Here is a 72,089-nt window from a genome sequence, read left to right as displayed (position 1 = left end):
AACTGATATGGGAACAGGAGGACAAAGAAGCAGTAGCGGCGGGTGGGAATCCGGCCTTTAATGAAATCAGGGGCGAACGCGCCTGAGACTACTTGCGGGCACGTGCAAAGAGGCGTGATGACGGAACTTATTACTTTGAAAACGCACGTGACGCCAAACTGTATGAAGTGATGTTAGAGGCTTCCAAGATCCCTGGAAGGTTCTACAGGAACTCAGGGCCATGTGACATTCTATCCATTGCTCTGGACACAAAAGAGCCCCCTGGCCATGCAAGGGGTATAGGTGTTAATGTCCCGCACAAGAGGGCTTTCACACTCAGCAAAGAAGAGACTCTTAGCATGAAAAAAGCGATGATGAAATGAAGCAGAATGCATTGTATGAAAGGTTGAAGAAGGAGATTTATCCGGCTGTTCGAAAGGATGTTGAGGAGTCAATGATGATGCAGAAGAATCTAACACTGACAGATAGCCAGCAGATGGGAGGGGAGGCGGGCATGGAGGATGCTGCTTATTGTGTGACAACACTGCACAAGAGTAGCTGTGCATCAGCTGACCCCAGCGACACTGAGACCGCAGCTACTCGTGATGATGCTATATCTGATCTATTTGGAATGAAAGACAAACTGAAGGGCGTGCTTACACATTATGAAGGTACATTAAAATGTGCAACAACCTGGGTTTGCCCACCCTGCTTGGAAGATGGCCTCTTCTTGGACAATGTGCCATTGAAGCCGGGCTGTGTGAAGTGCTACGTGACTGAAGTAAAGCCTGGATTCGATGAATTTTCCGTGAAGGATGTCCTAGGAGACTTCGATGAGCAAAGGACCTTGGGAGAAACACTGTTACATCACATCCAGTGGACACGAAAGGAAATAGAGTTCATCGATGAGATTCCGGAAGCCCCGCCAAGAGCAACCACTGTCGCCCCTCAACTGGTGACGCTCTCCTTGCCACAGCAGCTCTCACGAGCTGATGCATCAACCTGTGATCAGCCGGCCCGACTTTGTGGCATACAGGCCATGTCATCCTCCGCCCCAAAGCAGCCAGTGGCAAGGCCTACAACTGCAGATGACGCGCCACTGGTTCAGATGCCGGCCACTGAAGCAGCGGGGGGAGACCCAGCTGCAGCACATGCACAGCAGACCAACCTGGTGGAGTAGACTGCTAAGTAGTCTGTAGGTCCAGAACCGACTGCTCATCAGTCCGTCGGTCCGCAGGCGCGTGATCAACATACCAATGTGTCAGCACTTCCTGCTCAGCAAACCAACGCATTGGCACGGCCTCCTCAGCACACCGACAAGTTGGCACCACCTGCGCAGAAACCCGACATAGCTTCAATGCATGGTCAACAGTCCGATGCCTCTACTCCTACAGCCCAGCAGTTCGTCATAGTAGTGTTGGGAAACCGTAGCATAATTTTAAAATTTTCCTACGCTCAGCAAGATGCATCTATGGAGTCTACTAGCAACGAGGGAAGGGAGTGCATCTACATACCGTTGTAGATCGCGAGCGGAAGCGTTCCAATGAACGTGGGTGACGGAGTCGTACTCGCCGTGATCCAAATCACCGATGACCGAGTGCCGAACGTAGGGCACCTCCGCGTTCAACACACGTACGGTGCAGCAACGTCTCCTCCTTTCTTGATCCAGCAAGGGGGGAGGAGAGGTTGATGGAGATCCAACAGCACGACGGCGTGGTGGTGGATGTAGCGGCTCTCTGGCAGGGCTTCGCCGAGCTTCTGCGCGAGAGAGAGAGGTGTTGCAGGGGAGGAGGGAGGCGCCAAAGGCTGTAGTGTGCTGCCCTCCCTCCCCCCCTTTATATAGGCCCCCAAGGGGGGTGCGCAGCCCTAGGAGATGGGATCTCCAAGGGGGGGCGGCGGCCAAGGGGGGAAGGGGTTGCCTTGCCCACCAAGGCAAGGGGGAACTCCCCCCCCTTAGGGTTCCCAACCCTAGGCGCGTGGGGGGAAGGCCCAAGGTGGCGCCCCAGCCCACTAGGGGCTGGTTCCCCTCCACTTTCAGCCCACGGGGCCCTCGGGGACAGGTGGCCCCACCCGGTGGTCCTCCGGGACCCTTCCGGTGGTCCCGGTACAATACCGATAACCCCCGAAACTTTCCCGGTGGCCAAAACTGGACTTCCTATATATAATTCTTCACCTCCGGACCATTCCGGAACCTCTCGTGACGTCCGGGATCTCATGCGGGAATCCGAACAACTTTCGGGTTTCCGCATACATATATCTCTACAACCCTAGCATCACCGGACCTTAAGTGTGTAGACCCTACGGGTTCGGGAGACATGCAGACATGACCGAGACGCCTCTCCGGTCAATAACCAACAGCGGGATCTGGATACCCATGTTGGCTCCCACATGTTCCACGATGATATCATCGGGTGAACCACGGTGTCGAGGATTCAATCAATCCGTATGCAATTCCCTTTGTCAATCGGTATGTTACTTGCCCGAGATTCGATCGTCGGTATCCCAATACCTTGTTCAATCTCGTTACCGGCAAGTCTCTTTACTCGTACCGCAATGCATGATCCCGTGACTAACGCCTTAGTCACATTGAGCTCATTATGATGATGCATTACCGAGTGGGCCCAGAGTTACCTCTCCGTTTACACGGAGTGACAAATCCCAGTCTTGATCCGTGCCAACCCAACAGACACTTTCGGAGATACCCGTAATGCACCTTTATAGTCACCCAGTTACGTTGTGACGTTTGGCACACCCAAAGCACTCCTACGGTATCCGGGAGTTGCACGATCTCATGGTCTAAGGAAAAGATACTTGACATTGGAAAAGCTCTAGCAAACGAAACTACACGATCTTTTATGCTATGCTTAGGTTGGGTCTTGTCCATCACATCATTCTCCTAATGATGTGATCCCGTTATCAGTGACATCCTATGTCCATAGTCAGGAAACCATGACTATCTGTTGATCAACGAGCTAGTCAACTAGAGGCTTACTAGGGACAGGTTGTGGTCTATGTATTCACACATGTATTACGATATCCGGACAATACAATTATAGCATGAATAATAGACTATTATCATGAACACAGAAATATAATAATAACCATTTATTATTGCCTCTAGGGCATATTTCCAACAGTCTCCCACTTGCACTAGAGTCAATAATCTAGTTACATTGTGATGAATCGAACACCCATTGCGTCCTGGTGTTGATCATGTTTTGCCCTAGGGAGAGGTTTAGTCAACGGATCTGCTACATTCAGGTCCGTGTGTACTTTACAAATATCTATGTCTCCATTTTGAACACTTTCACGAATGGAGTTGAAGCGACGCTTGATATGCCTGGTCTTCCTGTGAAACCTGGGCTCCTTCGCAAGGGCAATAGCTCCAGTGTTGTCACAGAAGAGATTCATTGGGCCCGACGCATTGGGAATCACCCCTAGGTCGGTAATGAACTCCTTTATCCAGACTGCTTCCTGTGCTGCCTCCGAGGCTGCCATGTACTCCGCTTCACATGTAGATCCCGCCACGACGCTTTGCTTGCAACTGCACCAGCTTACTGCTCCTCTATTCAATATATACACGTATCCGGTCTGTGACTTCGAGTCATCCGGATCTGTGTCGAAGCTAGCGTCGACGTAACCCTTTACGACGAGCTCTTCGTCACCTCCATAAACGAGAAACATATCCTTAGTCCTCTTCAGGTACTTCAGGATATTCTTGACCGCTGTCCAGTGTTCCTTGCCGGGATTACTTTGGTACCTTCCTACCAAACTTACGGCAAGGTTTACATCAGGTCTGGTACACAGCATGGCATACATAATAGACCCTATGGCCGAGGCATAGGGGATGACACTCATCTCTTCTATATCTTCTGCCGTGGTCGGGCATTGAGCCGTGCTCAATTTCACACCTTACAATACAGGCAAGAACCCCTTCTTGGACTGATCCATACTGAACTTCTTCAATATCTTGTCAAGGTATGTACTCTGTGAAAGACCAATGAGGCGTCTTGATCTATCTCTATAGATCTTGATGCCTAATATATAAGCAGCTTCTCCAAGGTCCTTCATTGAAAAACATTTATTCAATTAGGCCTTTATACTTTCCAAGAATTCTATATCATTTCCCATCAATAGTATGTCATCCACATATAATATGAGAAATGCTACAGAGCTCCCAGACACTTTCTTGTAAACACAGGCTTCTCCATAAGTCTGTGTAAACCCAAATGCTTTGATCATCTCATCAAAGCGAATGTTCCAACTCCGAGATGCTTGCACCAGCCCATAGATTGAGCGCTGGAGCTTGCATACTTTGTTAGCATTCTTAGGATCGACAAAACCTTCCGGCTGCATCATATACAACTCTTCCTTAAGGAAGCCGTTAAGGAATGCCGTTTTGACGTCCATCTGCCATATCTCATAATCATAGTATGCGGCAATTGCTAACATGATTCGGACGGACTTCAGCTTCGCTACGGGTGAGAAAGTCTCATCGTAGTCAACCCCTTGAACTTGTCGATAACCCTTAGCGACAAGTCGAGCTTTGTAGATGGTCACATTACCATCTGCGTCCGTCTTCTTCTTAAAGATCCATTTGTTTTCTATGGCTCGCCGCTCATCGGGCAAGTTAGTCAAAGTCCATACTTTGTTTTCATACATGGATTCTATCTCGGATTTCATGGCTTCTAGCCATTTGTTGGAATCCGGGCCCGCCATCGCTTCTTCATAGTTTGAAGGTTCACCGTTGTCTAACAACATGATTTCCAGGACAGGGTTGCCGTACCACTCTAGTGCGGAACGTGTCCTTGTGGACCTACGAAGTTCAGTGGCAACTTGATCCGAAGCTTCATGATCATCATCATTAACTTCCTTCCCCGTCGGTGTAGGCACCACAGGAACATTTTCCCGTGCTGCGCTACTTTCCGGTTCGGAAGGGGTGACTATCACCTCATCAAGTTCCACTTTCCTCCCACTCAATTCTTTCGAGAGAAACTCCTTCTCTAGAAAGGACCCGTTCTTGGCAATGAAGATCTTGCCTTCGGATCTGAGGTAGAAGGTATACCCAATAGTTTCCTTAGGGTATCCTATGAAGACGCATTTTTCCGATTTGGGTTCGAGCTTTTCAGGTTGAAGTTTCTTGACATAAGCATCGCATCCCCAAACTTTTAGAAACGACAGCTTAGGTTTCTTCCCAAACCATAATTCATACGGTGTCGTCTCAACGGATTTAGACGGTGCCCTATTTAAAGTGAATGCGGCAGTCTCTAAAGCATAACCCCGAAATGAGAGCGGTAAATCGGTAAGAGACATCATAGATCGCACCATATCCGATAGAGTGCGATTACGACGTTCGGACACACCATTTCTCTGAGGTGTTCCAGGCGGCGTGAGTTGTGAAACTATTCCACATTTCCTTAAGTGTGTACCAAATTCGTGACTTAAATATTCTCCACCACGATCTGATCGTAAGAATTTTATTTTTCTGTCACGTTGATTCTCGACTTCACTCTGAAATTCCTTGAACTTTTCAAAGGTTTCAGACTTGTGTTTCATTAGGTAGACATACCCATATCTACTCAAATCATCAGTGAGAGTGAGAACATAACGATATCCTCCGCGAGCCTCAACACTCATTGGACTGCACACATCGGTATGTATGATTTCCAATAAGTTGGTTGCTCGCTCCATTGTTCCGGAGAACGGAGTCTTGGTCATCTTACCCATGAGGCATGGTTCGCACGTGTCAAATGATTCGTAATCAAGAGACTCCAAAAGTCCATCTGCATGGAGCTTCTTCATGCGCTTGACACCAATGTGACCAAGGCGGCAGTGCCACAAGTATGTGGGACTATCGTTATCAACTTTACATCTTTTGGTATTCACACTATGAACATGTGTAACATCACGTTCGAGATTCATCAAAAATAAACCATTGACCAGCGGGGCATGACCATAAAACATATCTCTCAAATAAATAGAACAACCATTATTCTCAGATTTAAATGAGTAGCCATCTCGAATTAAACGAGATCCAGATACAATGTTCATGCTCAAAGCTGGCACTAAATAACAATTATTGAGGTTTATAACTAATCCCGTGGGTAGATGCAGAGGTAGCGTGCCGACGGCGATCACATCGACCTTGGAACCATTCCCGACGCGCATCGTCACCTCGTCTTTTGCCAGCCTCCGTTTATTCCGTAGTTCCTGATTTGAGTTACAAATATGAGCAACCGCACCGGTATCAAATACCCAGGAGCTACTATGAGTACTGGTAAGGTACACATCAATTACTTGTATATCACATATACCTTGGGTGTTGCCGGTCTTCTTCTTGTCCGCTAAATATTTGGGGCAGTTCCGCTTCCAGTGACCACTTCCCTTGCAATAAAAGCACTCAGTCTCGGGCTTGGGTCCATTCTTTGACTTCTTCCCGGTAACTGGCTTACCGGGCGCGGCAACTCCCTTGCCGTCCTTCTTGAAGTTCTTCTTACCCTTGCCCCTTTTGAACTTAGTGGTTTTATTCACCATCAACACTTGATGTTCTTTTCTGATCTCTACCTCAGCTGATTTCAGCATTGAATATACCTCGGGAATGGTCTTTTCCATCCCCTGCATATTGTAGTTCATCACAAAGCTCTTGTAGCTTGGTGGAAGCGACTGAAGGATTCTGTCAATGACCGCGTCATCCGGGAGATTAACTCCCAGCTGAGACAAGCGGTTGTGCAACCCAGACATTCTGAGTATGTGCTCACTAACAGAACTGTTCTCCTCCATTTTACAGCTGAAGAACTTGTCGGAGACATCATATCTCTCGACCCGGGCATGAGCTTGAAAAACCAGTTTCAGCTCCTCGAACATCTCATATGCTCCATGTTTCTCAAAACGCTTTTGGAGACCCGGTTCTAAGCTGTAAAGCATGCCGCACTGAACGAGGGAGTAATGATCAGCACGCTGCTGCCAAGCGTTCATAACGTCTTGGTTCTCAGGGATTGGTGCTTCACCTAGCGGTGCTTCTAAGACATAATCTTTCTTGGCTGCTATGAGGATGATCCTCAGGTTCCGGACCCAGTCCGTATAGTTGCTGCCATCATCTTTCAGCTTGGTTTTCTCTAGGAACGCGTTGAAATTGAGGACAACGTGGGCCATTTGATCTACAATACATGATGTAAAGATTTTAGACTAAGTTCATGATAATAAAGTTCATATAATCAAATTATTTAATGAACTCCCACTCAGACAGACATTCCTCTAGTCATCTAAGTGAAACATGATCCGAGCTCAACTAGGCCGTGTCTGATCATCACGTGAGACGGACTAGTCAAGATCGGTGAACATCTCCATGTTGATCGTATCTTCTATACGACTCATGCTCGACCTTTCGGTCCTCCGTGTTCCGAGGCCATGTCTGTACATGCTAGGCTCGTCAAGTCAACCTAAGTGTATTGCGTGTGTTCCGAGGCCATGTCTGTACATGCTAGGCTCGTCAACACCCGTTGTATGCGAACGTAAGAATCTATCACACCCGATCATCACGTGGTGCTTCGAAACGACGAACCTTCGCAACGGTGCACAGTTAGGGTGAACACTTTCTTGAAATTATTATAAGGGATCATCCTACTTGCTACCGTCGTTCTAAGCAAATAAGATGCAAAAACATGATAAACATCACATGCAATCAAATAGTGACATGATATGGCCAATATCATCATGCTCCTTTGATCTCCATCTTCGGGGCACCATGATCATCTTTGTCACCGGCATGACACCATGATCTCCATCATCATGATCTCCATCATTGTGTCTTCATGAAGTTGTCACGCCAACGATTACTTCTACTTGTATGGCTAACGCGTTTAGCAACAAAGTAAAGTAAATTACATGGCGTTATTCAATGACACGCAGGTCATGCAAAATAATAAAGACAACTCCTATGGCTCCTGCCGGTTGTCATACTCATCGACATGCAAGTCGTGATTCCTATTAAAAGAATATGATCAATCTCATACATCACATATATCATTCATCACATCTTCTGGCCATATCATATCACATATATCACTTGCTGCAAAAACAAGTTAGACGTCCTCTAATTGTTGTTGCAAGTTTTTACGTGGTTTGTAGGTTTCTACCAAGAACGTTTTCTTACCTGCGTATGACCACAACGTGATTTGCCAATTTCTATTTACCCTTCATAAGGACCCTTTTCATCGAATCCGTTCCGACTAAAGTAGGAGAGACAGACACCCGCTAGCCACCTTATGCAACTAGTGCATGTCAATCGGTGGAACCAGTCTCACGTAAGCGTACGTGTAAGGTCGGTCCGGGCCGCTTCATCCTACAATGCCGCCGAAACAAGAAACGACTAGTAGCGGCAAGAAGAATTGGCAACATCAACGCCCACAACTTCTTTGTGTTCTACTCATGCATAGTAACTACGCATAGGCCTGGCTCATGATGCCACTGTTGGGAATCGTAGCATAATTTTAAAATTTTCCTACGCTCACCAAGATATATCTATGGAGTCTACTAGCAACGAGGGAAGGGAGTGCATCTACATACCGTTGTAGATCGCGAGCGGAAGCGTTCCAATGAACGTGGATGACGGAGTCGTACTCGCCGTGATCCAAATCACCGATGACCAAGTGCCGAACGTACGGCACCTCCTCGTTCAACACACGTACGGTGCAGCAACGTCTCCTCCTTTCTTGATCCAGCAAGGGGGGAGGAGAGGTTGATGGAGATCCAACAGCACGACGGCGTGGTGGTGGATGTAGCGGCTCTCTGGCAGGGCTTCGCCGAGCTTCTGCGCGAGAGAGAGAGGTGTTGCAGGGGAGGAGGGAGGCGCCAAAGGCTGTAGTGTGCTGCCCTCCCTCCCCCCCTTTATATAGGCCCCCAAGGGGGGTGCGCAGCCCTAGGAGATGGGATCTCCAAGGGGGGGCGGCGGCCAAGGGGGGAAGGGGTTGCCTTGCCCACCAAGGCAAGGGGGAACTCCCCCCCTTAGGGTTCCCAACCCTAGGCGCATGGGGGGGAGGCCCAAGGTGGCGCCCCAGCCCACTAGGGGCTGGTTCCCCTCCACTTTCAGCCCACGGGGCCCTCCGGGACAAGTGGCCCCACCCGGTGGACCTCCGGGACCCTTCCGGTGGTCCCGGTACAATACCGATAACCCCCGAAACGTTCCCGGTGGCCAAAACTGGACTTCCTATATATAATTCTTCACCTCCGGACCATTCCGGAACCTCTCATGACGTCCGGGATCTCATCCGGGACTCCGAACAACTTTCGGGTTTCCGCATACATATATCTCTACAACCCTAGCGTCACCGGACCTTAAGTGTGTAGACCCTACGGGTTCGGGAGACATGCAGACATGACCGAGACGCCTCTCTGGTCAATAACCAACAGCGGGATCTGGATACCCATGTTGGCTCCCACATGTTCCATGATGATATCATCGGGTGAATCACGGTGTCGAGGATTCAATCAATCCGTATGCAATTCCCTTTGTCAATCGGTATGTTACTTGCCCGAGATTCGATCGTCGGTATCCCAATACCTTGTTCAATCTCGTTACCGGCAAGTCTCTTTACTCGTACCGCAATGCATGATCCCGTGACTAACGCCTTAGTCACATTGAGCTCATTATGATGATGCATTACCGAGTGGGCCCAGAGTTACCTCTCCGTTTACACGGAGTGACAAATCCCAGTCTTGATCCGTGCCAACCCAACAGACACTTTCGGAGATACCCGTAATGCACCTTTATAGTCACCCAGTTACGTTGTGACGTTTGGCACACCCAAAGCACTCCTACGGTATCCGGGAGTTGCACGATCTCATGGTCTAAGGAAAAGATACTTGACATTGGAAAAGCTCTAGCATACGAAACTACACGATCTTTTATGCTATGCTTAGGTTGGGTCTTGTCCATCACATCATTCTCCTAATGATGTGATCCCGTTATCAGTGACATCCTATGTCCATAGTCAGGAAACCATGACTATCTGTTGATCAACGAGCTAGTCAACTAGAGGCTTACTAGGGACAGGTTGTGGTCTACGTATTCACACATGTATTACGATTTCCGGACAATACAATTATAGCATGAATAATAGACTATTATCATGAACACAGAAATATAATAATAACCATTTATTATTGCCTCTAGGGCATATTTCCAACAAGTAGCACCGTCAGCTAAGCGGTCCGACATAGATAAACCGGGTGCTAGGCAGTCCGTCCAAGCTTCACCATCTGCTCGGCAGTCTACCTTGCAGCCAACCAGACGTTCTGCCAGAAATGCTTCAAGTACCAAGAACACTACAGGAAATTGCTAGTTTGTCGTCAGTGAGCAGCTTTGCCATCAGCATTTCGTCGGGGTAGACGGCAAAGAAAGTTTTGCCATCATCTGCTGACGGCAAAGTATGACTAACGGCAAATCTTTGCTTTGCCGTCTATGAATGCACTGGCTGATGGCAAATCTAGCGAAAGGATGACGACAAAGAAAACAAGACGGCAAACTGGCTCTTCTCCATTTGTTGTTTCGCTGAGTGACGGCAAAGGATGGACATGTGTCCAGTCTAACGGTAGGTAACGGTGCCCCAGTTTTGCCGTCTGTTTTTTATCTACTAACAGCAAAGTCAGTTGCTTTGTCGTCTGTCTGCTGTCCTGCTGACGGCGAACTAATAGAAAAAAAACTGGCACCGAGCCTTTCTTTGATGTCTCCTTTTGGTCCCACTGACGGCAAATTAATGGAAACTAAGAAAAGAAAATCCCCCCACCCGCCACATCATCCCGATTCGTCTGTCTCGACCGCGCTAGGTTATCCCCGCTCACTACAGGAAACAGCTACTTTGCCGTCTGCCACGGCGGACGGCAAAGACCTTTGCCGTCAGCCGCGGACGGCAAAAGGCTCCGGCAAAGAAGGCTACGGTAAACAGCTGCTTTGCCGTCTGCTTCCTGGCGGCGGACGGCAAAGGCTCTTTGCCGTCTGTGGCGGACGACAAAGAGGGCGGACGGCAATAATTGCGCTGTTAGTCCGTTAAGTGGCTAACGGCAGACCTTTGCCGTCTGCCGCGGACGGCAAAATTTCTCTGGTCTTTGCCGTCCGCCTAATGATGTCATCTACACGTCACTAGATGGCAGGTTCTTTGCCGTCTGCCACTGATGGCAAAGTGCAGGTTCTTTGCCGTCTGCCACTGTAGGCAAACTGACCAAATGGGTCAGCTCCCAAGAAGCACAGTTGGCTGCCACGTGGCTTCTTTGCCGTCCGCGGCAGACGGCAAAGAGGTCTTTGCCGTCGGTGGCAGACGGCAAAGAGCCTGCATATTGTCTGATTTTTCTGTTTTTTATTAAATCCCACAATTTGCACAGAAAATATATAAGTTTCATATCACATATCCAGCACATATCCAGCACATAAGTTTCATATCACATATCACATCAGTTTCATCCATACACATTGTTCATACATAAGAAAGTTCCATCCATATATATATTACAATGCAAAGTTTCATCAACATAGCAAGTTAGATGCAATGATCCATATCACATAGTTCCATCCATCATAACAAGCTAGATACAATGCAAAGTTTCATCAAAGGAAAAGCAAGCACTCCATCATAGCAAGCTAGCTTCCATGAAGTGAATGAAATCTGCAAAATGGTAAATAAGAAAGTTAGAAATAGGTGACTAGAACAAGAAGAAGAGTAGAACAAGAAGTATATGTCATTTATGAGCTAACTTAGGTGAAATGGATCATATATGAGCTAACTAAGTTGAAATGGGTTGTTTATGATCTAACTTAGTTGAAATGGATCATTTATGAGCTAACTTAGTTGAAATGGGTCGTTTATGAGCTAACTAAGGTGAAGGGCATCGTTTTTGAGCTAAGTAAGGTGAAATGGGTCATTTTGGAGCTAACCTAGGTGAAATGGGTCATTTTGGAGCTAATCTAGGTGAAATGGGTCATTTTGGAGCTAACCTAGGTGAAATGGGTCATTTTGGAGCTAATCTAGGTGAAATGGGTCATTTTGGAGCTAACCTAGGTGAAATGGGTCATTTTAAAGCTAACGTACGTAAAATGGATCATTTAGGAGCTCATCTACGTAAAATGGGTCATTTTAGAGCTAATTTAGTTGAAATGGATCTTTTTGAGCTAACTTAGGTGAAATGGATCATTTAAGAGCTAATTTAGGTGAAATGGATCGTTTTTTTAGCTCACTTAGGTCAAATGGACCGTTTATGAGGTAAATTAGTTGAAATGGATCGTTTATGAGATAACCTAGGTAAGATGGGTCATTTTGGAGTTAACCTAGGTGAAATGGGCCATTTTAAAGCTAACGTAGGTAAAATGGATCATTTAGGAGCTAATCTAGGTAAAATGGGTCATTTTTGAGCTAACTTGGATGAACTGCATCATTTATAAGCTAACCTAGGTAAAATGGGTCATTTTGGAGGAAAATAAGCTAACTCTAGGTCATTATGGTAAGCATATTGGAGGAAATAAAGCTAAGTCTAGGTCTTTATGCATTTGTTAAGCAAAACACTAGAGAAACTTACCGTGATCAGGGAGGTGTAGGAGCGAGGTGGCTAGTGCCGCTACCTGGAGAAGGATCGTGCGATGCGTTTCTGGAGTTAAGCTGCACCAAAGATCATTTCCAATGTCTCGTTAGCATTACGACACACAAATGTTAAGACTACCAAGTAATGTCCATTCAAACTAAACTCACCGTGCTCCCAGGAGCAATCACTGGCATCGGCTGAGCGGGCTGACCGGACTTCTCGCACACAGACTGCACATTTGGTTTTCAGAACAGAGTCATACTAGTTAGTAATGAGACTCAAATGTTAAGACTAGCAAGTAATCTGCAGAAGAAACTTACCACAAGGAGCTCGTACATGGCCCTTGCCTGCATGTCATTCCGTGCCCTCTCCTCCTCCATCATCTTTCTCGTCCTCTCCTCCATCTCCCGCTGCCTCTCCGCCGCCTCCGCCAGAAGTTTCTCCGTTCTATCTCTCTTAGTCTGTATAGCAGCCTGCAACACCACTCACATGACCATTTGTAATCATTGATGGAAGCGCACACAATGTAATGGAGAAAGATAACTGAGTACGTATCACTAACCTTGATGGCGAGTTGCACTGGCCGTTCACGAGGCCTTATCTCAGGAGCGGAGCTCGACTAGCGCGCCTTGATCTCCGGGAGAGTGCTAGGACAACAGATAAGTCCATCTCCAATGGCTATGGAGCCATGGGACCTCCCGCCACCAGATATCATCACCAGCTCTGGATCAATGGGACCCTGGCTCGGGTTAAAGTCCTCCCCTTTCCTCGCCTTCCCCTCATCTCTATATCTCACGAGCTTGTTGTGGGAGGAGATGTTGGTGAAGTTGTTTGCATCATCGAGGTCAGACTGAGAGAAAGCCTTGACTTTCTTGAAAGAGCCAGTGTGGGCCATGGCATACAGGTCATACACCTCTGGCACCTTATCCGCCTTATTGTGGCGTGCCTGAAAGAGAGAAACAATGAAAATTAGTAATTAAAGGGCTCAAGCTAGCATGATGAATGAATTGCATGAATCATGAAGCAAACCACATACCCAGTTGCGCCCGAACTGATATAAGTTGGAGCTGCCTTGATGGTGTGGCACACCTTCCATTTGGGCACGTTTGTCCTTGGCCTGGTTGTGGAGGGCTAGCCATTCTTGTGAGCACCACTCATCGACCAACACCTCCCAACAATCCATCCGATCCGCACACCATCTCGGAGGCGCCTAAGTTAGCAAATACAAACTTGAGCGCTACGGCTAAGAATTACTAAATGAAGGAAGTTAAGTAGAAGGCCTTAAGAATTACCTTCATGTACTGCTCCTTACTCAGGAACTTATCGCGGCACGCCGGCTTGGTCTTCTTGATACCACGCAAGGCGTAGTAGTCTCGAACAGCCTGCACCCGAGCCTCGTGCCGTAAGTTCTGGAGTAGGCGCTTGCAGACGTTCTGGATAACATTTGCGCTGTCCTCCTCGTATCCCTCCTCACACCTGTAGAATGTCTGCAATCAAATGAGACAATATTGATTAGTACAATTAATAACTAGCTAGTTGAAGATTTTGAAATGTGTAAAGGAGAAATTACCCAGAACGTCTTGATCACCATGTCTGCCCTCGTGTCGCACACGACACCGTCGATAATGACATCCGGCGGGGCCAGGGCAGCCACGTAGTGCTCCCAGCTCAACCCAAGCTCTGGAAGCCGACCCTCACCAGGCAACGTGACAAACCCCGGGAAGTTTTGCCGGCAAAGAACTCCAAGGACGGAGTTGGGCCGGCGGACACTATGATGGTGGTCCCAACCCCTGCAGCATGACAAGGCCAACGCATTAGTTATTTGAAGAAACGTGAATGCAGAAGGTACAAAAATATTAAATGCACTTGCGTACCTCTCCCCATCAGGGAAGATCAACCACCTCTGCTCGCGGGTCGCCGGCACGGACGGGAGCCGTGTAGCACCACGCTGGTAGACGGTGCCACCCTCCTCCTCAAGATCAGTCGGCTCCCCGCCATCATCAGCATGGCCACTCAGCTCCTCGGGCTGATCCGGCCAGGTACCCCATCCGGACGTGTGCTCCTCCGGGGTCTCGTGGGCCGAAGGCCAGTCGACCCGAGGCTCGTGGGCCCAAGACCCGTGGACCGGAGGCTCGTGGACCGGAGTCCGTGTAGCCTCCTCCTCGGACGAGTCCACCCTAGCAGTCACGTGCTCGGGTGAAACAGCTGGGGGTGGCGGCGAGGAAGGCGCCGTAGCAGTCACCCTACCTCCTCTCCCGCGACCACGTGCCCCACCTCCTCTCTTCCTACCTCGTCCCCTGCTGGGCACCGCGGTCGACGAAGAAGGGCCCGGCGGTGTGGACATACTGTCCAGCAACGCTCGGCGGAGAGGTACGTCTGGAATCGAAGACCTCAGACCACGCGCCGACGAAGAAGGGGGCTTGGCGCGCTCCCGACCAGCGCCCACCATCTTTCAACACCTGCTATGACAAACAGTAAACGAAATTAGTACAACATAAAAAAAAGACCGACATGAATAATAATATGTGTATCACTTAAGTGTATCATCATCAAGTACAACATTAAAAAATTTAATACCTGACACTACTAATAATCTCGATCAGTATCATCAATAAATGCATAATCATCATCATCACTATAATCAATGACGGGCTCATAGGGTTCAGTGGCATCAACATGTTCAAGGCCACCTTGACGTAATCGGTCAAGCAATGACAGGTCATCCGCAGCAGTAACCTCTTCTTGTTCCGGCTCTTCTTGTTCCTCCTCTGGGGTGATGTCGGATTCACTGTCGCTGTCTACTTCAATGTTTTGGGTTGAAGTATAGCGGTTCTTGAAACGCTTTTTGGAAAGACGTGTCTCTTGGAAGAATTCTCCTTCATATGTGTCTGGGTTAATGTGAGGTTCATAATCCTCTTCCTTTGGGGGAGATAGTCTAGCACGTGGCGGCACTTCATAAACGACATCCCAACCTTTCAGATTTGGATTAGTTTGGCAGGCCCACGGTAGATAGAATACTTGGGTCGCCTGTTGAGCCGTAATATAGACATCAGGAACATCTAAATGGGTGCTTTGGTTGATTTCAACTAGCCCTATATGTTCATGAGTCCTTCTAGTCTCCTTCGGCTGAAACCAATAACATTTGAAGACTACGACATTCGGTGGGTTTTCACCATAGAATAGAAGTTCATAAATTGCTTCAACTCTCCCATAATACTCGGTACCTCCTTCGCCGATAGCAGATACACAACAATTTGTAGACTTTCGGTCGGCCATAGATAGCTCTTTGCCATAGGTACGAAAGCGATACCCGTTGATGTCGTATTTGTCAAATGAACGGACCTTATAGTCAAAACCATTAGCGGCTTGTCTCAATTCGGCGTCCATAGACTCTGAATTAGCCTACAAGTTTAATATGAAAGGATTGCTGCATTACGCACAAATTAGCGAATGAAACTGGGATAGCCGCCTACAAATTAGCCTACAAGTCTAATAGAAATTACCGTTTGTTTGAACCAAGAGATGAAACCGGGATAGCCGCCTCCTTGCTTTGCGAGAAGCTCATACTCTTCGACAGAATCCTTTTGGATCACCGCTCCATACGAGAATAAGGCGACGTATCGACTGTATGAAATATCTAGGAATAAGAGCAGTTCAAAGGAAATAGAAGTTGCGAAACTATGTACCGAAAACTTACTCGATGTACGGCCGCACTTCTATCAGGTTGTTGAAGATATACAACGAAATGGTCCGCCATTGTTCGTTATCCAAAGATACTGGATTTGAAACACTGGCTGGTGCGAGATTCCCTTTGAATAGGCTGAGGTTGGATCCACCCTTTTTAGGGTCGTCAGCATTGTACCGAGGCTTCGGATTATGCAAATGACGATTTTTGGCTTCGTAGTGTGCTGTCACGAAGTTTGCCGCCTCCTCAGTGATGAATGCCTCAGCCATCGATGCTTCAATTCTACGTTTATTTTTACATTTTTGTCGAAGCGTCTTCTGCATCCTCTCAGTTGGGTAGCACCAACGATTTTGCACGGGCCCCCCCAATCTTGCCTCGGTCGGGAGATGCAAAATCAAATGTTGCATTGGATTAAAGAAGCCCGGTGGAAAGATCTTCTCTAACTTGCAGATCAACTCCGGCGCCAACTCTTCCATTTCTTCTAGCACGCCAGGCGATAGTTCTTTCGCACAAAGAACACGGAAGAAATAGCTGAGTTCTGCCAGTACTAGCCATTCATCCTCAGGGATGAAGCCACGCAACATAACCGGCATTACCCGCTCAATCCATATGTGCCAATCATGACTCTTGAGACCAAATATCTTCAATTTATCAAGACTGGCTCCCCTCTATAGATTCGCTGCAAACCCATCGGGGAACATCAACTGCATTTTCACCCACAAGATAATTTCCCTCATAGCTGGCCTTCCAAGATTGAACCATGCCTTTGGCTTTGTCCAGTTCTGCTTTCCTTTCGGTTCTTTCATGTTTTGTAACGGCCTATCACATAGCGCCTCCAGATCGACTCTATCCTTAGTATTATCCTTTGACTTCCCATCTATGCCGAACAATGTACGAAAAAGTGCCTCGGCGATACTCTTCTCAGTGTGCATCACGTCGATGTTGTGTGGGCAAAGGAGGTCTTTGAAGTAAGGCAGATCCCATAAGCATGTTTTGTGAGTCCAGGCGTGCTTAGAATTATACCCCTTGAAGTACCCTGGACGCTCTGGATCTGGCTCGAGAGCGTTTAACTGATCCAGGGTCTGTTGGCCTGTCAATGCATGTGGTGCAGAGTTTTTGACAACTCTACCTCTGATGAAGTTCTTCTTGTCTTTCCTGAACTTATGGCGAGGATTCAGGAACTGTCTATGCATGTCGAAGCAAGAAAACTTGCGACTGGCCTGAAGCCAACGAAACTCAAGAGCTCCCTTGCATGTGGGGCACGGGAACCTTCCATGCACACACCAGCCAACGAATAGCGCATACGCCGGCAAGTCATGCGTCGAGTACATGTATCAGACACGCATTATGAAGTTCCGTTTGCTATAGGCATCGTATGTCTTGAACCCATTATCCCAGGCTTCTTGCAATTCATCCTTAAGCGGTTGCATGTACACATTCATATTTTTCCCCGGATAGTTGGGCCCTGGAATTATCAACGTCAGGAAAATGTTCTTTCTTTGCATAATCTGTCCGGGGGGGGGAGATTGAGTGGAAAGACAAATACGGGCCAACAACTGTATTGGGCTGCCGTCATACCAAACACACTGAACCCATCCGTGCTGAGGCTGACACGAGGATGCCTCGGATCTGCCGCTTTGTCACCATGTAATTCATCAAACTTTTTCCACGCAACACCATCCGATGTGTGTACAATCATCAGATTCCCATCTGCATCTAGTTCGGTTCTTTTGCCCGTTTTGTGCCATGTCATCTGTCAGGCCGTCTCTTCGACCATGAAAAGACGTTGAAGTCTTGGTACGATTGGCATATACCGAAGAACACTAACGGGCATTTTGGTCTGTGTCTTCTCACCCATACCGTTGTCTACCACAACATACCTGGAAGACTTGCAAATGGGACAATAGTTCAAGTCCGCATAGTCAAGCCTAAACAAGACACATCCTTTCTCACAGGCATGTATCTTATCATAGGGCATCTTCAGTGCACGGAGGATTTTGTCCGACTGGTACAGGTTTGCAGGCATTACATGGCCTTTGGGTAGAAAGCGTCCAAATACTGTCATCATTGCATCGTAGCATTCTCTGCCCAAGTTGAACTGAGCCTTCAGAGCCATTACTTGTGAGATGGCATCCAACTGACAAAGCTCAGTGTGCTCATGGAGCGGACGTTTTGAAGACTCCAACATTTCATTGAAGGCCTATGCAGATTCCTCCATCTCCTCCTCCGAATCCCGAGCATCATCAAAGTCTTGCACCATGTTTTCCATCCCGGTACCATGCTCGTCGGTGCGACGACGATCCACCTCAGCTCGGTCACGTTGGGCAGACTCACCATGAAATGTCCACACCGTATAATCGGGCGTAAAACCACTCTTCTGCAGGTGTTTGCCCATTTAAGCCTCTGTCCTCTTTTCCCAATTGCCGCACCGTAAACAGGGGCACCAGGTTTTCCTCTGGCCATTTTCAAATGCAGCTCGCACAAACCCCTTGGTTTTTGTGAACCATTCAGTGCTCCATTTGTTCTGACCAGTGTGACCGGTGTACATCCACGCACGATCACTCATCTTGACTTTCAGAGCTACTAGACACACAACAAATATATATATATATATATAATTCACCATGTATGTATTCATCAGTTGATCTACTTTGTCAATTTTATTACGTCCATGCAACCTACACTCTAATAGGTAAGATAGGTCCTAATCCCACCCGAGTATGTTTAGATTGGGTTCATTTTCCCATGCTATGCCCCGGATCCTACGCAAAATTTCGGCAGCACCTCCCCGCTGTTCTCCTGATACACGTCTCTACAATAAACAGAGAGGATGTGTACCCGGAGAACAACAGGGGAGGCACTGACGAAATTTATGCGTCGGATCCGGAGCAAAGCATATGGGAAAACGAACCCAATCTAAACATACTCGGGCTGTCCATGGATAGCGTTGGACAATTCGAAAGAATCAAGGTTATCAATATGCAAATGCATGCATATTTATAACTATGACGCTTTCGAACGGGAGACACATATTGGTTACGCATACTGATGATTCAAGACACATATATATCTAGCTATCAAGTTTCATCGGAATAGATCAAATAATTAATGGGGGAGGAGGACATGTCATTTGTGCTCACCCACGAACGAAGGGGCAGAGCTCGTCAAACGCACGGCGAGGTCGTCGAACACCAAACCTCGCAGCGATGAAACAACTGCACATTTAAAACTACCCGATCAACACAATTATATATGATGTTTTTCATAACAAAATCGAAAGATATATGACCTAACTAATAATTCACAAATATATGACCCCGTCGACTTCTGGAAGGCCAAAGAACACCTTTTCGGGAGGTGTCGGGGGTCGGGGTGTCATGTCGGTCTCGGGGTGCCGTGTCGGGGTCGGGGTCTCGGGGTTGGGGTGTCGGGTCGGGGTCGGGGTGCCGTGTCGGTGTCGGGGTCGGGGTGTCGGGTCAGGCTCGGGGTCGGGGTGTCGGGGTCGGGGTCGGGGTCGGGGTCTCGGGGTCGGGGTCGGGGTCGGGGTCTCGGGGTCGGGGTGTCGGGGTGTCGGGGGTGTCGTGTCGGGGGTCGGGGTGTCGTGTCGGTGTCGGGGTGCCGTGTCGGTGTCGGGGTGCCGTGTCGGGGTCGGGGTGCTGTTTCGGGGTCGGGGGGTCGGGGTGTCGTGTCGGGGTCAGGGGGTTAGGGGGTCGGGGGGTCGGGGTGTCGTGTCGGGGTCAGGGGGTTAGGGGGTCGGGTGTCGGGGTGGAGTCGGGGTCGGGTGTCGGGGTGTGGTGTCGGGGTTGGGGGGTCAGGGGGTCTTCTCATTCTTCTACTACTTCTACTTCTTCTCATTCTTCTACTTCTTCTCATCCCCCGTCTTCTTCTTCTTCTTTCTCCTCCTCCTCCTCTTCTTCTTCTTCTTCTTCTTCTTCTTCTTCTTCTTCTTCTTCTTCTTCTTCTTCTTCTTCTTCTTCTTCTTCTTCTTCTTCTTTCTCCTCCTCCTCCTCCTCCTCTTCTTCTTCTTCTTCTTCTTCTTCTTCTTCTTCTTCTTCTTCTTCTTCTTCTTTCTCCTCCTCCTCCTCCTCCTCCTCTTCCTCTTCCTCTTCTTCTCCTTCTTCTTCTTCTTCTTCTTCTTCTTCTTCTTCCCCCTTCTACTTAACCTAAACCTAAACTAAAAACCTAAACTAATTAAAACTAAACTATTTAAACTAATTAAACCTAAACTAATTAAACTAAATAACCTAAACTAATTAATTCTAAACTGAAAAAACATAAACAAAAAACCTTCTCTAAACAGAAAAAAACAAAAAAAATAGAAAAAAATGGGAGGGGCTCACTGTGGGGGGCGGCGACGGGTCGGGGAGGGGCCGGCGACGGGGGGCCGGGGCGGGGCGGTGGAGGAGGCGGGGCGGCGGGGGCCCGGTCGGCGGGGGGCCCGGCCGGCGGGGGGCCGGGGCGGGGCGGTGGAGGAGGCGGGGCGGCGGGGGCCCAGGCGGCGGGGGGCCAGGGCGGCGGGGGGGCCGGGGCGGGGCGGTGGAGGAGGCGGCGGGGGGCCGGGGCGGCGGTGGGGCGCGGGGCGGCGGGGGGACGGGGCGGTGGGGCGGCGGGGAGCCGGGGCGGTGGGGCGGCGGGGAGCCGGGGCGGCGGGGCGACGGGGCGGCGGGGGCGACGGGGCGGCGGGCGGCGGCGGCGGCGGGGTGGGAGGAGAAGGGCGAGGACGAAGTGAGTAACGGGCGGGGGGGGGGTACCGGCCGTTAGTCAAGTGCCCTCTTTGCAGTCAGCCAGCCTTTGCCGTCCGCCTTTTTGCCTCTTTGCCGTCTGGTAGCGGACAGCAAAGAGGTGGGCCGTTAAGATTTTTTGAAACGAGCGGGGGGTGGGGGCCACCACACTCTTTGCCGTCTGCCAGCGGACGGCAAAGTTTCTTTGCCGTCTGCTGGCAGACGGCAAAGAGCTGGCTGATGGCAAAGAGCTTCTTTGCCGTCAGCCTTTTCTTTGCCGTCTGCCTATGTGTAGCTGATGGCAAAGAGCTTCTTTGCCGTCAGCTAGCGGACGGCAAAGAGCTGGCAGATGGCAAATTAGCTGATTCCAGTAGTGGCTGCCGCCACCGCCCGTCCCGGGCTCCACCGCGCCGCCGCAGCTGGTCCCCGCCTCCACCGCGCCGCAGTCGGGACCCTTGTCCACTGCACCCCCACCCGTCCTCCTCCAATGGCGCGACCGCCACCGGGCCGTCCTCCCCTGCCCTAGTGGCACGGCTGCCGTTGGCAACACAACCGCCAGTTCCCGCCTACGCATCCGCCGCCGCTGGTCACCACCGAAGCGGGGCACCACCCCCCCCTCTGCCCCAAGCCCCCCTCTGCCCCACCCCACAGTGAGCACCACTCCCATCTCTGTTCATATTCTTTTAGATGGATAGATGTATGGATTGCAGTGTATGTGGATGGATTTATAGATGTATGTAAGGATGGATTCGTAGATGGATGTATGGAGGATTTGATGATGGATGTATCCCTTTCCATTTTCTTCTGCCTAAATTTTTTAGTACAAGGCAGCCTTGTGCGTGTCCATAATATGGTTGTTCTGCAAGGCAACATTTCAACTTTTGATTGATGCTCGTAGGAAATTAAATGCTCAGTTTTTTGCAACATGCTTAGATTGGAGAAGACAAGCCTGGGAGTCTAGTCTTGCTACACATATATATGGTTGTCAAAGTAGGACTAGAATGCAAGGGGGGCCATTGCTTCCCTGCAAGTAATCTGTAAATATGAATAAAATTTCAGTGTTTTCATTACTGTACCAAGTACCAACCCTGCACGAGAGGCCGGTCACTTCCGTGGTTTCTTTCTTACTTATTTTCTTTAGGTTAGATGTTGTTGAACTGTGAGATGATGTTGATAATGTTTTTATTAGATTGTTCTACGAGTGCTTATGTTGGTTGTGGCGGTGTTTTTCATGTGCAGGGATTTTCTCTTCACCTCCAGGAGCATTGTTCGTCCCGTTGCCATTGCCATCATCGTTCGACTACCGCCTCTACGGTCTAGGGGTGAGCTTGACTGTCATCTCCTCCCCCTCCCTTATTTACTTTGTTCCACTCGTCGTGCCGATGCCACTAGATTTTATTTTCATGTCAAGTCTCGTAACCTAGGCGTCTCCCGTTCGAAAGGGTGGCATCTATAAATATGCATGTCTTTGCATATTTATAACCGTCGTCCTTTCAAATTGTCCACGTTATCCATGGACAGCCCGAGTACGTGTAGATTGGGTTTCGTTTCCCATGCTCTACTTCGGTCCTCGGCAAAATTTCGTCAGCGCCACCTCGTTGTTCTCCGGGTGCACATTCTCTCGGCTTGTTGTCGAGACGTGTATCTGGAGAACAACGGGGAGGTGCTGCCAAAATTTTGCCTCGAACCGGAGTATAGCGCGAGAAACGAACCCAATCTACACGTACTCGGGTGGGATTAGGACCCATCTTTACCTATTAGAGATAGGATTCAATCCATGAATGCCTGTTTCCCTTTTGTATGGTAAAAATTTAAAACCATGGCGTAAATAATATGACAATGGTAATTAGTTGTGTATCTAGTCTTAATAACATTATACATATCTTGATGAATATGAATTTGGTGGCCCTACTGTCAGTGCAAGTACCAGTATGGATGATCGTGAGTGGATGTACACTGGCCACCCTAGTCAGGCTGGCATGACCACTGAATGGGTGACGAAGACCAATGAATTTGTAGAGGCAGCATTTGCTAGAGGCCAAAGAAAAAGTTGGTGCCCCTGCTTGAAGTGTGGCAACGGTAGAGAACAGGGAAAGAAGACGATGTGTGTGCACCTGCAGAAGCATGGGTTTAAGCGTGGGTATACCCGGTGGACCCTTCATGGCGTGCCTGAATGTAGCAGAGAGGAGGTGGTGCGTCGGGGAACCGACAACAATGGTACCGGGATAGTTGACATCGTAGCTGACTTCAACGATGCACGTGAAGAGGGATCAGAGGAAGAACCGGAGGAGTCTACGAGGGCCTTCTTAGAAATGCTGAATTCCTCACAACAACCTCTTCACGACCACACAAACCAATGTCAGCTGGATGTCATTGCACAAGCAATGTCTATAAAGACCTAGTTCAACATGAGCAGAGATTGCTTTAATTCGATGGTGACATCTTGGGGTCGCTCTCTCCCCGAAGGTCACAAACTGGCTAAAAGCTAGTATGAAGCGAAGAAAATCCTTCGTGCACTTAAGATGCCCTATGAGCAGATAAATGCATTTCCAAACAGATGTGTCCTATTTACGAAAGAGTATGCCAATGACAAGTATTGCGCCAAGTGCAAAGCCTCTAGTATGTCGAGAGAGACCTCGGTAATGGTACGAAGAAGCAGAGCAAAGTCCCCGCAAATGTTCTTCGATATTTTCCAATCTTGCCAAGAATTCAACGCCTTTACTTGAACGAAGATACAGCCAAACAGATGACATGGCACAAATATGGGATAAGACACGACAAAGATGATCATGGGAGACCAATGCTGATACATCTGTCTTGTGCCAAAGCTTGGAAGAGTTTCGATTGAATACATCATGAGAAAGCAAAAGAGGCAAAGAATGCACGAGTTGCCATCGGACTCGATGGGTTCAATCCGTTTGGTATGGTGTCAAAGACATATAGTTGTTGGCCCGTGTTTTTTGTTCCCCTCAACCTCCCCCCCGGCGCCATAATGCAACGCAAACACATGTTCCTGTCATTGATAATTCCAGGACCCAAGTATCCGGGGAAGAATATAAGTGTGTACATGCAACCACTGATAAATGAGTTGAAAGAAGCTTGGGTGAACGGGATACAGACATACGACGCTGCTAGCAAAACGTACTTCACAATGCATGTCTGGCTGCATAGAAGGTTGACGGCAAAGTTATGAGACTTTCCCATCTGCCTGCATAGAAGGTTGACGGCAAAGTTAAAAACACTTGACGCCGTCCGTCAGCCGTTCTGTTCCGTTTGCTGTCTTTTTTGCCGTCTTATTTTACGGGCTGACGGCAAACAGAATAGGCTGACGGCAAAGTCTTTGCCGTTAACCAGAAAAATAGCACACGGCAAAATATCCTTTGCCGACTTATCTTTGCGGTCTGACTTTGTCATCTACTTCCTGACGGCAAACTCTTTGCCGTCTGGATATACGCCGTTGCAGACGGCAAACTAGCAGTTTCCTGTAGTGGAAGGAAGTGGCCAAAAAGGCTACACCCACGACCACGAGGAAGCGCAGCGGGAGAGTGAAGAGGAAAGAGAACAATTGCCTCTTACTTAAAGCACTCATCGCCCAGAACCAAATTAACAGCAGCTTGTTCGAATCGGGGAGTAATATTATTTCTGACGACATGGATGATGAAGAAGTAGAGTTGTTGCTTGCTAAAAGTAAAGCAGACGTACTTGAAGCACGCAATTACGTCCATGGCCAGCCATTTCTTGTTGGCGAATACTTTGATGAGTGCAGCTCCAGTTGTCGCGAGTTACATGAATATCGCATGGATCAAATGTCAGCAGGTCATCATGCTTTGCTAGTCCACTACAATAGAGATCATTTCCGACACGATGCTGGTTCCATCAATGTGAGTTTCGAGGACTTACATCTCTTCTTCAACTTCAACGTGCTCGATGCCACTCTTGTTAGATGCCTGATTTTGTAAGTACTTAACAAACTCTAATCAACTTCTCCATACAAAGCTGTAAATGATAAACAACTAATTGCATTTTATTCCTCTCAGGGGATTGAATGCGCAGAGAAGAAAAAGGGAGAGTGTGTATTTCATAGATCCTGCATTAGCAAATGGCACAACATTAGATGGTAAGGACCGACGAGGACTGGGCCGTTAACACGGTCATCCGTATCTTCGAAAACACGTCCCATGCAGAATCATTTCTCTGGCCATATCATGAACGGTAAGTCCAGTAAACAACCACGCATATATTGATTGTATTTCAGATTTCAACATCATTCATAAGTTCATGGCTTTCTTAATATGTAGCAATCACTAGATATTGGTATTCATTGTTCCAAACAAGAACACGGCTTACTACGTCGATTCTCTCAGAGAGTCAACAAACACTTAGGATCTGACGCATGTTCAGCAATTCTTTGATAGGTATTGAATTCTATGATGTTGAAATTAATTTGTATTCATATCTGGTTCAATAATTGATGTTGTCAAAATTCATCATCATTTGCAGTGTGCTCGCATTGTGGAAAACTAAACCAGGGAACCTGTTCAAGAGGGAACTACCTCTACAGCACGAGATCGTTTCTCCGGTAACACACCGAAATCCATTATTTTCAGAAAATTTATCCAACCGTCTGAAAATACATGACTAATTTTCTACAAAAAATCTTAGTGTCCTCAGCAAGAAGCAGGGACCAACCTTTGTGGATACTATGTTTGCAGACACATGATCTCCATCTGCAAATCTGCTAATAGTTGTGACGATCCTCGCGAATTAGTACCAGTAAGTCTATATTAATTAATATCTTCTACTCCACTCATATGGCACATTCTGATCTTAAAAATACCGCAGCTCATCTTAAAACCGAGGACCCCTGAACCGCTCCTGGCTAGTGAATTGCTGATGGTTCGAAGATTTATCAGCGACTTCTTCCTAGATCACTACATCAATCCCACTGGTGATAATGAAGATTTCAGCATACGTTCTCCTGATACATTGAGTAAGAATTAGCCGCTAAACATATAACGCATGGTTCCATTATTTTCCATATGATGAGGTCTTCGTCTTTCATACACTATGATCAATTATGTAATTCATATATGTGTGGACAAATCATTGGAATTTAGCTACCATATGTTCAATTGCAATTGTTGCAAAAACTGATGAATGTTCTTCCTGTGGACACTATTTGCTCAATGGAATATTTTGGCGAATTTGCTTTTTGCGTGCCGATTCAAACTTGGATATTTTTGTTTATTTGTTCAATTGAATATTGTGATGAATTTGCTTTTTGCGTGCCGATTCAGAATGGGATATTTTTGTTTTATCCTGGCAATTGCTTCGCACACGGTTCAACTAAATGAGTGTGTGCGATCCACATCGGAAAGCATACGTCAATCGTAGCGGAACCATCGGTGATACATAGCAGATCGCAAACGATTTGCAGCGCTACTACGTGTGCGTAGGGTCTCCGGAACCGTTTGTGGTATCGCTTTATCGCACACGAGAACTGGGAGTAAACCGTGCCCGATGCAAAATACAATCCCAGTCGTAATTTTTTCAGGAAACGTGTGGGATCCCAAACGAAAAGCACACGTCACTCTTACGGCAACCGTTGGTGATACCGAACAAATCACAAACGGTCTGCAACACTTGTATGTGTGTGTTGTGGGGGGTGCCCCCACTATCCCAAGCTTTCAAAAAAACACTTGTATGTGTGCGAAGGGGCTCCTGAACCGTTTGTGATAGAACATTATCACAGACGATAATTGTTGGCAAACGTGTGCGATGGAGTTTAGCATGGCAGATGGGTTACGCAGAAAACTCGTGTGCGATGGGGCACAAATCACACACAGTTCATATGTTGGCCCGTATGCCTTACATACTGTTTGCCAAACGGTTCGTTACGACAGACCGTATGGTTTTACTGCGTCATTACAAACGCTTAATCACCGATACCACACGTGCGAAAGAATTTAGTGTGTGCTGCATCGCACACGATTACATTTTGGAAGGCCTTTGGATCACTGCTTCATATCCCCGACTGTTTCTGGGTCGTGTGGGAAGGACACCCTATCGCACACACTCACTTGGTGACGATCCCAAATGTCGTCGCGGAAAGGGGTTAAACACCGTTTATATAGCACCAACGCGTACCAGTGTAGGGTCAGTCGATTTCTGTTATCCAAGCTACGCACACCTACTATACCGCATGCATGCATGCAACTTGCACCTAGTGCGAGTGCGGGCAGGAGGGGTGACGCGGTCGTCGGTAGAACTATTGGTACGTGTTACTACAGACTAACTTAGATGATTTCAACAAGCTCGTTTTGATTTGAAGTTAAATATGCATTTATGAATTTTCTCTACTCTGTAAATATACGAATCCGAACGTGTTTTCTATGTCTTTTTTTGAGTCTTCATTATTATATTTAGTTTTTCAGTTTATCTTTCTTTGTGTGAGTGTGTGTCACTTTGTGTGTGTGTGCGTGTAAACTATACTAGAGCGTGAAAATTGCACTATTGTAAGCTTATTCTTTCCGTATTACAAAAGGTGCAATTTTTGTGCAGGGTTATGGACAAGTTTCATTATTTTAATTCTCTTTTAGTTTGTTTTTTATTTTGTTTCTTCTTTAAGGGTAATATCTATGCCACTAATTCATTTTTCCTTATGAACTTCATTGTTTAGATTTAGATTTTATGTTATTTTTATTTCATATTTTCTTTTAAGGGTAATACCAATGCCACGAATTCATTCTTCCTCATTAAACTTTGTTATTCTAATTTTGATTTAGTTTTCCTTTCTTTTTGACGGATAATACCAGTGCCAGTTATTCATTCTTCCTTATAAAACTTCAATATTTTGATTATTATTTATTTTTTGTTTCATTTTCTTTCTTTTTTAAGAGTAATACTGGTGTTACTAATTCATTATTTCTGAGAAAATATATTTTGCTTTTGATATTGTTTTATTTCATTTTCCTGCTTATTGTAAGGGTAATATCAATGACACTAACTAATCCGTCTTGCATATTATAAAGTTGCATGTTCAGTGTAAATTATGTGCAAATTTTGTCGTTGTTTGATTTAATTTCATATATTTTCTTTTTTCAAGATAGTACCTATGTCGTTAATTCATTCATTCCGAGGAAACTTCTTTTTGGTGAAAGTTTCACTACTATATGCTTATTCTTGCATATTATAAAAATCACATTTTACTGTGTAAATTATGTGCAAGTTTTGTCATTATTGTTTTCATTCCTTGTTTTTTCAAAGGGTAATATGAATGACTAATTCAATCTTTTTTAGAAAACTTTATTATTTTTAATTTGTGTTAGTTTTTATTTCATGTTCGTTCTTTGTTAGGGTAAAATTAATGCCACAAATTTAGTCTTCCTTATAAAACTTTATTATTTTGATTTTTTAGTTTTAATTCATCTTATTTCTTCTTTAAGGTAATAACATTGCCACCAATTCATTGCTTCTTAGAAAAAATATTTTGCAGATAGCCCACTATTATATGTTTATACTTGCATATTATAAAAATCTACAATTTATGTGTAAATTGTGTGCAAATTTTATCATTATTTTTTAGTGTTTTATAATTTCTTTCTTTCAAAGGGTAATACCAATGATCAATTCATTCTTTATTTGAAAATGTATACATGTAAGTTGTATACAATATGTGGGGAAATACCCTTTGGCTCCCGCATGTATATAAAACCTACATGGGGATTTTTCTTAAAATAATTAAACAAAAATTTCAAATAGTTTAAAATTATTTTTAGATTAAACTTGACTTACTTGCGCACTATTATATAAATTTTCACAAAAAAACCAACGTTGACTTCACAGCGAAAAAGACAAAATTTATTCGCTACTACAGGTCACTATTCACGCTATTTTGACCGAAAGTTTGTCTTTTTTTGAAAAGAAGTCAATGAGGAATTTTCTTTTTGTGGAACTTTTCTCACTAGTACAATGAAAGGTCTAGTTTATTTCAAAAATATTTTCAGAACTTTTTGACTTTTTATTGAATTGCTAATTTTTTCCAGATAGCGTGCATATGTACCCAGGAACCAAACATAAATACCCTTTGGCTCCCGCATGTATATACACCCTATATGGGGATTTTTTTAAATAATTTAGCAAAAAGTCAACAAAAGTATTTTTAGATTAAACTTGACTTACTTGCACACTAGTATTTAATTCACAAGAAAAAACTAACGTTGACTTCACAGCGAAAAAGACAAACTTTACATGCTATTATAGGTCACTATTCATGCTATTTTCACTGAAAATTTGTCTTTTTTAAAAATTAGTCAAAGAGGAATTTTCTTTTTCTGGAATTTTTCTCACAAGTACAATGAAAGATCAAGTTTATTTCGAAAATATTTTACAGAAATTTTTGAATTTTTGTTGAATTGCTCTTTTTTTCCATATAGGGTACATATGTACCCAAAAACCAAACGTTCCCCTCCATCTACAAGGGAAATACCCTTTGGCTCCCGCATGTTTATACAACCTATATGGGGATTTCTCTTAAAATAATGAAACAAAAATTTAAAATAGTTCAGAAGTATTTTTATATTAAACTTGACTTAATTGCGCACTAGTATATAAATTTTCACAAAAAAAACCAACGTTGACTTCACACCGAAAAAGACAAAATTTATTTGCTACTATAGTTCACTATTCACGCTATTTTGACCGAAAAATTGTCTTTTTGAAAAGAAGTCAAAGAGGAATTTTCTTTTTGTGCAACTTTTCTCGCTAGTACAATGAATGGTCAAGTTTATTTCAAAGATATTTTCAGAAATTTTTGGCTTTTTGTTGAATTGCTAATTTTTTCCATATAGGGTACATATGTACCTAGGAACCAAACGTTCCCCTACATCTACCAGGGAAATACCCTTTGGCTCCCGCATGTATATGCATCCTATATGGGGATTTTTAAATAATTAAACAAAAGGTCAAAATAGTTCAAAAGTATTTTTAGATTAAACTTGACTTACTTGCACACTAGTATATAAATTTTCATAAAAAACCAACGTTGACTTCACAGCGAAAAAGACAAAATTTATTTGCTATTATAAGTCACTATTCACGCTATTTTGACCGAAAATTTGTCTTTTCTGAAAAGAAGTCAAAGAGCAATTTTTATTTTTGTTGTACTTTTCTCACTAGTACAATGAAAGGTCAAGTTTATTTCAAAAATATTTTCAGAAATTTTTGACTTTTTGTTGAATTGCTAATTTTTCCCATATAGGGTACATATGTACCCAAGAACCAAACGTTCCCCTTCGCAGTTTCTCTATCATACCCGAAGGAATTTTATAATAAATATTTTCAGTACGTGCAATAGGTTGAGGAGCAACTCTTTGTTCCTCCAGTCGAGGTGAAGATATCCCGAACAAGCCCCTCAAAAGATTATTTTCCATAGTGACAAGTGAAAATAAATTTTAGCACGTAATATAAATGTTTCCTTACCAAATTCCACTCACCAAAGGCACTTCACTCCCCGGCAACGGCGCCAGAAAAGAGTCTTGATGACCCACAAGTATAGGGGATCTATCATAGTCCTTTCGATAAGTAAGAGTGTCAAACCCAACAAGGAGCAGAAGGAAATGATAAGCAATTTTCTGCAAGGTATTCTCTGCAAGCACTGAAATTATCGGTAAACAGGTAGTAAGATAATTCGTAACGGGTAACAAGTGACAAGTGTAACAAGGTGCAGCAAGGTGGCCCAATCATTTTTGTAGCAAAAGACAAGCCTGGACGAACTCTTATATAAAGCAAAGCGCTCCCGAGGACACATGGGAATTATTATCAAGTCAGTTTTCATCATGCTCATATGATTCACATTCGTTACTTTGATAATTTGAATTGTGGGTGGACCGGTGCTTGGGTGTTGTCCTTACTTGGACAAGCCTCCCACTTATGATCAACCCCTTATGAGGCAACGCATAAACTAGGGTTTAAGCTTCTATCACTCTAGCAACCCATCATCTAATTATTACTTCCCAATGCCTTCCCATAGGCCCAAACAATAGTGAAGTGTCATGTAGTTGACGTTCACATAAGACCACTAGAGGAAAGACAACATACATCTCATCAAAATATCGAATGAATACCAAATTCACATGATTACTTATAACAAGACTTATCCCATGTCCTCAGGAACAAACATAACTACTCAAAAAGCATGTTCATGTTCAAGATCATAGGGGTAATAAATATCATTAAGGATCTGAACATATGAACTTCCACCAAATAAACTAACTAGCATCAACTACAAGGAGCAATCAACACTACTAGCAACCCACAAGTACCAATCTGAGGTTCTAAGGCAAAGATTGGATACAAGAGATGAACTAGGGTTTGAGAGGAGATGGTGCTGGTGAAGATGTTGGTGAAGATTGGCCCTCCCACGATGAGAGGATCGTTGGTGATGACGATGGCTTCGATTTCCCCCTCTCAGTGGGATGTTTCCCCCGCAGAATTGCTCTGCCGGAGCCCTAGATTGCTTCTGCTCAGGTTCCGCCTTGAGACAGCGGCGCTTCGTCCCAAAAGCTTCCTTCTGATTTTTTTCTAGGTCAAAACCCTCCATATAGCAGAAGATGGACACCGGGGGCTAGCCAAGGGGCCCATAAGCTCGAGAGGCGCGCCCCCAGGCTTGTGGCCACCTGGTGGGTCCCCTTATGTTGTTTCTTCGCCCAATATTTTATATATATTCCAAAACGATTCTTCATAAAGTTTCAATACATTTGAAGTTGTGCAGAATAGGTATCTCAGATTTGCTCCTTTCCAGTCCATAATTCCAGCTTCCGGCATTCTCCCTCTTCATGTAAATCTTGTAAAATAAGAGAGAAAAGGCATAAGTATTGCATGATAAAGTGAAATAATAGTCCATAATGCAATAAATATCATCACAAAAACATGCTGCAAAATGGACGTATCAACACTCCAAGAAAAACTCATATTATCTGACGAATATAAATATAGCTCCAAGTAGTATACCGATGGATTGTAGACGAAAGAGGGGATGCCATCCGGGGCATCCCCAAGATTAGACGCTTGGGTCTCCTTGAATATTACCTTGGCGTGCCTTGGGAATCCCCAAGCTTAGGGTCTTGCCGCTCCTTATTCCTTCATCCATCGTGATCTCACCCAAAACTTGAAAACTTCAGCACACAAAACTCAACCGAAACCTCATGAGATCCGTTAGTATAACAAGCAAATCATAAACTTTAGGTACTATTATGAACCGATTCATATTTTAGTGTTGCATAATGCCTACTGTATTCTAACTTCTCCATGAATTATGCCCCCTGATATGTTGGGAAACATAGTACAAAACAAAAAAAATCGCCCTACGAACACCCAGGAACAATATGAAGATGCATATCGGGTTTGGATCAACGATCGTTACTGACTCTGAAGTGCAGCAGAAGTAGATGAGTTGGTGTATATCATACTTGGAGTCCCTAGAATTTTGCTGACGATCCCGCGAATCGCGCTCAAACGATCCCTCGGATGGAAGACCGAAAGCACGACCTCTCTACTTGGTTGTAAGCGTACGGTCTTCACGATTCAGCAACGCTTCGTCGTTCAGAGGTAATCGTCACCGGAGAATTAGAGGGAGGAGATTGGAACCACACGACGCTTCTAACTGTGAGGATTAGAGGTGGCTAGGTCCAGCTCTAATTAGTCAACTAGGATCAACTAGAACTAGAACTAGATCAACTAGAGGAGGGTCCAAAACTTGTATCATCATAGGGTGGAAATCCTCTAGTATATATAGGTTTAGGGGAGATGAGGGGGCAACCACCAAACCACCAAGGGTGAAGGAGTCCCCCTTGGTGCGCCAGCCTCGGGGGGGGGGGGGGGTAGTTGGACTCCTACCCCTAGCAGGATTAGGCCTCCCGTAGTGGGAAGGGGGGCACCTCCCTATTGTGCCCTTGTGGCCCAATTCCTTCTCCACCTCTTGGCCTTATTAGGCCCATTGATATCAAATTAAATATATATTAATTCTAAACATTTTTAGAGCGTTATTATATAATTTAACATCTCTGATAACATTTTCCACCTATAATTAATCGGTAATACCCCGGATTACCTGATATTCACCGAAACCCTTCTGGTGACCCCGAAACGCTTTCGAAACCTCTCGGAACTATTCTGGATATTAATGCAACAATTCGACAAGTATATTCTCATTACTCCCCTACCACTAAAACACAGCAGATCATGATTACCTCAAGCTTGTGACCCCGTAGGTTCGCTAAATCATAGACATGAACGAAACACCTGCGTTCAATGACCGGTAGCGGAACCGTGGACATCCATATCGGTCCCTATGATTATACGAATGATATTCGAGTGAAACTTTGGTCATCATGTGATGTTCCCTTTGCGTCGCGATATTTTACAAAACCCATTGTGCATCGGTATCCTCCCGACTCATGAGCATGCTGACCATACGGTTGCTCCCGGTACCGGTTTTGTTCTTCTTTCTCGTTAACGTGTTCCGGCATCCTTGTGATGTATTCACCTGTGTCTGGCCAAATGATGATGGATGCCGTCACACTGAGAGGGCCCTAAGAATACCTCTCCATTTCCGGAGGAGCAAATCCCACTCTCGAGCTATCGGTCACCTGTCGAACTTTCCAGTGAACCCAAAAGTTGTCGTTATGATCACCTTGTTACAGATGACGTTTGAGCAACCACAAAGCCCACCGTCCAGTAGGAGGTGATTGAGACACTCTCATGGTCTGAGGAACTAAAACACATGCTAACACTTCGTGTTATAACATATGATTTCAGACGATATAATCACAAAGTATAACAAAGTATTGGGTCGATTCAATATGATGGTTCTTCTAACGTCATACCCTCAGTGTTGTTTTAGGACTATCGTTACACTTAACAATATCCTAAGATCTGGAAAATGTGATCACCAACAACACTTGAGCCAGTCTTAGTGGCGAGACTGGGAACCTATTGTTAACCATTTATCATTTGACATGTGCATATGAGTTTTCCACTGAATCACGTATTCCAGGATCATAGCAGTTATAGCATGAAATATGAAATCTTAATTATGAATAATGGGAATATAATAATACAATAATATTGCCTCTAGGGCATATTTCCAATAGTCTCCCACTTGTACTAGAGTCAATAATCTAGCTGCATAGTCTTCAAACACATGTGGCTTATCTGGTGTTGCCTGTGCTTTGCTTGTGGTAGAGCCTTTGTCATTAGTTTTGACATATTCAAAACACTGTAATATTAGTGTTAGTATTGTTTGGTTTTAAGGATCTCAATCCATCTTGTTTTGAGTTATAACATTTTATTTAAAATAGAATATTATTGGACTCATTGTACTTAGAATCACACCAACTATATCAAGACTCTTCTTGATTATATTCACATCATACTTTGGATGCACCCATTTATATCAAGACTCTTCTTGATTAGCCATGTTCACAATATAATGTTTATGGGTTTCTTACAACTTTTGTAACAACCAATTATATCAAGACATTTCATGGTTCAGACAATATTGAAACATCTAATGTTTTCAAAACACATATCTCTATCATTACAGAATCAACAATATTATTCATAAAATAATTCTAAGTAATTATCATAGCCCAATTATATCAATTATGAAGTTGATAATCATATATTCTCAATAATGAAATTTAACTTCATATTCTCAAAATAATACTTTTATTCTTCTGAGATCCTTGATATCTGTTACTAATAGTTAGTAAAACTCTTTGGCCCTTTTATATATCATAACTATCAAGATGAATTCATTCATCTACCCATGCATATCAGTTGATTCTCATAAGCATCGAGTTATATGATATTGAGAGAAAACATTTTCTCTATTTAAACCTTTGTCAAAATATATAAACTTATTTTAGCTCAATCAGACATTTTGATCTATCTTTATAGATTCTTTTATGCCCAATATTTTGCCTTACAATTTGACAGGAAACATGTTGCAAAACCATTTTGTTTGTGCTCTAAAGTTTTATATTATTTCCATTCCATAATATGTCATATACATATGAGATCAGAAATACTATATAGCTCCCACTGAGTTATACACACACACACATACAAAGTACTTCTATCATTTTGAAAAGATCAAAATCTCAATGCCAGCTCACTTGTTATAATCTTCAGAAAACTCTTTTGAAGTTTGCACATTTATCAGGTGTCCTAAGGATTTTAAAACTTTTTCAGTTGTATAATTCATACATCCATTCCTATTTAGGAAAGTTGTTTTGATATCCATTCTATTTACTTCATACTCTTTGAAGTATCAACCAAGTTCTAAACTTGTTTATTATGTATGAAAATTAACAACTATGTTCTAAACTTAATTGTATATGAATTTTCATTCCGGTGTGCATGGCTATCAGCCATTTCTTTGAGCTGGGCACCACCATCGCTTACCTATATTGTGCTAGTTCATCTTCTTCCAAGATGAATATCTCATCGTGAAATTTCAGAAATTTCAACCATATTACTGATTTGCATAATCTTGTTACAAGCTCTAGAGTTTCTACAACCAATGTAGTAACTTACGGTTTGTTTTTAGAAATCTGTCAGAACACTTCCAATTTATTAATCCTGTTTATTACTGTTAGAGATTCAATAATCCTTTCCTAGCTGTAATGTCCTCTGACCTATTTCCTTGACAAGAAAACCCTTTCTTGAAAAAGTGTTCACCCATGACAAACACTTTGCCTTTTGAACATTTCAATGGAAGGAATCCAAATCATGTTTTTGATATATCCTACAATTTAACATCTATCTAGCTTATAAACTCCATAACTCATATTGTTTCTATTAGACAGACTAATATGAAGTGCTTTGTTTAGTGTATATCTTGTTGTTTCAATTATACCCCGAATTTTATAGAAGCTGGTCAGTAAAAAAATAATTCCACAATTATTCAAGTGTTTTGCTAAACTTATGACTTAGATAATTTTCTTCAATACTGAAGAACCACTTTATCTTTTTCATAATGATCCTTATCTTCATTATCAAATATTTGAAATCTTCAAACAATATATTCTAAAATTCCTTTGAACTATTTAAACATTTCATATTTATGTTAAGTAAACCATATTTTCCTAATCTTTAGTGAAGCAAAATTATCCAGCGCGACCTGTGTTATTCATCAAACCTTATACATCACGATGTATTATTTAATTTGATTTCTCAATCAAGATAATTCAATACTTCATCCACATGAAGATTATTTTCCGATATAACCAAGCGGTGCCACATTTAAGCGGAGCTCATCAGTCTTCTCAAGATGTTTAGCATTAATGTTATAAAATTTTCAAATCAAGATCCCATCAAAATCTGAGGTAATTACAAACATATTCTTACAACCACTTCAACAACTATTGTTCAAAACTTATAAGTATATTCGTCGCATAATCCAAAACATAATGTCTTTCACAACTCTGGAACATAATAACTATAATTCGATCCTAAGATAAATCTCGAGTAGCGATCCCATCACCATCCTTGACTAGCATCACGTCTTTATTTCTTCTCAACTTGTGAGCTTTCTGTAATCCCTACATCGGATTGTAAACGAGAGCAAGCGATTAGTATCAAATACTTGTGACATACAGAAACAAGTAAAACAGCATTAACTTTGTATTACTTTCCACCAAGTACTTCTTGCAGTTACGCTTCCAGTGACCCTTCTGTTAGCAGTAGAAACATTCAATCTCATTAGTGGCTCTGCCCTTGTTCTTCTTCTAAGAGACGGTCTTACTAGCACCAGTAGATTTCTTCTTGGACTTTCCCTTCTTCCTGAAACTGGTAGTCTTGTTGACCATCAACACTTCTTTGTTCTTCTACACCCCAGCTTCCGCAGTTTTGAGCATAGCAAACAACTCGTTTGCACTTTTCTATATCCCGTTCATGTTGTAATTCATGATAAAACCATCATAAGATCGAGGGAGTGAAGCAAGCACAACATCTGTACCAAGAGTTGGCGTAATTCCAAATTTCTGTGAGCAAGTCTATCAATATAGCCAGCAAGCTTCAGTATATGCTCACTCATTGAGGAACCCTCTTTCATCTTGCACTCAATCCGGGCCTTGGCTAATTCAAACCATTCGGTCCTTGCCTGTTTCTTGTATAGAAATTCAATGAACCAATTATAAATTGAGTGGTAGATCAATTCAAACACTTTTGTAGTTCAGGATCAATGCAAGTTAACATGAGACACTGGAATGCCTCATAGTCATCACTACGAGCAGCATAAGTAACAACTTCTTCTGGTGGTGCATCCTTTGTGGGAGCATCACCCAGGGGCTTATCCAACACGTACTCCTTAGGACTACTGAGAACAAATCTCAGGTTCTGGATCAATCCGTATAGTTTCCACCATTTGCGACAAACTTTTCTTTCTCAAGCATTGCGGCTAAGTTGAACATATTGCGAGCCATTTAATCTACAGTGATAAACACACAAATAATTTTATACACAATTCATAATTAATATTGCACTAGTTATTCAAACAAATTTAAATTTAAAGTGCACTCCTATCATGGGAAACCACGACCACCTATGGGGCCATCAGCCCCTTGTGGTTCGGCAGGGGGGTGAGCGCATTGCACAAAGAGCGGAGAACGTCGCACAACACGGCAAAGATCACAAGGGCAATTTTTACCCAGGTTCGGGCCACCGCGAGGCGTAAAACCCTACTCCTGCTTTGGTGGACTGATGTGGGACTATGGTGGAGACGCAGCACTCTAGCCTGGTAGGGTTGCCTCAGGGCGAGAGCAGCTATGCGTGTATGAGTGTGCAGGGTTCCGAATCCTTTCTATGGTTGCCATGGCCCTCCTTTTATAGATCAAGGTGTCACCACAATGGCAAATCAGTCATTGTGTACTGATTAGGTAGCAAACAGTGCTATCATACCTAACTCTGCAAACAGGGCAGAGCGCATTAAATGTGCCACTTAGTGTCACATCATGGCATGCCCGGCAAGCCTTGCCGGGCCGTTCGGCCACCTTTTACCTGTCTGCTTGACACGTCTCTGGATGGGTGTCATTTGGAGGTGATTTCCTCTGGAAGTGGCTGCCATGTGTCGAATAACGGCCACTTAGTCACTTGGGGGCTCGACACCGCACCGATCGATGACTTGCATCGCTATGAGGTGGAGCAGGGTAGTCCGCCCTTGGCGTCCTCGGCAAGCTTACCGGGGCAGTATTGAGACTTGTCTTCTAGGCAACCTCGACCACGCCAGGCTCGCCTGCCCGGCAAGGGAGGTTTTTCCTTGGTGGTGTCTTGCTCCTTTAGCTTGTCTTGGTCTTGGATGCTGAGGGTTGCCGGATTGGTGGTTTGCTGTCCATGCACAAGTAAGGGGAAAACATATGCCCCTATTTGTGTAACCCAATAGAAGCCCCCGGGCCTAAGCCATACGTGTCGCCAGGCAAGTTGGATTAGGCCCCAAACAGTGCACGGACATGTGGCGGGAGAATACTGCGTGTGCCGCGGTTTGTGCCATGATGACCAGTCAATCCAATGTCCACTTCGCGTAATTACCGTGGGTCATGGGACTGCAGTAGTTAATGTAAAACAGTAAATTATGAAGAGTCGCCCCCCCCCCCCCGCATCTTTTTCTCTTAAGAGAGAAAAACGCGAAGGGGCATTGCTCATTCATCGTCCGCTTCGCTCTCCATCCACCATCTTCTTCTGCAAGCCAAGCAACCGCTCTCCTTCCTCGCCTACATTCGCCACTGATCCATTTCTAGCTTCCTCCTCCATCCCCTCCGTAGCTCGAAGAGATGGGGAAGAAGGCCGCCGGCCCCGAAGGGAAGCGGGCAACCGCCGCGAAGGAGGCGGCCGCCGGAGGGAGCAAGAAAAGAGTGGCAGAGCTGGACAAGAAGCAACAGGGAGACGTGATCTTCTTCCTATCGAGTCTAGACGAGGATGTTTTGAAGGCAAGGTACGAATATCTATGGGGGAGGGAGGTTTCAAAGGGGCATGGCGCACTCAAAGTTCTGGCGGAGGGGAAAGAGGACCAGCCAGATTCAATCGACTCTTCTGTGCGTACTTCATCTGTGGCCTATATCCCCCCTTCTCGGACTTCTTCGAAGCCATGATGGTGATCTATGGATTTCACCTCCTTGATTTTACGTCGAATGCAATGGCGTGCATGGAGATTTTCGCTCACTTGTGTGAGAACTTTGTCGGGGTCGCCCCCAAAGTGGACTTATTCAGGCACTATTTTGTCCTGAGGGGTGAGAATAAAGCCCACCATTCCGGGAATATAAGCTGGATGCCTCGTGTGGCGAGGGAGAATTGGGGCTATCGCCCTGGCCAACAGCATGGTAGATCGGAGGAATGGAGGGGAGATTGGTGTTGAATCCAAGATGAGGAAGCCCCAGAATTTTGCCAGGCACGGGAAGAGTGCGTTGCGCGGGACAACGAGTGGAAAGAATTTGGCCACACTCATGACAGGCTTCGCCCGGCAATAAACAGGATCACCCACCTAAAGGCTGCCGGGCTGACCATCGGGCACGTGGGGCCGACTTCCTCCAAAGCCAGATTGTGCCTCTACGAAAGAGGGACAGGTTCGCCTGGCAATATGGAGATGCTGTAGATAGGATGAGGTTGCTCCCTAGCTTGACCAACAATCTATCGGTCTATGGCCATGCTAGGTCGTGCGAACAACTATTCGGCAGCCTTGGGCCGTTCAAGTTACCGGCAAATGTTATCCCACTGAACATCAACTCTGCCTAGGATCAGATATTGAAATGGATGCCAAATTGCAATGCTCATGGAGTTTCGGGTGACTGGCAGTTACCCGTGCTCGACGAAGAGCTCGTGTAGTCCTCCAGCCTAGTGGAAAAGGCTACCAGGGTGGAAACCAATATGTACAAGCGCACCTCCAAGGTGGAGGAGGCGTACATCAGGAGGCGGCTCGAGGAAGACGTGGCATTTTGAGCCACCGCAAAGGCAAGGGCCAGGAAGGCAGCGGAGGAAAAGGAGGAGGTTGAGGATGAAGGCTCCTCCCATGGCAGAGATGAGGCGCAAGCCATAGAGGAGGCTACTAGCGATGATACTGCTGGGGGCGAGCTTGCCCGGGACAAGCTTGTCGGGGATGAGTCTGCCGGGGACGAGCCTTCCGAGATTGAGGCTCTATACACCACGACAGCAGAGGCGCGGGAGGAAGAGGGGGTTGAGGAGGCGGAGGAGCCCAAGGAGGAGTGGCTTGTGGCAAGCCCTCAAGCCCTCGAGCCAGTCTTGGACCAGCGCCCCTGCAGGCGGGTTGCCAACCGGGGAGCGGTGGTTCCCAATCCTGCGCCTGCCGCCAAAAAGGTGAAGAAGATTACCTCCAAGGGCAGCAAGCCGGATGCGGTGCGCCGGCAGTCCTCCCGCCTCGCCGGGGCTAAAACCCCTCCCGCCAAGCAATCGACAGCTGCGGGAGTTGACTCCAGCTCCCACTCTAGCTCGAGGTCCTCGCAGAACTCGTCCTCGTCGGAGCCCCCTGCGCCTCAGCAGGGCTTGAAGATACCAGGGAGCTCCGTTGCACCGCCCCAGAAGAGAGGTCGGGCACCTTCGCCTCCCGTGGAGTTTGAGCTGAGCTCCATGCTCATTAACGAAGAGTAAGAATGAATATTCTCCTTTCCTTGCAGTAGTTTTAGTATGCCTGCTTGCTCTTGTTGACTGATCTTTTGCTTGTTGCCTTTGTCAGGGAGGAGGAGGAGACAGAGACACTCATCCGTCGGTCAAAACGGCTCAAGCGTGTGGAGCCGCTGAAGACTGTGGAGGGCATGAGTCTGGTAGGGATTAGCACAAACGTCCCAACACCAAGACCCTAGCTCAGCCCCCGGCACGAAAGCACAGGATTGGCCCCTCCCGTGGGGAGTGATGTAGGAGAGCTCCCAACCTCCTCGGCAGGAGGAGGAGGAGAGATGACACAGGGCGAGCCCCTCCGCCCACCGATCGAGTCGAGGAGCCCCCGATGATGGCTTCCATGGAAGAGCTTTCCCAGGACGACACCGTGGTTGATACGTCTCCAATGTATGTACTTTTCCTAACGCTTTTCCTCTTGTTTTGGACTCTAATTTGCATGATTTGAATGAAACTAACCCAGAGTGACGCTGTTTTCAGCAGAACTACCATGGTGTTCTTTTTGTGCAGAAATAAAAGTTCTCGGACTAGAACGAAACTTTGCAAGGAATTTATTCAATAAATAAGAATTTCTGGAGCCAAGAACCATCGGAGGCGGCCACCTTGGTGGGCACAACCCACCAGGGCGCGCCCCCCTCCAGGCGCGCCCAGGTGGGTTGTCCCCACCCGGTGGCCCCGCAGACTCCAACCCTGATACTATAAAATCACATATTTGGAGAAAAAATCAGGGAGAAAGAATTATCGCGTTTCACGAGACGGAGTCGCCGCCACCTCTTGTTCTTCATCGGGAGGCCAGATCTGGAGTCCGTTTGGGACTCCGGAGAGGGGGATCTTCGATCTTCGTCATCACCAACCCTTCTCCATCGCCAATTACATGATGCTCCCCACCGGGAGTGAGTAATTCCTTTGTAGGCTCGCTGGTCAGTGAGGTGTTGGATGAGATTCATCATGTAATCGAGTTAGTTTTGTTACACTACAAAAAAAAGACACATCCGTGACATTTTGGGCCGAACGAAAATCTTTTATGTCATACTTACGACACTTCTATGACGATAATTGTGCCAAAACCCGGTATCATCATAGATGTGGTGGGGTCCTACTTCTATGACAAAAAATCATGACAGAAAATGGGCTTTTCGTCCTGGGCGGGCCGAAGACGCAGCTGCATGACATTCTTTGGGCCGTCCATGACGGAAAAAACCGTGGTAGAAGCGAGGCCGCGGAAAATATCGGGGAGTCCCCGGTTACGGTGGGTGTCGGGGGCCGAGCGATGCACGTTTCTCTAGTACGTACGCGCGTGTGTGCGAGGCATTGGGCTCTAACTGAACCCGAGCGAGGCGTTGGGCTCTAACTGAACCCGAGCGATTGCACTGCAGGCTACGCGTTACTGAACCCGAGCGATCGATCAATGGCTGTTAACTGAACCCGATCGAGCGATTCCTTCGCTACTGCTGCTAACTAAAGCCGATCGATGCTGCCTCTGGATGAACAGTGAGCGTTGCTGGGGGGTTTTGATGAACAGTTCCCGGTGGGGGTGGATGAACAGGACCCCGTGGCGTTGCTTCTGGATGAACATTGAGCGTTGCTGGGGGGTTTGGATGAACAGTTCCCGGTGGGGGTGGATGAACAGGACCCCGATCATTCGAGGCGGTTGGGGCTGGATGAACAGGATCCCGTGGAGGGCAGGATGAACAGGACCACCCCGTGGAGGGAAGGATGAATAGTAGACGGTGGAGGGCAGGATGAACAGTAGCCCGTGGAGGGGTGGTTGAACAGGAGCCCGTGGAGAGGGCTGGTTGAACAGTAGCTGGTGGAGTAGCGCGCGGTGGAGGCTGGATGAACAAGAGCCCGTCGATGAATAGTCGCAGGTGGAGGCTGGAGGAGGTCGACGGTGGATGAACAGTAGCCCGTGGAGGCTGGAGGGGGTCGATGGTGGAGATGAACAGTATCACGTGCAGTCCCGTTTTGTGGTACCCCACACCCCTCCCGATGAACAGGACCCCCGTTTCGACTGTAGCGCTCCAACACTGTCGGATGTGGGGTTCCGGCAAACCCTTAAGGTTCGAACACTGGGGTGCGCGCGAAGTCTTTCCCTCCTACCGATCTACGCCCTAGCTCGCTAAGATCTCGCGGACGAACTCGACGAACTCGCAACACAGAGAGACACGAGGTTTATACTGGTTCGGGCCACCATTGTGGTGTAATACCCTACTCCAGTGTGGTGGTGGTGGATTGCCTCTTGGGCTGATGATGAACAATACAATGGAAGAACATCCTCCCGAGGTTGAGGTGTTCTTGTGGCTAGGCTCTCGATCAGGTCTGATCAAGCTAAGATGAGATGCCTTGCTATGCTGGCTAGCTCTACTTATATAGGCCCTGGTCCTCTTCCCAAATATCGAGCGGGAAGTGAGCCAACAACGGCGGGCAAATTTGAAGGGGGACAGCTAGTACAAGCTATCCTGACAAAAGCGGTCTTCGCCTGCGAAAAGCTCTGGGGTGACGCCGTCTTGTGCTCCACGATGACCTCCGCCTTGCCGTCCTCCTGGTCTTGGTCTTGTTGCACCAATATAGCAAACTTTGCCTGATGCCTCGGTAGTCTTCGCCTGCGCTGGCCTCCTTAGCACCAAAGAGGAAATAAGGACGCTGCGCGCGCTGGCACCCGCCCGGCACCCGCCTATGCCGTTCGTCATGGCTCATGCCACGAGAGCCTCGTGAGGTTTGCCCCGCCTTGATATCTCCGCTCCTCGTGAGCCTGCCTAGCGAGGCTACCCCAGAGGAGGTCTTGCGTCGTCCGCCTCGCGAGGCTTGGACCCTCGCGAGGGTCTTGGATGCCTTGTCGATCAAGATGGGCCGTACGGCCTGCTAGCTTGGACACGCTGCGGGCCGCAGGCAGGCAAGTCTGGGGACCCCCATTCCCAGAACGCCGACAGTAGCCCCCGGGCCCAAGGCGCGCTCGGGCTTGGCTTCGCGGCGAAGCCAAGGGTCAAGTTCGGAGCACCGCGGGCCCCAAAAGCCTGCGGCCTTGGTTGACGCGTGGCGGTTGATTGGACGTGGGCGTCTCCGCTTCCCCACGCAGCCTTCGAATCCGCCTGGCTATGCGGCCCCTGCGGCTTACACAGTTATTCCTCCGTCCCCTGCGCCTCACTTCCCCAATTCCTCTGCTTCCTCGAGACTCTGTTTCTCTTCTCCAATCTGACTTGCGCTCCGCCTGCTTCACCGCCATGGCGCCGAAACAAGCTGAGAAAGGGAAGAGACCTCTGTTTCTGCCAGCTGCGCCTCCGTCCTTTGCGCCGGCGCTCGGCCGGTCTCAGGGGCTCAACAATGAGGCCATGGACAAGGTGCGCCCGATGCTTGCTTCCAGCTTCAATGATTGGGGGGAGACGGTGGCTTGGCCCGCGTCTCGCACCCGCACGGCTCAGACGGCCACCGAGGTCCCAATCTTCATAGATGCCCTCTGGGCTGGCCTGATTCCTCCCTTCTCCGCCTTCTTCAATGCGGTGCTTGAGCATTATCAGATCCACATGCTGCATCTCGACCCTCAGTTTGTGACTCTTCTTGCCGTCTTCGCCTTCGTGTGCGAAGCCATGGCTGGCATAGCCCCTTCTGTGGCCCTTCTTCGCCATTTCTTTTCATTGCATCTGATCGACCCGCAACAAAGCTCGGGATGCGTGAGCTTCCATGTCGTGGCTGCGACGGCGGGCGAGGGGATCGACTTCGAGCTTCCTCCACCCACGAGCGAATTCCGGACTCGATGGGTGTTCGTTGATGCCGACGTCCTCAGTCCTCTGCTTCAGGCTCCGTCGGGGCCTGCTATTCCCAACCCCGGCTAGAGCCATCAGCGGCTCTCGAGCCCCGGCCTTGCCCACGTCTAGCTCAGGTTGAGGTTGTTGAAGGATCGCGGCGTAACTGCGCCGATGGTGGTCAAGGAATTCGTCCAACGCCGGGTCGCTCCACTTCAGCGCCATTCTCGCCCAATGTGGACCTTGCTCAGCAGCCAGGACCACATGAGGTTTTAGGAGTCCGGGCTCCTCCTCGGGACGTGGCAGACAGTGCTCAAGGTCCTGACGGGTGTCTTTCCGCCAGCCGAACTGCCTAGGAAGAACTGTTTGCTGTACCGCTGCAAGAACAAGGATGAATTTGTAAAGAACATGCCTTCCTTCGATGAATGGTGGCCGTGGCCGATCGGCCTGGAGGGGCCTCGTGAGAACCCCGTCGTCGTGGTTCCCTTCCTTGCCCCTGAGGCTGAGCTCGCCCCAAGTGACGGTGCAGGTGGGCGAGCTCCGGCGGAGGCCGGTGGCTCAAGTGCTGAGGAGCACGTGCCGAGTGGTGATCCCGGGGCATCGTCCTCAGGAGCCTGCCACTCCCCTCCTGAGGCGTTGGTTGCTGAGGAGACGCACCATGCGACTCCCGAGGCCAGGGCTCCATGAGCCTCGGGGGGTCATGGTGAAACGGTGCCCGGCTGTTCGCCGCAACCGGGCACCCCTGAAGATACCCTTTTGAGCTCTTCTTCGGCCCTGTTGCACACCGGCCGCCACGTCCAGCGTTTCGGTCGTCTTTGTGTGGACTTCGAGGAGCTCCCCAAGAGGAAAGGATCTCCCAGTGGCAGCAACATCTTTGCACCACTGAAGCGGAGGAAGTACATCGTCGTTGACGTGTAAGTATCGTACCGCTGTGGCTCCTTGTGTGCTGTTTTTCGTCTCCTGACGTCAGTTCTTCAGGGATCCTTCCGTCGAGGCGGCTGCGCCTCCTGAGAAACGGCCTCCTTCTTCCTTAACTCTTCCGCCGGCCGCGAGCGCTCCGAGTCCGCTGGTTGCCCCTGGAGCAGGGTTGGTTGAAGGGGCACTCCTGCCTTCCTGGCGCGCTGAACCTGCGGCCTCGTCGCTCCTCCCCCTTGGTCTGGCGTGGAGCTTGGCAGGCGTGCCCAAGACTCCTCCGCTGGTCTTGGATGGCAACTTGTTTCCTTCGATCTTCGGCTCCTCTTCGAGCAGCGAGCCCCAGCCGGCTTGGGCTTCTCGTGAGGACGGGCTGGTGTCGGGTGCGGCGCCAGCCCCCAGCCCCCTGCTGAGGGGTGGCGCGCCGCTTGGTGCCCCGCCCACAGCCCCCGAGGTGGAGGACGAAGAGGGCCGGGCATTCGAGCTTGAGCGCGAGCGGAGCGTGGTTCGCCATGAGCTCTTCCAAGAGGCGATGAACGTGATGAGCTGACTTGGTGAAGAGCTCGCGAGTGTCGATTCACGTTTTGAGGCTGAATGTCTCCGGTTGGCGGAGGAGCGGTGCAAGCTGAAGGTGGCCATCAACCTCAGCCGCTATCAATGTGACCTTGAGAACGCGAAGGCCGAGGCGTCTCTCAAGGTTTCCCATGAAGCCCGCTCACGGGCCTTGGAAGAGGCTCGCGAGGCTGACCGCCGCCGCGAGGCTGCAGAGAACCACGCGTGGGAGCTCTAGGCTTGGAGCGCGTCCCTTGAGCAGCAGGTGGAGGCGCACAGGGCCGCTCTTGCGTCGCTGAGGGGGACGCCCGCGGAGGAAGTGGAGGTCCGGAAGCGTGAGGAGGCGCTGACCCTGGAGGCCGTGGAGCGCAGCCTTGAGCTCGAGCGACTGGAGACGAGGGAACGTCAAGTCGCTCAGGCAGAAGATGCCGTCGGGGCTCGCAAGGCTGGAGTTGAGGAGGAGGTGAACCACCGGGTGGCCGAGGTTCGCGCGGACCTGGAGGGCAGGTATGACCTGAAGCTGAAGCTCGCGGGCGTGGAGGATGAGGGCAGGGCCGCTGCTCTCAGGCCCAGGTTGGACGAGGCTGAGAGGCGTGTGGAAGCCACGGCCGCCGCCCTAGTCACGGTGCAGGCGGACTTGGCCTCCGCCCGTGCCGAGCTGCGTTCCCTCCGGAGGTGGGTTGATGATGCAGAGGTCGTCGCGAGGCAAAACACGGAGGAGGTGCTCCAGCGGCGAACGCTAGAGTGCGAGCATGCCCCTATGCTTCAAGATCACCGGAACAGGGCCAACATCGCCCTGGGCCATATTTGCGACGTGGAGGCGCTGACCCCTCACTCAAATGATCATGCCAGCCACCTGACCTTCTTCACCGAGGTGGTGACGCGCCTGGAGGCTCGATCTGCCAGAGCTCGCCAGCTTGTGGAGGAAAGGGGGCGTGGCCTGCTCGAGCGCACTTTCTCCTGTGTCTTTAGCCACCTCCTGAATGCCGACCCCAACTTTGACTTTGATGCCGCCATCGCCCCCGTACCGACGGCTGTCCGTGGTGACCTAGCGCGCTGGGTTGAGGACAATGTGGATGCGTTGGTCAGGGACTTCGCTTCGGAGGATGGCGCGGTGGTGGTCGTCGCAGACGAAGGTGACGTGGTTGACGACGGCGATGGAGGCATCGCTGATGGCGACGACGATACCGATGAAGACGACGACGACGCGAGTGACGCATCCACGGGTGACGTAGCGAGCGACATTTCTGGCTGATCCCTTGTTCTCCTATCATTTCATCCTGCGTACAAACTCGGGCGCGGCCCTTGGAAAACTTGTAAGAGCATTTTGAGAGGGGGAGCCCCTCATGTAAGCAAATTGCAATTTTTACTTTCCGATGCGATGTGAGTTTGTGTCCTCGTGAACTTGTGAGCTGGGCTGCGAGTTTTCTGCCTTGGTTTACCTTAGTCAGCGCCAGCTTTGAGCTGGGCTGCGATGCGTCGAGTTCCTGAGAACCTTGCGGAGCTCATCGCCCCGTCGGAAGGGGCCCCACGAGAGGTAAGCACCAGTTTCAGTGTTAGCGCACGCTTGGCGTGCGCGTGCTTCGCGCGGTCCCGCTCGCGAGGAGCTCGTGAGGGAAAGGCAACGGACATGAGTCCCAGACAAAACGAGATCCAGAAGGCAAGAAATTGCTCAAACGAGAAAAGGCTCCCCCCCCCCCCCGCGCGCATCAATAAAACTCAGCTTCAATTCAAATCCAGATCCAGAAAGCAAAGCCACAAAAAGAGAGAGATCCAAAGCAAAAGGCCGCGTCTGGCACCTAGTCTAGTCTTCTGGTCTTCAAGTCTTCTCACCAGCGCGGAGCTAAGTGCTGCCACTAGGCGTGGGAGGGAGCCCCAGGGCCTGAGGCCGGCACCCCTGAGACTCCGTGGCGTGTACAACCCCAACTCTTTATTATGTGAGAGTGTCACGGGCGGCGAGCTTCACAGGCACCAAGCCTTCTTCACAGGTACCGGCCTTGCTTCATATCGCCAGACGAGGGGCCCGCCTTGTGCCACCCTGGACCTCCTCTGAGCCGATCGGTCACAAGGACGGCACATAGGAGGGAAAGAGGACGCCAGCGGTTCCCTCGGCGACCACAGGTCCTCTGCCGGGGGAAGGGTTGTCGAGGCCTCCCCGGCAGAGGGCCTACCTCTGGGTGTCGTCAGGCGTCGCGCGCCGCGGGGAGGGGCCTTGCTCCTGGGTCCCTCTCGGTGGCCCCCAGCGTGTCTCCCTTGTTGGAACGGATGCCGCGGTGCCTGGGTCGTCGATCGATGCTGCAACCTGATTCATCTGTAGTCCATGGTTAGCATAAGCATGTTCCTGAGAGACGAGCGGTACCCTATAGTTGCCGTTGCCGGCGCGATCGTTGCGGTTCTTCGTTGGTTCTTGGATGGCTTCGGCTCCTGGCACTACTGGAATCAGCTATTTTGCCGTCTGCCACGGCGGACGGCAAAGGCATTAACGGCGGGCGGCAAAGGCCTTTGCCGTCAGCCGCGGACGGCAATAGGCTCCGGCAAAGTAGGCTACGGTAAACAGCTACTTTGCCGTCTGCTTCCTGGCGGCTGACGGCAAAGGCCCTTTGCCGTCCGCCGCGGACGGCAACGAGGGCGGACGGCAATAATTGTGCCTTCAGTCCGTTAAGTGGCTAACGGTAGGCCTTTGCCGTCCGCCGCGGACGGCAAACTTTCTAGCGCCTTTGCCGTGCGCCGCGGACGGCAAACTTTCTAGCGCCTTTGCCGTCCGCCATATGATGTCATCTACACGTCACTACATGGCAGGCCTTTTCCGTCCGCCGCTGACGGCAAACTCTTTTACTCTTTGTCGTCTGCCACTGTAGGCAAATTGACCAAATGGGTCAGCTCCTAGGAAGCACAGCTGGATGCCACGTGGCCTCTTTGCCATCCGCTGCAGACGGCAAAGAGCCCGTTGCCGTCGGTGGCAGACGGCAAAGAGCCTGCATATTGGCTCTTTTTTCTGTTTTTTATTAAATCCAACAATTTTCATCACAAATATATATGACATATATAGATATATTTCACAGCAAACATATATGATATATATGACAACAATTTTCATAGCAAACATATAAGATATCCATCCAACATGCAGAGTTCCATCATACATAGTTCCATCACATATGTTCCATCCAACTACCAAGTTCCATCATATATACATAGCATAGTTCATCCAACTACCAAGATACATGCATAGTTCAACGATACAAAAGAAACAGAGAAAGGGGTAAGGAGCACTCCATCTATGCAAGCTTTCGTCAAGTGAATGAAATCTGCAAAATGAAAAATAAGAAAGTTAGAAATAGGTGACTAGAATAAGAAGAAGACTAGAACAACAAGAGTATGTCATTTATGGGCTAACTTACGTGAAATGGATCATATATGAGCTAACTAAGTTGAAATGGGTCGTTTATGAGCTAACTAAGGTCAAATGGATCGTTTTTGAGGTAACTAAGGTGTAATGGATCGTTTTTTAGCTCACTTAGGTCAAATGGATCATTTATGAGCTAACTTAGTTGAAATGGATCGTTTTTTAGCTAACTTTGTTGAAATGGATCATTTATGAGCTAATTTAGTTGAAATGGATCTTTTTGAGCTAACTTTGTTGAAATGGATCATTTATGAGCTAATTTAGTTGAAATGGATCTTTTTGAGCTAACTTAGGTGAAATGGATCATTTAAGAGCTAATTTAGGTGAAATGGATCATTTTTTAGCTAACTTAGGTCAAATGGATCATTTATGAGCTAAATTATTTGAAATGGATCGTTTATGAGATAACCTAGGTAAGATGGGTCATTTTGGAGTTAACCTAGGTGAAATGGGCCATTTTAAAGCTAACGTAGGTAAAATGGATCATTTAGGAGCTAATCTAGGTAAAATGGGTCATTTTTGAGCTAACTTGGATGAACTGCATCATTTATAAGCTAACCTAGGTAAAATGGGTCATTTTGGAGGAAAAGAAGCTAACTCTAGGTCATTATGGTAAGCATATTGGAGGAAATAAAGCTAAGTCTAGGTCTTTATGCATTTGTTATGCAAAACACTAGAGAAACTTACCGTGATCAGGGAGGTGTAGGAGCGGGGTGGCTAGTGCCGCTACCTGGAGAAGGATCGTGCGATGCATTTCTGGAGTTAAGCTGCACCAAAGATCATTTCCAATGTCTCGTTAGCATTATGACACTCAAATGTTAAGACTAGCAACTAATGTCCATTCAAATTAAACTCACCGTGCTCCCAGGAGCAATCACTGGCATCGGCGGAGCGGGCTGACCGGACTTCTCGCACACAGGCTGCACATTTGGTTTTCACAACAGAGTCATACTAGTTAGTAATGAGACTCAAATGTTAAGACTAGCAAGTAATCTGCAGAAGAAACTTACCACAAGGAGCTCGTACATGGCCCTTGCCTGCATGTCATTCCGTGCCCTCTCCTCCTACATCATCTTTCTCGTCCTCTCCTCCATCCCCCGCTGCCTCTCCGCCGCCTCCGCCAGAAGTTTCTCCGTTCTATCTCTCTCAGTCTGTATAGCAGCCTGCAACACCACTCACATGACCATTTGTAATCATTGATGGAAGCGCACACAATGTAATGGAGAAAGATAACTGAGTACGGATCACTAACCTTGATGGCGAGTTGCACTGGCCATTCACGAGGCCTTATCTCAGGAGCGGAGCTCGACTGGCGCGCCTTGATCTCCGGGAGAGTGCTAGGACAACGGATAAGTCCATCTCCAATGGCTATGGAGCCATGGGACCTCCCGCCACCAGATATCATCACCAGCTCTGGATCAATGGGACCCTGGCTCGGGTTAAAGTCCTCCCCTTTCCTCGCCTTCCCCTCATCTCTATATCTCACGAGCTTGTTGTGGGAGGAGATGTTGGTGAAGTTGTTTGCATCATCGAGGTCAGACTGAGAGAAAGCCGTGACTTTCTTGAAAGAGGCAGTGTGGGCCATGGCATACAGGTCGTACACCTCTGGCACCTTATCCGCCTTATTGTAGCGTGCCTGAAAGAGAGAAACAATGAAAATTAGTAATTAAAGGGCTCAAGCTAGCATGATGAATGAATTGCATGAATCATGAAGCAAACTACATACCCAGTTGCGCCCGAACTGATATAAGTTGGAGCTGCCTTGATGGTGTGGCACACCTTCCATTTGGGCACGTTTGTCCTTGGCCTCGTTGTGGAGGGCTAGCCATTCTTTTGAGCACCACTCATCGACCAACACCTCCCAACAATCCATCCGATCCGCACACCATCTCGGAGGCGCCTAAGTTAGCAAATAGAAACTTGAGCGCTACGGCTAAGAATTACTAAATGAAGGAACTTAAGTAGAAGGCCTTAAGAATTACCTTCATGTACTGCTCCTTACTCAGGAACTTGTCGCGGCACGCCGGCTTGGTCTTCTTAATACCACGCAAGGCGTAGTAGTCTCGAACAGCCTGCACCCGAGCCTCGTGCCGTAAGTTCTGGAGTAGGCGCTTGCAGACGTTCTCGATAACATGTGCCGCGTCCTCCTCGTATCCCTCCTCACACCTGTAGAATGTCTGCAATCAAATGAGACAATATTGATTAGTACAATTAATAACTAGCTAGTTGAAGATTTTGAAATGTGTAAAGGAGAAATTACCCAGAACTTTCTGATCACCATGTCTGCCCTCGTGTCGCACACGACACCGTCGATAATCTCATCCGGCGGGGCCGGGGCAACCACGTAGTGCTCCCAGCTCAATCCAAGCTCTGGAAGCCTACCCTCACCAGGCAACGTGACAAACCCCGGGAAGTTTTGCCGGCAAAGAACTCCAAGGACGGAGTTGGGCCGGCAGACACTATGATGGTGGTCCCAACCCCTGCAGCATGACAAGGCCAACACATTAGTTATTTGAAGAAACGTGAATGCAGAAGGTACAAAATATTAAATGCACTTAGGTACCTCTCCCCATCAGGGAAAATCAACCACCTCTGCTCGCGGGTCGCCGGCACGGACGGGAGCCGTGTAGCACCACGCTGGCAGACGGTGCCACCCTCCTCCTCAAGATCAGTCGGCTCCCCGCCATCATCAGCATGGCCACTCGGCTCCTCGGGCTGATCCGGCCAGGTACCCCATCCGGACGTGTGCTCCTCCGGGGTCTCGTGGGCCGAACTCTCGTGGGCCGAAGGCCAGTCGACCCGAGGCTCGTGGGCCCAAGACCCGTGGACCCGAGGCTCGTGGACCGGAGTCCGTGTAGCCTCCACCTCGGACGAGTCCACCCTAGCAGTCACGTGCTCGGGTGAAACAGCTGGGGGTGGCGGCGAGGAAGGCGCCGTAGCAGTCACCCTACCTCCTCTCCCGCGACCACGTGCCCCACCTCCTCTCTTCCTACCTCGTCCCCTGCTGGGCACCGTGGTCGACGAAGAAGGGCCCGGCGGTGTGGACATACTGTCCAGCAACGCTCGGCGGAGAGGTGCGTCTGGAATCGAAGACCTTAGACCACGCGGCGACGAAGAAGGGGCCTTGGCGCTCTCCCGACCAGCGCCCACCATATTTCAACACCTGCCATGACAAACAGTAAACGAAATTAGTACAACATAAAAAAAAGACCGACATGAATAATAATATGTGTATCACTTAAGTGTATCATCATCAAGTACAACATAAAAAATTTAATACCTGACAGTACTAATAATCTCGATCAGTATCATCAATAAATGCATAATCATCATCATCACTATAATCAATGCCGGGCTCATAGGGTTCAGTGGCATCAACACGTGGAAGGCCACCTTGACGTAATCGGTCAAGCAATGATAGGTCATCCGCAGCAGTAACCTCTTCTTGTTCCGGCTCTTCTTGTTCCTCCTCTGGGGTGATGTCGGATTCACTGTCGCTGTCTACTTCAATGTTTTGGGGTGAAGTATAGCGGTTCTTGAAACACTTTTTGGAAAGACGTGTCTCTTGGAAGAATTCTCTTTCATATGTGTCTGGGTTAATGTGAGGTTCATAGTCCTCTTCCTTTGGGGGAGATAGTCTAGCATGTGGCGGCACTTCATAAACGACATCCCAACCTTTTAGATTTGGATTAGTTTGGCAGGCCCACGGTAGATAGAATATTTGGGTCGCCTGTTGAGCCGTAATATAGACATCAGGAACATCTAAATGGGTGCTTTGGTTGATTTCAACTAGCCCTATATGTTCATGAGTCCTTCTAGTCTCCTTCGGCTGAAACCAATAACATTTGAAGACTACGACATTCGGTGGGTTTTCACCATAGAATAGAAGTTCATAAATTGCTTCAACTCTCCCATAATACTCGGTACCTCCTTCGCCGATAGCAGATACACAACAATTTGTAGACTTTCGGTCGGCCATAGATAGCTCTTTGCCATAGGTACGAAAGCGATACCCATTAATGTCGTATTTGTCAAATGAACGGACCTTATAGTCAAAACCATTAGCGACTTGTCTCAATTCGCCGTCCATAGACTCTGAATTAGCCTACAAGTTTAATATGAAAGGATTGTTGCATTACGCACAAATTAGCGAATGAAACCGGGATAGCCGCCTACAAATTAGCGTACAAGTCTAATAGAAATTACCGTTTGTTTGAACAAAGAGATGAAACCGGGATAGCCGCCTCCTTGCTTTGCGAGAAGCTCATACTCTTCGACAGAATCCTTTTGGATCACCGCTCCATACGAGAATAAGGCGACGTATCGACTGTATGAAATATCCAGGAATAAGAGCAGTTCAAAGGAAATAGAAGTTGCGAAACTATGTACCGAGAACTTACTCGATGTACGGTCGCACTTCTATCAGGTTGTTGAAGATATACAACAAAATGGTCCGCCATTGTTCGTTATCCAAAGATACTGGATTTGAAACACTGGCTGGTGCGAGATTCCCTTTGAATAGGCTGAGGTTGGATCCACCCTTTTTAGGGTCGTCGGCATTGTACCGAGGCTTCGGATTATGCAAATGACGATTTTTGGCTTCGTAGTGTGCTGTCACGAAGTTTGCCGCCTCCTCAGTGATGAATGCCTCAGCCATCGATGCTTCAATTCTACGTTTATTTTTACATTTTTGTCGAAGCGTCTTCTGCATCCTCTCAGTTGGGTAGCACCAACGATTTTGCACGGGCCCCCCCCCCAATCTTGCCTCGGTCGGGAGATGCAAAATCAAATGTTGCATTGGATTAAAGAAGCCCGGTGGAAAGATCTTCTCTAACTTGCAGATCAACTCCGGCGCCAACTCTTCCATTTCTTCTAGCACGCCAGGCGAAAGTTCTTTCGCACAAAGAACACGGAAGAAATAGCTGAGTTCTGCTAGTACTAGCCATTCACCCTCAGGGATGAAGCCACGCAACATCACCGGCATTACCCGCTCAATCCATATGTGCCAATCATGACTCTTGAGACCAAATATCTTCAATTTATCAAGACTGGCTCCCCTCTGTAGATTCACTGCATACCCGTCGGGGAACATCAACTACATTTTCACCCACAAGATAATTTCCCTCATAGCTGGCCTTCCAAGATTGAACCATGCCTTTGCCTTCGTCCAGTTCTGCTTTCCTTTCGGTTCTTTCATGTTTTGTAACGGCCTATCACATAGCGCCTCCAGATCGACTCTAGCCTTAGTATTATCCTTTGACTTCCCATCTATGCCGAACAATGTACCAAAAAGTGCCTCGGCGATATTCTTCTCAGTGTGCATCACGTCGATGTTGTGTGGGCAAAGGAGGTCTTTGAAGTAAGGCAGATCCCATAAGCATGTTTTGTGAGTCCAGGCGTGCTTAGAATTATACCCCTTGAAGTACCCTGGACGCTCTGGATCTGGCTCGAGAGCGTTTAACTGATCCAGGGTCTGTTGGCCTGTCAATGCAGGTGGTGCAGAGTTTTTGACAGCTCTACCTCTGATGAAGTTCTTCTTGTCTTTCCTGAACTTATGGCGAGGATTCAAGAACTGTCTATGCATGTCGAAGCAAGAAAACTTGCGACCGGCCTGAAGCCAACGAAACTCAAGAGCTCCCTTGCATGTGGGGCACGGGAACCTTCCATGCACACACCAGCCAACGAATAGCGCATACGCCGGCAAGTCATGCGTCGAGTACATGTACCAGACACGCATTATGAGGTTCCGTTTGCTATAGGCATCGTATGTCTTGAACCCATTATCCCAGGCTTCTTGCAATTCGTCCTTCAGCGGTTGCATGTACACATTCATATTTTTCCCCGGATAGTTGGGCCCTGGAATTACGTCAGGAAAATGTTCTTTCTTTGCATAATCTGTCCGGGGGGAGATTGAGTGGAAAGACAAATACGGGCCAACAACTGTATTGGGCTGCCGTCATACCAAACACACTGAACCCATCCGTGCTGATGCCGACTCGAGGATGCCTCGGATCTGCCGCTTTGTCACCATGTAATTCATCAAACTTTTTCCACGCAACACCATCCGATGTGTGTACAATCATCAGATTCCCATCTGCATCTAGTTCGGTTCTTTTGCCCGTTTTGTGCCATGTCATCTGTCTGGCCGTCTCTTCGACCATGAAAAGACGTTGAAGTCTTGGTACGATTGGCATATACCGAAGAACACTAACGGGGATTTTGGTCTGTGTCTTCTCACCCATACCGTTGTCTACCACAACATACCTGGAAGACTTGCAAATGGGACAATAGTTCAAGTCCGCATAGTCAAGCCTAAACAAGACACATCCTTTCTCACAGGCATGTATCTTATCATAGGGCATCTTCAGTGCACGGAGGATTTTGTCCGACTGGTACAGGTTTGCAGGCATTACATGGCCTTTGGGTAGAAAGCGTCCAAATACTGTCATCATTGCATCGTAGCATTCTCTGCCCAAGTTGAACTGAGCCTTCAGAGCCATTACTTGTGAGATGGCATCCAACTGACAAAGCTCAGTGTGCTCATGGAGCGGACGTTTTGAAGACTCCAACATTTCATTGAAGGCCTATGCAGATTCCTCCATCTCCTCCTCCGAATCCCGAGCATCATCAAAGTCTTGCACCATGTTTTCCATCCCGGTACCATGCTCGTCGGTGCGACGACGATCCACCTCAGCTCGGTCACGTTGGGCAGACTCACCATGAAATGTCCACACCGTATAATCGGGCGTAAAACCACTCTTCTGCAGGTGTTTGCCCATTTCAGCCTCTGTCCTCTTTTCCCAATTGCCGCACCGTAAACAGGGGCACCAGGTTTTCCTCTGGCCATTTGCAAATGCGGCTCGCACACACCCCTTGGTTTTTGTGAACCATTCAGTGCTCCATTTGTTCTGACCAGTGTGACCGGTGTACATCCACGCACGATCACTCATCTTGACTTTCAGAGCTACTAGACACACAACAAATATATATATATATATAATTCACCATGTATATATTCATCAGTTGATGTACTTTGTCAATTTTATTACGTCCATGCAACCTACACTCTAATAGGTAATGATAGGTCCTAATCCCACACGAGTATGTTTAGATTGGGTTCATTTTCCCATGCTATGCTCCGGATCCTACGCAAAATTTCGGCAGCACCTCCCCGCTGTTCTCCTGATACACATCTCTGCAATAAACAGAGAGGATGTGTACCCGGAGAACAACAAGGGAGGCACTGACGAAATTTATGCATCGGATCCGGAGCAAAGCATATGGGAAAACGAACCCAATCTAAACATACTCGGGCTGTCCATGGATAGCGTTGGACAATTCGAAAGAATCAAGGTTATAAATATGCAAATGCATGCATATTTATAATTATGACGCTTTCGAACAAGAGACACATATTGGTTACGCATACTGATGATTCAAGACACATATATAGCTAGCTATCAAGTTTCATCGGAATAGATCAAATAATTAATGGAGGAGGAGGACATGTCATTTGTGCTCACCCACGAACGAAGGGGCAGAGCTCGTCAAACGCACGGCGAGGTCGTCGAACACCAAACCTCGCAGCGATGAAACAACTGCACATTTAAAACTACCCGATCAACACAATTATATATGATGTTTTTCATAACAAAATCGAAAGATATATGACCTAACTAATAATTCACAAATATATGACCCCGTCGGCTTCTGGAAGGCCAAAGAACACCTTTTCGGGAGGTGTCGGGGGTCGGGGTGTCGTGTCGGTCTCGGGGTGCCGTGTCGGGGTCGGGGTCGGGGTCTCGGGGTCGGGGTGTCGGGTCGGGGTGCCGGGTCGGGGTCGGGGTGCCGTGTCGGTGTCGGGGTCGGGGTGTCGGGTCAGGCTCGGGGTCGGGGTCGGGGTCGGGTTCTCGGGGTCGGGGTGCCGGGTCGGGGTCGGGGTGCCGTGTCGGTGTCGGGGTCGGGGTGTCGGGTCAGGCTCGGGGTCGGGGTCTCGGGGTCGGGGTCTCGGGGTCGGGCTGTCGGGTCGGGGTGCCGGGTCGGGGTGTCGGGTCGGGGTGCCGTCTCGGGATCGGGGTGTCGGGTCGGGGTGCCGGGTCGGGGTCGGAGTGCCGTGTCGGTGTCGGGGTAAGGGTGGGTGTGGTGTCAGGGTGTCGGTGTCGGGGTGTCGTGTCGGTGTCGGGGTGTCGTGTCGGTGTCGGGGTCGGGGTCTCGGGGTCGGGGTGTCGGGTCAGGGTGCCGGGTCGGGGTCGGGGTGCCGTGTCGTTGTCGGGGTCGGGGTGTCGGCGTCGGGGTCGGGGTCGGGGTGTCTTCTTCCTATTCTTCCTTTTCTTCCTCTTCTTCTTTTTTCTTCTCCTCCTCTTCTTCTTCTTCTTCTTCCTTTCCTTTTTCCTCTTCTTCTCCTCCTCTCCTCTTTTTTCTTCTTCTTCTTCTTCTTCTTCTTCTTCCTCTTCTTCTTTTTTCTTCTCCTCCTCCTCTTCTTCTTCCTTTACTTTTTCCTCTTCTTCTTCTTCCTTTCCTTTTTCCTCTTCTTCTTCTTCTCCTCCTCTCCTCTTTTTCTCTTCTTCTTCTTCTTTCCTCAAACTAAACTAAACCTAAAACTAAACCTAAAACTAAACTAAAACTAAACCTAAAACTACAACTAAAACTAAATCTAAACTAAAACTAAAAAGGAAAAAAACAGAAAAAAAAGGGGGCTCACCTGGGGCAGGGCCGGTGGAGGAGGGGGGCGGGGCGGTGGAGGAGGCGGCCTGGGGCGGCGGGGGGGGGGGGCCGGGGCGGCGGGGGGCCGGGGCGGGGCGGTGGAGGAGGCGGCCTGGGGCGGCGGGGGGGTGGGCGCGGGGCGGCGGGGGGCCGGGGCGGCGGGGGGCCGGGGCGGGGGGGGCGACGGGGCGATGGGGCGGTGGGGAGCCGGGGCGGTGGGGCGACGGGGCGGTGGGGGCGGCGGCGGCGGCGCGCGGCGAGCGGCGGCGGCGGCGGCGGGGTGGGAGGAGAGAACGGCGAGGAGAAAGTGAGTAACGGGCGGGGGGGGGGGGGGGGGGGGGTACGGGCCGTTAGGTAGTGCCCTCTTTGCCGCCCGCCTCTCTTTGCCGTCCGCTTTTTTGCCTCTTTGCCGTTTGCTAGCAGACGGCAAAGAGGTGGGCCGTTATAGTTTTTCCCAAACGGGCGGGGGGGGGGGTGGGGGACACCTCACTCTTTGCCGTCTACCAGCGGACGGCAAAGATTCTTTGCCGTCAGCTGGCAGACGGCAAAGATTCTTTGTCGTCAGCTGGCAGACGGCAAAGAGCTCGCAAATGGCAAAGAGCTTCTTTGCCGTCTGCCGTTTCTTTGCCGTCTGCTTTTGGGTAGCTGATGGCAAAGAGCTTCTTTGCCGTCAGCTAGCAGATGGCAAAGAGCTGGCTGATGGCAAATTAGCTGATTCCAGTAGTGTAGCGCCCCCTCTCCCCAATCTTCTCCAATGAATGAGTCGAGGTCGTCCACTGGTGCGTATCCTTGATCCATCATGCGGGGCACGTAGGCTTCCGGGGCCGTCACCCCGAACACCTCGCCGTGGTGCCCCACGGTCCATGTTGCTCCGCCCATGATGGTGTCCTGGGGATGACAATACGGCATCCGACTGGGACCATGGGGGCGACGCTTGCGCCCGTGCTTCTCGAGGGCGGCATGGAGGAGTTGGAGCCCCCTATGCCGCCGGTCGTGCTGATGTTGATGAAGCCCCCGGGCGTAGTTGATGGCGCGCGGATGTGGTGAGGTTCGCCGCGCGGCCCTGAAGTGGCCTGGGGAGGAAGTCGATAGCAAAAGGGTGGTGCTCCCGACGCCGCTGCATCCAGCAGCTCGGCAACACGCTCCAGCAGCGTATCCCGGCCGCTCTCCATCAGCCTGCATCGCAGCAGCTCCCTTGCCACCGTGAGTGCCGCCCGCATGTTTGCTTCCTCCCGCCGTGAGTGCGGCGCCGTTGCTGCGGCATGAGTCGCCGCTCTTGCCGCGGCTCGTACTTGCCGCGCGGTGAGGGTGGATGACGCCTGGCCGCGCTGTCCGCGCCCGGCAGAGTTTGGCGGTGCTCGCGCCGACTGGAGTGCGGGGTAGAGATCTTCATGGGCAGGCGGCGCTGCCCGTGCTAGCCACGCTGCCCAGCGGTCGGAGCCGGCCCTTGAATCGCCAGACATCGTGGCTGGGGAGCGTCGGCGAGCTGGTTGGGGGAGAAGAAGCTCCGGCGCACCCCTACCTGGCGCCCCAAATGTCGGATGTGGGGTTCCGACAAACCCTTAAGGTTCAAACACTAGGTTGCGCGAAGTCTTTCCCTCCTACCGATCTATGCCCTAGCTCGCTAAGATCTCGCAGACGAACTCGATGAACTCGCAACATAGAGAGACACGAGGTTTATACTGGTTCGGGCCATCGTTGTGGTGTAATACCCTAGTCCAGTGTGGTGGTGGTGGGTTGCCTCTTGGGCTGATGATGAACAGTACAAGGGAAGAACAGCCTCCTGAGGTTGAGGTGTTCTTATGGCTGGGCTCTCGATCAGGTCTGATCAAGCTAAGATGAGATGCCTGTTGGGTAACATAGTAATTTCAAAAAATTTCCTACGCACACGCAAGATCATGGTGATGCATAGCAACGAGAGGGGAGAGTGTTGTCCACGTACCCTCGTAGACCGACAGCGGAAGCGTTATCACAACGCGGTTGATGTAGTCGAACGTCTTCACGATCCGACCGATCAAGTACCGAACGCATGGCACCTCCGAAGTTCTACACACGTTCAGCTCGATGACGTCCCTCGAACTCCGATCCAGCCGAGTGTTGAGGGAGAGTTTCGTAAGCATGACGGCGTGGTGACGATGATGATGTTCCACCGACGCAGGGCTTCGCCTAAGCTTCGCGACGGTATTATCGAGGTGTAATCTGGTGGAGGGGGGAACCGCACACGGCTAAAATATCGTATATCAAGTGTGTTCTTAGGTGCCCCCCTGCCCCCGTTATAAAGGAGCAAGGGGGAGGCCGGCTGCCTATGGGGCGCGCCAAGGAGAGGGGGGGAGTCCTCCTCCTAGTAGGAGTAGGACTCCCCTTTCCTTGTCCTACTAGGAAAAGAAGGGGGGAAGGAAAGAGAGGGAGAGGGAGAGGGAAAGGGGGCTGCGCCCCCCTCTCCTAGTCCAACTAGGACTCCTCTGGGAGGGGGCGCACCACCTCCTGGCTGCTGCCCTCTCTCTCCCCTCAAGGCCCACTAAGGCCCAATACTTCCCCGGGGGGTTCCGGTAACCCTCCGGCACTCCGGTTTAATCCGAAACTTCTCCGGAACACTTCCGGTGTCCGAATATAGTCGTCCAATATATCAATCTTTACGTCTCGACCATTTCGAGACTCCTCGTCATGTCCGTGATCACATCCGGGACTCCGAAAAACCTTCGGTACATTAAATCATATAAACTCATAATAAAACTGTCATCGTAACTTTAAGCGTGCGGACCCTTTGGGTTCGAGAACTATGTAGACATGACCGAGACACCTCTCCGATCAATAACCAATAGCGGGACCTGGATGCCCATATTGGCTCCTACATATTCTACGAAGATCTTTATCGGTCAGACCGCATAACAACATACGTTGTTCCCTTTGTCATCGGTATGTTACTTGCCCGAGATTCGATCGTCGGTATCTCGATACCTAGTTCAATCTCGTTACCGGCAAGTCGCTTTACTCGTTCTATAATACATCATCCCGCAACTAGCTCATTAGTCACAATGCTTGCAAGGCTTATAGTGATGTGCATTACCGAGTGGGCCCTGAGATACCTCTCCGACAATCGGAGTGACAAATCCTAATCTCGAAATACGCCAACCCAACAAGTACCTTTGGAGACACCTGTAGAGCACCTTTATAATCACCTAGTTACGTTGTGACGTTTGGTAGCACACAAAGTGTTCCTCCGGTAAACGGGAGTTGCATAATCTCATAGTCATAGGAACATGTATAAGTGATGAAGAAAGCAATAGCAACATACTAAACGATCGGGTGCTAAGCTAATGTAATGGGTCATGTCAATCACGTCATTCTCCTAATGAGGTGATCCCGTTAATCAAATGACAACTCATGTCTATGGCTAGGAAACATAACCATCTTTGATTAACGAACTAGTCAAGTAGAGGCATACTAGTGACACTTTGTTTGTCTATGTATTCACACATGTATTATGTTTCCGGTTAATAAAATTCTAGCATGAATAATAAACATTTATCATGATATAAGGAAATATATAATACTTTATTATTGCCTCTAGGGCATATTTCCTTCAGTCTCCCACTTGCACTAGAGTCAATAATCTAGATTACATAGTAATGATTCTTACACCCATGGAGTCTTGGTGCTGATCATGTTTTGCTCGTGGAAGAGGCTTAGTCAACGGATCTGCTACATTCAGATCCGTATGTATCTTGCAAATTTCTTTGTCTCCCACCTGGACTAAATCCCGGATGGAATTGAAGCGTCTTCTGATGTGCTTGGTTCTCTTGTGAAATCTGGATTCCTTTGCTAAGGCAATTGCACCAGTATTATCACAAAAGATTTTCATTGGTCCCGGTGTACTAGGTACAACTCCTAGATCGGTTATGAACTCCTTCATCCAGACTCCTTCATTCGCTGCTTCTGAAGCAGCTATGTATTCCGCTTCACACGTAGATCCCGCCACGACACTTTGCTTGGAACTGCACCAACTGACAGCTTCACCGTTCAATGTAAATACGTATCCGGTTTGCGATTTCGAATCGTCCGGATCAGTGTCAAAGCTTGCATCAACGTAACCATTTACGATGAGATCTTTGTCACCTCCATATACGAGAAACATATCCTTAGTCCTTTTCAGGTATTTCAGGATGTTCTTGACCGCTGTCCAGTGATCCACTCCTGGATTACTTTGGTACCTCCCTGCTAAACTTATAGCCAGGGACACATCAGGTCTGGTACACAGCATTGCATACATGATAGAGCCTATGGCTGAAGCATAGGGAACATCTTTCATCTTCTCTCTATCTTCTGCAGTGGTCGGGCATTGAGTCTTACTCAATCTCACACCTTGTAGTACAGGCAAGAACCCTTTCTTTGCTTGATCCATTTTGAACTTCTTCAAAACTTTGTCAAGGTATGTGCTTTGTGAAAGTCCAATTAAGCGCCTTGATCTATCTCTATAGATCTTAATGCCTAATATATATGCAGCTTCACCGAGGTCTTTCATTGAAAAACTCTTATTCAAGTATCCCTTTATGCTATCCAGAAATTCAATATCATTTCCAATCAGTAATATCTCATCCACATATAATATCAGAAATGCTATCGAGCTCCCACTCACTTTCTTGTAAATACAGGCTTCTCCAAAAGTCTGTATAAAACCAAATGCTTTGATCACACTATCAAAGCGTTTATTCCAACTCCGAGAGGCTTGCACCAGTCCATAAATGGATCGCTGGAGCTTGCACACTTTGTTAGCTCCCTTTGGATCGACAAAACCTTCCGGTTGTATCATATACAACTCTTCTTCCAGAAATCCATTCAGGAACGCAGTTTTGACATCCATTTGCCAAATTTCATAATCATAAAATGCGGCAATTGCTAACATGATTCGGACAGACTTAAGCATCGCTACGGGTGAGAAGGTCTCATCGTAGTCAATTCCTTGAACTTGTCGAAAACCTTTCGCAACAAGTCGAGCTTTATAGATAGTAACATTACCATCAGCGTCAGTCTTCTTCTTGAAGATCCATTTATTTTCAATGGCTTGCCGACCATCGGGCAAGTCAACCAAAGTCCATACTTTGTTCTCATACATGGATCCCATCTCGGATTTCATGGCTTCAAGCCATTTTTCGGAATCTGGGCTCACCATCGCTTCTTCATAGTTCGTAGGTTCGCAATGGTCTAGTAACATGACCTCCAGAACAGGATTACCGTACCACTCTAGTGCGGATCTTGATCTAGTTGACCTACGAAGTTCAGTAATAACTTGATCTGAAGTTTCATGATCATTATCATTAACTTCCTCACTACTTGGTGTAGGTATCGCAGAAACTGATCTCTGCGATGATCTACTTTCCAATAAGGGAGCAGGTACAGTTACCTCATCAAGTTCTACTTTCCTTCCACTCACATCTTTCGAGAGAAACTCCTTCTCCAGAAAGGATCCATTTCTAGCAAGAAATATCTTGCCTTCGGATCTGTGATAGAAGGTGTACCCAACGGTCTCCTTTGGGTATCCTATGAAGACACATTTCTCCGATTTAGGCTCGAGCTTATCAGGTTGAAGTTTCTTCACATAAGCATCGCAACCCCAAACTTTAAGATACGACAACTTTGGTTTCTTGCCAAACCATAGTTCAAAAGGCGTCGTCTCAACGGATTTCGATGGTGTCCTATTTAGAGTGAATGCAGCCGTCTCTAAAGCATAACCCCAAAACGATAGCGGTAATTCAGTAAGAAACATCATAGATCGCACCATATCTAGTAAAGTGCGATTACGATGTTCAGACACACCATTACGCTGTGGTGTTCCGGGTGGCGTGAGTTGCGAAACTATTTCGCATTGTTTCAAATGTAGACCAAACTCGTAACTCAAATATTCTCCTCCACGATCAGATCGTAGGAATTCTATTTTCTTGTTACGATGATTTTCAACTTCACTCTGAAATTCTTTGAACTTTTCAAATGTTTCAGACTTATGTTTCATTAAGTAGATATACCCATATCTGCTCAAATCATCTGTGAAGGTGAGAAAATAACGATATCCGCCATGAGCTTCAATATTCATCAGACCACATACATCTGTATGTATGATTTCCAACAAATCTGTTGCTCTCTCCATAGTTCCGGAGAATGGTGTTTTGGTCATCTTGCCCATAAGGCACGGTTCGCAAGTACCAAGTGATTCAAAATCAAGTGATTCCAAAATTCCATCAGTATGGAGTTTCTTCATGCGCTTTACACCGATATGACCCAAACGGCAGTGCCACAAATAAGTTGCACTGTCATTATTAACTCTGCATCTTTTGGCTTCAATATTATGAATACGTGTATCACTACTATCGAGATTCACTAAAAATAGACCAATCTTCAAGGGTGCATGACCATAAAAGATATTATTCATATAAATAGAACAACCATTATTCTCTGATTTAAATGAATAACCGTCTCGCATTAAACAAGATCCAGATATAATGTTCATGCTCAACGCTGGCACCAAATAACAATTATTTAGGTCTAAAACTAATCCCGAAGGTAGATGTAGAGGTAGCGTGCCGACGGCGATCACATCGACTTTTGAAACCATTTCCCACGCGCATCGTCACCTCGTCCTTAGCTAAACTTCGCTTAATCCGTAGCCCCTGTTTTGAGTTGCAAATATTAGCAACAGAACCAGTATCAAATACCCAGGTGCTACTGCGAGTATTAGTAAGGTACGCATCAATAACATGTATATCACATATACCTTTGTTAACCTTGCCATCCTTCTTATCCGCCAAATACTTGGGGCAGTTCCGCTTCCAGTGGCTAGTCTGCTTACAGTAGAAGCACTCAGTTTCAGGCTTAGGTCCAGACTTGGATTTCTTCTCCTGAACAGCAACTTGCTTGCTATTCTTCTTGAAGTTCCCTTTCTTCTTCCCTTTGCCCTTTTTCTTGAAACTAGTGGTTTTACTGACCATCAACACTTGATGCTCCTTTTTGATTTCTACCTCCGCTGCTTTTAGCATTGCGAAGAGCTCGGGAATCGTCTTATCCATCCCTTGCATGTTATAGTTCATCACGAAGCTCTTGTAGCTTGGTGGCAGGGATTGAAGAATTCTGTCAATGACGCAATCATCCGGAAGTTGAACTCCCAGTTGAATCAAGTGATTATTATACCCAGACATTCTGAGTATATGCTCACTGACAGAACTATTCTCTTCCATCTTGCAGCTATAGAACTTATTGGAGACTTCATATCTCTCAATCCGGGCATTTGCTTGAAATATTAACTTCAACTCCTGGAACATCTCATATGCTCCATGACGTTCAAAACATCGTTGAAGTCCCGGTTCTAAGCCGTAAAGCATGGCACACTGAACTATTGAGTAGTCATCAGCTTTGCTTTGCCAGACGTTCATAACTTCTGGTGTAGCTCTTGCAGGAGGCCTGGCACCTAGCGGTGCTTCCAGGACGTAATTCTTCTGTGCAGCAATGAGGATAATCCTCAAGTTACGGACCCAGTCCGTGTAATTGCTACCATCATCTTTCAACTTAGCTTTCTCAAGGAACGCATTAAAATTCAACGGAACAACAGCACGGGCCATATATCTACAATTAACATAGACAAGCAAGATACTATCAGGTACTAAGTTCATGATAAATTTAAGTTCAATTAATCATATTACTTAAGAACTCCCACTTAGATAGACATCTCTCTAATCATCTAAGTGATTACGTGATCCAAAGCAACTAAACCATGACCGATTAACACGTGAGATGGAGTAGTTTCAATGGTGAACATCACTATGTTGATCATATCTACTATATGATTCACGCTCGACCTTTCGGTCTCTGTGTTCCGAGGCCATATCTGTACATATGCTAGGCTCATCAAATTTAACCTGAGTACTCCGCGTGTGCAACTGGTTTGCACCCGTTGTATTTGAACGTAGAGCCTATCACACCCGATTAACACGTGGTGTCTCAGCACGAAGAACTTTTGCAACGGTGCATACTCAGGGAGAACACTTTTATCTTGAAATTTTAGTGAGAGATCATCTTATAATGCTACCGTCAAACAAAGCAAGATAAGATGCATAAAGGATTAACATCACATGCAATCAATATAAGTGATATGATATGGCCATCATCATCTTGTGCTTGTGATCTCCATCTCCGAAGCACCGTGCTTGTGATCTCCATCTCCGAAGCACCGTCATGATCACCATCGTCACCGGCGCGACACCTTGATCTCCATCGTAGCATCGTTGTCGTCTCGCCAACTTATTGCTTTTACGACTATCGCTACCGCTTAGTGATAAAGTAAAACTATTACATGGCGATTGCATCTCATACAATAAAGCGACAACCATATGGCTCCTGCCAGTTGCCGATAACTCAGTTACAAAACATGATCATCTCATACAACACATTAGATCACATCAGGTCTTGACCATATCACATCACAGCATGCCCTGCAAAAACAAGTTAGACGTCCTCTACTTTGTTGTTGCAAGTTTTACGTGGCTGCTACGGGCTTAGCAAGAACCGTTCTTACCTACGCATCAAAACCACAACGATAGTTTGTCAAGTTGGTGCTGTTTTAACCTTCGCAAGGACCGGGCGTAGCCACACTCGGTTCTACTAAAGTGAGAGAGACAGACACCCGCCAGTCACCTTTAAGCAACGAGTGCTCCGAACGGTGAAACCAGTCTCGCGTAAGCGTACGCGTAATGTCGGTCCGGGCCGCTTCATCTCACAATACCGCTGAACCAAAGTATGACATGCTGGTAAGCAGTATGACTTATATCGCCCACAACTCACTTGTGTTCTACTCGTGCATAGCATGAACGCATAAAAAAAGGCTCGGATACCACTGTTGGGTAACGTAGTAATTTCAAAAAATTTCCTACGCACACGCAAGATCATGGTGATGCATAGCAACGAGAGGGGAGAGTGTTGTCCACGTACCCTCGTAGACCGACAGCGGAAGCGTTATCACAACGCGGTTGATATAGTCGAACGTCTTCACGATCCGACCGATCAAGTACCGAACGCACGGCACCTCCGAAGTTCTACACACGTTCAGCTCGATGACGTCCCTCGAACTCCGATCCAGCCGAGTGTTGAGGGAGAGTTTCGTCAGCACGACGGCGTGGTGACGATGATGATGTTCCACCGACGCAGGGCTTCGCCTAAGCTTCGTGACGGTAATATCGAGGTGTAATCTGGTGGAGGGGGGCACCGCACACGGCTAAAATATCATATATCAAGTGTGTTCTTAGGTGCCCCCCTGCCCCCGTATATAAAGGAGCAAGGGGGAGGCCGGCTGCCTATGGGGCGCGCCAAGGAGAGGGGGGGAGTCCTCCTCCTAGTAGGAGTAGGACTCCCCTTTCCTTGTCCTACTAGGAAAAGAAGGGGGGGAAGGAAAGAGAGGGAGAGGGAGAGGGAAAGGGGGCTGCGCCCCCCTCTCCTAGTCCAACTAGGACTCCTCTGGGAGGGGGCGCACCACCTCCTGGCTGCTGCCCTCTCTCTCCCCTCAAGGCCCACTAAGGCCCAATACTTCCCCGGGGGGTTCCGGTAACCCTCCGGCACTCCGGTTTAATCCGAAACTTCTCCGGAACACTTCCGGTGTCCGAATATAGTCGTCCAATATATCAATCTTTACGTCTCGACCATTTCGAGACTCCTCGTCATGTCCGTGATCACATCCGGGACTCCGAACAACCTTCGGTACATTAAATCATATAAACTCATAATAAAACTGTCATCGTAACTTTAAGCGTGCGGACCCTTTGGGTTCGAGAACTATGTAGACATGACCGAGACACCTCTCCGATCAATAACCAATAGCGGGACCTGGATGCCCATATTGGCTCCTACATATTCTACGAAGATCTTTATCGGTCAGACCGCATAACAACATACGTTGTTCCCTTTGTCATCGGTATGTTACTTGCCCGAGATTCGATCGTCGGTATCTCGATACCTAGTTCAATCTCGTTACCGGCAAGTCTCTTTACTCGTTCTGTAATACATCATCCCGCAACTAGCTCATTAGTCACAATGCTTGCAAGGCTTATAGTGATGTGCATTACCGAGTGGGCCCTGAGATACCTCTCCGACAATCGGAGTGACAAATCCTAATCTCGAAATACGCCAACCCAACAAGTACCTTTGGAGACACCTGTAGAGCACCTTTATAATCACCTAGTTACGTTGTGACGTTTGGTAGCACACAAAGTGTTCCTCCGGTAAACGGGATTTGCATAATCTCATAGTCATAGGAACATGTATAAGTCATGAAGAAAGCAATAGCAACATACTAAACGATCGGGTGCTAAGCTAATGTAATGGGTCATGTCAATCACGTCTTCTCCTAATGAGGTGATCCCGTTAATCAAATGACAACTCATGTCTATGGCTAGGAAACATAACCATCTTTGATTAACGAACTAGTCAAGTAGAGGCATACTAGTGACACTTTGTTTGTCTATGTATTCACACATGTATTATGTTTCCGGTTAATACAATTCTAGCATGAATAATAAACATTTATCATGATATAAGGAAATATATAATACTTTATTATTGCCTCTAGGGCATATTTCCTTCAATGCCTTGCTATGGTGGCTAGCTCTACTTGTATATGCCCTGGTCCTCTTCCCAAATATCGAGCAGGAAGGGAGCCAACAACGGCGGGCAAATTTGAAGGGGGACAGCTAGTACAAGCTATCCTGACAAAAGCGGTCTTCGCCAGCGAAAAGCTCTGGGGTGACGCCGTCTTGGGCTCCACGATGACCTCCGCCTTGCCGTCCTCCTGGTCTTGGTCTTGTTGCACCAATATAGCAACCTTTGCCTGATGCCTCGGTACTCTTTGCCTGCGCTGGCCTCCTTAGCACCATAGAGGAGATAAGGACGCTGCGCGCGCTGGCGCCTGCCTGTGCCGTTCGTCATGGCTCACCTCACAAGAGCCTCGTGAGGTTTGCCCCGCCTTGATATCTCCGCTCCTCGTGGGCCTGCCTGGCTAGGCTACCCCAGAGGAGGTCTTGCGTTGTCTGCCTCGCGAGGCTTGGACCCTCGTGAGGGTCTTGGATGCCTTGTCGATGAAGATGGGCCGTACAGCCTGCTAGCTTGGGCACGCTGCGGGCCGCAGGTAGGCAAGTCTAGGGACCCCTGTTCCCAGAACGCCGACAAACACAAGTCCGTTTCCTCCGTTTTGTGGTACGCCACACCCCTCTCGATCAACAGGACCCCCGTTTCGACCGTAGGAGGTCCGTTTCCTCCGTTTTGCGGTACGCCAGACCTCTCCCGATGAACAGGATCCCATTTTGAACGTGGCCGATCGAACACAAGGCCATTTCCTCCGTTCTGCGGTACGCCAGGCCTCGTTTCCATCGGCTGTTCTGTCCAAGCCCTCCCGATGAACACGACGACACGTTCCGTTCCGACCCAGCCGGTTGGCTCCCCATGAACACGACGACGACGCTGTTTCTCCGTTCCGACCCAGCCATGTACACGAGCCCTGGCCGTACATATGCGCGAGTAGGCGTTCGAGACCCTACCCGTATGCAAGCTTGGAAAAAGCGGTAGGCGTAAGCGAGGCGGTTGGCCTTCGCCTAGTGGCTAGGCGGTGCTTAGGCGTCCTAGGCGCAGCCTAGACGGTAATATAGTTTTTACTATCATGGTGTATTTGTGATATTATATGTGTGTCAATATTAATTTAGGTCACATTAATAATTTAACTACTAGCTACCACCATTTGAATATGGCATGTTTGGCATAACAGTGTAATATGGCAAGATTTCTCGCTCGAGTAGACAATTTCTTGCTTGCCCCTGCCTAGACTTCCGCTTATGCCCTAGGCGAGGCGTTTGGCCATGGCCTAGTGCCTAAGCATGCCTAAGCACCTCCTAGGCACCACCTTTTCCAACAGAGCCCGTATGTACGTACGTGGCCGTATTTTCTTTCTTGCACACTGGCCGATGTACGTACGTGTACATGCTATGTGCGCGCCTCTACTACGACACGTGCACGCCTCTACATCGACCAGTATGTACGTACATGTTTGCGACCAGAATCACAACGCTACGTACGCTTCAACCAGGTGGGCCCCGACTGTCACGCACTTCGTTGCGTGCGAAGATGTAGCTGGTGGGTCCCAGCAGTCAGGGGGGCGAATCGTTTTTTTTTGTTTTTGCCCGGACGCACTTCCTTGCGTGCGAAGATGTAGCTGGTAGGTCCCAGCAGTCAGGGGGAAACGTTTTTATCGTGAAATACAGTTGCCCGTCCGTTGGGTCCCTGCTGTCAGGTGGAGGAATAATTATTTCCCGCGTAATAAGGAGGCACTTCCTTGCGGCTGCCGTGGACCCAGCTGTTAGCCTCTCCACGATAGTACTCTTCCGATGGAAGTCGTTCCTTGACCATGTTGACCACGCCGCGCCGAGAGCACCAGGGCGGTGGACGATGTCGATGCCTAGGAAGGGGACGACGCAGAGCCGGGGAAGACGCGGCAGTGGATGCCCACGCGGAGAGGAGTACGAGGGTTCACTGGTTCGGCTGCGGTGTGAGGCTGCCGTCGCCGCAGAATAACAGGGGATGTGGATGATTAGAGGGATTCCCTAGCCAGCGATGGGAGTAGTAGGGGGTGGTGAGGCCTGCACGGGAGGCGGGAGCAGGCGGTCCCGCCGGCGCTGGATTTAGCGGCTGTAGCAAGAAGATCAGAGATTGAAGAAACACGTCGGCCGTTGGATTGACATCCAACGGTTACGTCTGCTAGAATCGTTTGTTGACGTATATAATAACTAAATTTTTTTGCATACGCGTCAACTTAATAGGCCCATAAGTCAGACCATTCCCTCTTTTTTTAATAATTTATATATAGCTCATTGCGACTTCTTATGCAATTTATTGCAGCCCGTTTTTTTGGTTGGCCAGGGCTAATTTTGCATATTTCTGTGGGTTCCAAACTATTTTTAATACCGAAATGTCGAGCCAGATTTAAAGTATTTTGAAGATATATTTAAATTAGGTTAATGCCCAGTGAAATAGGAATCTGAAAATGTGAAAAAATTCAGAAATTATAAAGTAATTGCCAATTTGTCATCTATTTTTATATTTACAACCCATTTCATATTACTTTCAAGATTTGCAGGCGTCTTGAAAGAGTTGCAGCCCACCAGGGCGTAGAAAATAAGTAGGCCTGGATTGGGTATTCTTCAGAAAAAATAAACTGGGCTCATTTTCACAAAGAAAAAATAGCTGGGCTGGTCACATGGTGAACATAAAATATAAACCTGGGCTAGACGGGCCACAGCCCAGTTCAAACCCTGCTCCATCTCAACAATAACAGAAAAAATACTGCTCGAGCTGCTACGTCCCAGGTGTTAGGCGACTTGTGTTGTTCTCTTGTCTATTGACTATATACGCTGACAATGTCGTGGGTCCCAGATGTCAGGAAAACACTAGGAGGAAGCATTTTATTTTTCCATACGCTGACATGGTGGGCCCTAATGTCATCCTCTCCACGTACTTCGGCCGATTCCTGTTGTTTGTTGACCATGTTGACAACGCGAGAGGGCGGCACCGCGGCAAGCGCACCAAAGCGCGCGGAGGACGACAGCGAGGCCTCGGACGTCGGCGTTAACGATTTAGGAGACGGTGGGGCGGCGATGCATGCGCTGAGGCGCAGCCAGCCGCGGGAGGCGGAAGCAGGCGGCCCCGCCGGCGCTGGTTTGGTTTTGGCAGCTGGAGCAAGACAGGACTGAAGAAACACGATAGACTATAAAAGCAGCAGGAGTACTTAACAACCTTAACTGAAACCAATAGGGGCACTTAACAACCATAGCTGTAAGCAGTATGAGTACTTATACAGGTTCAATCGTACAAAGCACGCCTCGAATAGTGCTACTTTGCCTACAGTTAACCAAGGGTGAGGCCGCCAAGCCCCAAGACAAGGCCCAGGTGCCACCCCGCGCATCCACAACCTTCTGAAAGCGGCTTCATCTCGCAGTGTGGTCAATAAACAGGATATTCTCTTTAGATCCATGGAAAAGCAGGAACATAATCTTCTGTCCTATTCTCCAAGATGGACGGGCCTTCATTATTTGAGACCACCCATGAATAAGTATCTTTTCACC

Source organism: Aegilops tauschii, chromosome 4, assembly GCF_002575655.3.
Source record: "Aegilops tauschii subsp. strangulata cultivar AL8/78 chromosome 4, Aet v6.0, whole genome shotgun sequence".
Lineage (NCBI taxonomy): Eukaryota > Viridiplantae > Streptophyta > Magnoliopsida > Poales > Poaceae > Aegilops > Aegilops tauschii.
Note: the sequence above shows the minus strand (reverse complement) of the source record.